The sequence below is a fragment of the Cynocephalus volans genome, chromosome 6 (genome assembly GCF_027409185.1).
Source record: "Cynocephalus volans isolate mCynVol1 chromosome 6, mCynVol1.pri, whole genome shotgun sequence".
NCBI lineage: Eukaryota > Metazoa > Chordata > Mammalia > Dermoptera > Cynocephalidae > Cynocephalus > Cynocephalus volans.
Window position 1 is genome coordinate 133,485,343 of NC_084465.1, and position 59,348 is coordinate 133,544,690.

General features: G+C 40.7%; 2 protein-coding genes and 1 pseudogene across 5 annotated transcripts; 1 reads left to right on the forward strand and 2 right to left on the reverse strand.

Moving 5' to 3' along the window:
• Positions 1-1,627: 1,627 nt before the first annotated feature.
• Positions 1,628-21,550, reverse strand: PHYH (phytanoyl-CoA 2-hydroxylase). Its single transcript, XM_063099769.1, has 9 exons — positions 21,355-21,550; positions 18,312-18,367; positions 17,117-17,227; positions 16,240-16,408; positions 10,035-10,116; positions 8,482-8,663; positions 6,367-6,516; positions 4,008-4,142; positions 1,628-1,943 (listed from the first exon to the last, which is right to left on the reverse strand). The coding sequence occupies exons 1-9, from the start codon at positions 21,427-21,429 to the stop codon at positions 1,890-1,892; spliced, it is 1,014 nt and encodes a 337-aa protein (XP_062955839.1). The 5' UTR covers positions 21,430-21,550; the 3' UTR covers positions 1,628-1,889.
• LOC134381255 (E3 ubiquitin-protein ligase RNF138-like) lies at positions 11,092-11,813 on the forward strand (annotated as a pseudogene).
• An 11,065-nt stretch (positions 21,551-32,615) lies between the features above and the next one.
• On the reverse strand, positions 32,616-55,395 carry SEPHS1 (selenophosphate synthetase 1). Of its 4 annotated transcripts, XM_063099103.1 has the most exons (10): positions 55,107-55,395; positions 52,183-52,452; positions 46,989-47,092; positions 44,770-44,877; positions 43,979-44,133; positions 40,163-40,253; positions 38,081-38,180; positions 36,170-36,382; positions 34,367-34,551; positions 32,616-32,899 (listed from the first exon to the last, which is right to left on the reverse strand). In XM_063099103.1, exons 2-10 carry the CDS (start codon positions 52,373-52,375, stop codon positions 32,879-32,881), a joined length of 1,170 nt encoding a protein of 389 aa, XP_062955173.1. In that variant the 5' UTR covers positions 52,376-52,452; positions 55,107-55,395; the 3' UTR covers positions 32,616-32,878. The 4 variants fall into 4 exon arrangements, with proteins under 4 accessions (XP_062955173.1, XP_062955174.1, XP_062955172.1 ...); XM_063099104.1 differs by having other exon boundaries at positions 32,616-34,551; positions 43,979-44,100; XM_063099102.1 differs by having other exon boundaries at positions 32,616-34,551; positions 36,170-36,376.
• Positions 55,396-59,348: the final 3,953 nt, after the last annotated feature.

Sequence of the window (59,348 nt, forward strand, 5' to 3'; positions counted from 1 at the left end):
CAAAGAGATCTGTGGATGGATGGTGGTGCTGGTTGCACAACAGTGTGAATGTGCTTAATGCCACAGAACAGCACGCTTAAAAATGATTATGCCAGTAAATTTCATGTTATATGTATTTTGCCATTATTTTTTTTTAAAGAACAAAGAAAAGGGCTGGGGGGTGGTGGGGGATAGCTCCAAACACTTAGAGGGAGCAAAGCCCTCTGGTTTTCTTAAGCTGTTAGTCCCAAAATTCACAGAGGGGGATCCTTTCTATTTGTTTGGTTTTGTGCTTTGTGTGAGCACCTCAGAAACTCCTTTTAGGTTAGTCTCTGGTGAAATGAACATAAGCCCGAGATAAAACCCCCTGTACCCACTAAGAAGCTGGGCTTCTCCTCATTCTGCCTGGATCCAGTGATAGTCTCATCCCAGCTCTTCTTTTTCCATCTGATGCTGGCTCCGGCCTTTCACAGGGCAGGTCCACATAGACAACTTGACCAGTCCTAGCTCATGCTGGTATCGTTTTCCTGCCGCGTCTAGTCCCATTTACACAGGACGGGTGCTTGGATATTTGTTACAGGAATTAATTAATGGACAAAAGGGACACAGATAAGATGGGAAATGAATACTGCCTGATTGACTAGTTGCCTTTCACTCACAAATGCACACAGGCTGGCTGGTTAGCTCAGTTGGTTAAGGCAGGATGCTACAGCACCAAGGTCAAGGGTTTGGACCTCTGTACTGGCCAGCCACCAAAAAAAAAAAAAAAAAAAAGTACGTAAGAAATAACAAGTTCTGCTATCTTTTCATACTTTAGTTTAGTTTTTCCAATTTATTTTAAGTTTCAAAATAGTTTGAAGAGTTTATTTGAGAACAGAACACTGCTCCCTACATGCCGTTCACGGGTATTCCTTATTTATATTTTATTTACAATCACTCCAAAATCCTATTTCCTTAGACCCTGTCAGTGATTCTCTTGCCTTCTCCAGTTTCCATCTGGAACTAAACTTAAATTTGGTGTCCTTACAGAGAAAAAGACAAACACAGCCTCACTTGATTGAAGAAAACTTGTGCTTAGCAGAATGACAAGCAAGGGGCTCTGTTATTTCTTTTTCACTCAAGCCCTAACTGGAATTTTTAAAAATAAGGACTGTCTCCTTGCTGCCCTCAGCTGGACTAGAAACATCGGAATATTGGAATAAATCCCCCCAGCCCTTGCTCACTCCAAATCCAGGCAAAAGTATCTAAAAATTTCCCTGTACCTTGAAACAAGTTAGGTTTCGTTCATAAATGCTGAAGGGTTTCAACTGCTTTACCCAATAGGAAACATCAGATCAAGTTACCATTGTCTTCATTCTTAAGGAACAGAGGAAAATATTGGAAATATCCATTTTTTTTAAGAAGGCTGGTTGGGTTGGAGAAGTCATGGAAGGAAGCCTTAGTCAGAACATAAGTGTCCACCCTTACTTTGTGAATGTTTTATGCATTGTTCTAGATTTGAAAAGCAATCTCTCATGACATGAATTTGGTAGGCGGTGGGTTTACCAGGAGAGAGATGCAAAAGCAACATATCCTGAGTTTCAAAGCATTCATTTCTGTTTGGGTAAAAAGCTTATTGGATGACAAAAGTTGATTTAACACACTTAAATCATACGCCAATCACCTTTATTAATTGTAACCCTAAATTAGTTTTCCTTAAAACAGTAATATTTCACTTTTGCTGTTTTTACTTTGCTTAGAGCAACGTCACTGCATTGCAAAATTAACTGCATGCAATTAAGTACCTGACACATTTTTTGATTTTGTTAACAAGTGTAGAAACGATTACATCATCCCATTAAGAAAACATTTTCTTTAGACACCTTGTTTCATTTTGGTTTCCTGTATAAGAGCTATAGTGAAGGGATATTTCAAAGGCTGATTCTTTCTCCTTTCACAAGTCGAGCTCGAAACATCCAAATATCCTGCAAATAATGCCAAACAGAATGAGTTTAGGAAACACATCAATTTGCCTGTTCAGCATAAGACAAAGTAGACTTCTGGCCTCTACAAATACATAAGCGGGGAAATCCCCACAATAGTTATATTGATTAGTAAATAAAACATATTCTGAGACTCCAATTAATCTACTTACCAACATCTAAAATAGTGTTAACTAGGGCTGGCCAGTTGGCTCAGTTGGTTAGAACCTGGTGCTGATAATACAAAGGTTACAGGTTCAGATGCCTGTAAGGCCACCCACCAAAAAATAAGTAAATAAATAAAATAAAATAGTGTTAACTAAGTCAGTGGGTTTCCAAGCTGTCAACCCTATTTTATTTGGTATACTTGTTGATTACAAGTAATGTAACTGGGCCAGTATCCTGTTTGGTCACATACAAACAGTTCACTGCCTGTTTTCCTGCTTACCTTTTACTTGCCTGAACCATTTGGAGTGTTCTACTCCCAGTTAGGACATAATGGAGACAATGGTGTCCTGGGTTACTCGTTTGTTTGTTTTTTTCTTTGTTCTTTTTTTTTGTTTTTGTTTTGTTTTGTTTTTTGGCGGCTGGCCGGCATCCTTTGTCCTTAAAAAGATAATCTAAACTTCCTTATTTCTTGTTTCCTATTATTTTTGAACAAACATCAATGTGTGGTGAAAAGAATCATTTTCGAATCAGACCTCTCACTTCTGCTACTTAAGCTGACCTCTGGGACTTTTGTTTTTATCATTAACAGCATGGAGCTATACTGACTGCTCCACTGGGTTTTGATAAGGAAAATAAGAAGAGAGGTATAAAGTGCTTTTGTACCTTGCAAAGAATTTTATAGCAGAAATTAGTACTGTTATTCTAAATACACCTGATAAGCTATAACTTACAGAGTTACTAAAATGAATTCAGAAGCTATTCATTTAGCACAACTTGGACAAACCTAAAAAGTAATGTATACATTTTTTTTCTGCCAAAAAATTCAGGGTGTTAGACCAAAGCCCCAGTTGACAAAATATGTTGGCCTTATAGCATTTTAAGTATTGGACAAAAGGAGATGAAGAATGAGAGTTTCTAGGATTTGCAATAAATGCAAAGTGGGACACATGTATAGGTTCAGAATGGAGAAGCAAGATTCTCTAGCTGGGAAGGTATTTCAGAAGATGGTTCCCAATGACAGGGCAGCATGCCACCAGTGTGCAATGGCCTATGTCCTACTGAACGCCCCCAAGTCATCACTATACTCAGCCTAGTTGAGGAGCATGCATGCACTCATGATTTGCTAATACCAATGAAAAAAATAGGATCAGCTTCTTGGTTCGGAGGCTAAAATGCGCATATTCTACAAAGTGAATAAATTTATTGGCCTTGATTGATAATTTGTCTATTGACGATCGGCAACATTGCATATCTACTAGTTAAAAACAGATAATTTCCAAGTTACGTGAATTAATTAGGAAAGCATATGAAATATTGTATCATGCCCTTCATACATAAACATTAGTGGATTTTTTTTTTTTTTTTTTTTTTTTTTGCATTAGTGATCTTCAATCTCTACCACATGCAAACCATGCCTTTCTTAAAACTCCAGATGCAAATTTAGCAAAACAAAAACTTGCTCGAGAATTGCTCTCTGGGAATCTTACTGGAATTCCTAATGCATAAGTATTCTATACAAATAAAGGAGGCCTGTGATTGAGATGCCAAACCTTCTACTTTACTTCTCTGCCTTCAGAAGGTAGCATTTGCCCTCGTCTAATTCTGTTTTCTTTTTCCCTTAACTGTCCTATGTGGAACAGCATGGCCTGCATATGGTAGCACAGCCCAAAGACAAAAAGAAGCAGCGTGAAATCCCCAAGTCTCCCACATGGGGAAGCAAGCGCACACTGAAATTCATTGTCATTCTTCATGAGGGCTTGGTGACATTTCTGCAATGAGCTCTAAACCCAAGTATTACATATATAGTACTTTCAGATTAAATTAGGTGTGAGAATTACTAAGCATCTGAAAGAGAAGAAAAACCTGACATCTTCACCTTATTATTTCATACAAACATACCTTCATGTCAATGCTACCATGAAATCCATGTAATTTCTTGGCTATTTGTTTGACCTCCTTCTCAATGTTTTCTTGACTGGTGCCCTTCACATCGATGTAGTGGCAATTGCCACTAGCGAAATGGCAGGAAATTGCCTATGAAGAGTGAACAAATTTATATTGGAGAAAAAACATCCCATTACTACCAGCAACCAAGCAAGGAGTCTTTCTTTTAGAAGGTCAATTATTTCACTCTATTTGATTTCTAAATTGAAATCCATGATATCCTAAATGAGTCTCTTTGCAGCTCAGCCTCTCCTCCCACCCCCCAACTACAGGCTAATTGAGTTGAGAAATTACAAAAGATTTTTAACTAAGTGTGATATTTATTTTCAAAAGATATATATGGGACAGAAAGCATAATCATGTAAGAGGTTTTTAATTTTTTTAGCATTTGATTTTCCTAATGAGTGGATGTCCGAAGTCCTGGGAAAGTACATGTTTCTTGGTAGTTCATCATCTTCTTAGTCATAAAAGTTAGTTACCCTGTTGAATTTAGGATGGGTTGTGATTTCAGTGGAAATAGGTTATGACAAGAACTGAAAACACCCTGAGAAGGAAAACAATACACACACCTCGTCTCAAATCAAAAACATTTAAAGGCTAACACCACTGACATATGAAGGTACTTAAAAAAATTTGTGGAAAAATAAAATTGAAAGGTAATATGAATCTTTTCATGAATTTTTTAAAATATTAAAACATAATTGATTATACATATTTGTGGGGTCTGTTACAGAGTTGACTATCAGTATTTGTATATATACAATATGTCATGATCAAATCAGAATAATTAGCATATTCATCATTGCAAAATGTAATCATTCTTTGTGTTCATTAACCAATCTTTCCCTAACCCCTTGTTCCTCATTCCCACCTCTAGTAACCACAGTTCCATCAACTTTTTGAAGTACCCTTGTATATCGCCCATCTTGTTTCCTTCTGAGGATAAAGTTGAAGGTACTTGGTTCTTCCCCATTCCAGAAAAAGTGATAAACAGATCTAAGCCTCAAGGCAGCTGCAAAGTTCAAACTCACCTTCATGTCACAAGTTAATTATCTGACAAGTGATCACACCTGCCAGAAGAACTTTCCACTTTGCTCAAGGCATCAAATTTCTGGATTGTGGAGTCACAAACTCCATTTCCTAGGGAAGCCCCAGGGCCAAGCAGAGCCATATCAGAGACCAATGCAAAAGGAAAAATATCCATCCCTATATCCATGTTTTATGTAATAATGGTTAATTTTTTCCAGAACATTAAAGTCATCAAAAAAATACTGAAAAGCTGCCAAGTCAGTATATTAAAACTCACAACATTATTTGTATCTTTGTGCCTGCATCTCGCTACTTTCAGGGCTCTGAAGGTCGTGCTAATGCAGGGTCTGATCCCGTCTTTTATTGAAAATATTGGCATTGGTCCCGGTATGGATTTTTTGCATTCATTTAAATTTTTAAAATGTTGCATTAAAATATTATTTAACTTGATTGCTAAGTTTTTTGGGCATCCCCTTAAATTCTGTCCCTGAGGAGAGTGCTTTAAGTTGCCTCAGCCTAACAGCAGCCCTGGTGAGCATGGTAGAAAGATGAATGAATGGAAGGTGAAATTTGGCACCTAACCCTTGGCCTTGGGAAGACAACAGGAATCGGTGGGATGAACTGGAAAGCCCCACTCAGCCCCAAAGGAGCCTCAATATTTAATACAGACAACCACGTTTCCATGGAGAAATAAGAGCTCACAGTGTCAGATCTGCTGAATGTAAGAGAAGTGAGAAACCAGCGAATTTATGATTTAGGATTTTTGTCAGTTATTAAATGTAAGCAATGATGTTATTAAATTGAAAACACTCTGAGGCTAAGGAGTCAAAAAATATGCTGCCTGCTAAATCTGATTTCTCAGTGGCCAATTTAGAACCTTCACTTTGGATCAGTACTACTTTTTCCACTAGTAAAGATATTATAAAATTTCCTCTTATTATGGTTACTGTGACCAACATAGATTCCAAATTTTATTATTTTAATATTTCAGCCATTGTTCTGGCCTCAGAAAGCACAGGCTGTGTGCTGCTAAGTAAGCTATTGTTCTGAAGCGATGCCATGAATGTTTATGATTTAGGGTCAACAGGACTAGGATCCTGATATCACGTGGCTTCTTACTAAGAAGAGCAAACAAAGCACAGGTACGCGGATGTATTTCCTGGTGAATACACTGGACTACAGTCTAGTTTAATTAAAGTCATGCACCTTTTTAATTTTAATGTGTCTTAAACTTTTTGTCTCTAACCCGTTCACCTTCAAGAAGGGTAGCAACGTGAGTGCATACCTTCCGGAATCCTTGAGTTTTGTTCCGACCAGATCCGTGGATGAGCAGGGGATGAAAGAAAACAGTGTCTCCCTTTTCCATCACCAGGTGCACACGGCTGTTGTTTTCCTCATAATCCTGGATCCCGTGGAACATCACGTTAACTCCCCCCTAAAACAGTAAGCAAAGCCACACGTCTGTATTTGAGAAAGCACCGTACCTGAAAACTTCGTCAGTCACTCGCCAGGGAATGCAAGGTTTCTCTAAGTTCTTCCATGAGAAAGAGATATCTAAGTTAGATTGTTAAATTTTTAAAAAATATATACAACAGTCTCTAAAATGTCTGGTTTTAAAAAGTCACATATTGATATTAAATGACTGATTTTTTTTTTTTCAGACCAAATGAAAAAAATTGGAATTTCCCCCTACTCCCCATTACTGAATTAGGAAAAAAGATCTAGATCAGCTTTGCCTTTTGTGGTTAATGCAGGTGACCACCTTTTTCTTAGGCATTTCCTACCTGAATCCGTAAACATTCTTTTGTGGCCACATGTTCTTCTCATCTAGAACTTTACACAAATCATTCTTCTATTACTCAAGAGCATCTCTGAGAAACTAACTATTCTCCCAAAACAGGGGGAGAAAATGCTCAATTTTCCTGAGCTCAAAAGCACTTAACGTCACTTGCAGAGTAAAGAAAGAAGATTGGTAAATTAAAACATTGCATTTGTTCATAACTATATCAAAGCTGGTTATGTCTTTATTAAAGAAACTCAAGTGAGAAATAATTAAAGTTTATAAGCCTCTGTGGGTCAGGGACATGGAAGCATCCCATTTCTTCTAAGAGTATTCCAAATCCTTTTGGGGAATGACTACCTTCCTACCAAGTAGTGTTGGGACTTTGACCCAGTGTCCTTCTCTCCCAGCCAAAGCGGGCATGGGACCCATGCTAAGCTAGCCAGATCCCACACTGCTACCACTTGAATCTAGGCTGAGTATCAGAGACTCAGCAATCTCCCGAAGCCCTCCAAACATTCCCTTTGGTTTAAGAGAGCCAGAGCCCATTTCTGTTGCTGGCACCAAACCTTACCTAAATCTGAACTTAATTGATGAATCTCACAATTTCAGGTTTTACATCAGAATTCAGACTCAACTATTTTCACATAACACTAGTCATCAGTGCAAGAATTCTAACTGAGACAACAGTCCTCAATGCCATATTCTTTCCTTCCTGTAGAACAACAGCTCATTCTTTCTGCTTTAACTGCAGTTGTTCTTTCCACTCTGACCATCATGATGGGATTTCAGGATCTTTTCACCTTAGACCTAAAATGCCAATAGTGTCCTCCCTGGTTTCTCTGCCTTGGGACTCCTACGCCTCCAATGCATCCTGTGCCAGACTGTACATTATTGTTCCTAAAGAACTGATTTGATCTCATCGCTCATGGGCTCAAAAAAAATAAATAAATAAAGTTCCCATTTTCCCCAAATAAACTGCAGACTCATTAGTATGCAAAGCCTTTCTAATCTGGTCCTAATGTATCTTTTCAGGCTCACCTCCTGTACTACTCCCCAAAATGCATCCCCAGCCCATCCAGACTGTGAGCTCCCTGGGTCCTTCTGCTCCTCAGCCAGGTTCCTAACTGCCCTTGACCCCTAGGCCTCACCACAGATTCTTTGATAAAGGACTTTCTACCCTGTCCTTCAAGGTTTGGCTCAAACACCAGCCTCACTGAGCCTCTGCTGGTCTCCACAGTTGCAAGGAGACAATCCCTCCTCTTCTTTACTCTGAGGGCCATCAACCAGTGAGTAGGACTTATTGTTGCTTATCACACACGTCCAGGGTTTAAGTGTTTATGTCTTACCTCTGCAATTAGGCTTTACAATCTTGGATCCTATACAGCCCCTACCCAAGTTCCCCACTTTGGCTGGCTTTCAAACGTGTTGAAAAATCAAATGTGATGACTAATTTATCTTACATCGTTGAACTTTCCCTGATCCTAACTGCAAATCTTAGGACAATGTTTTGCTGAGAAAGGAAATGTCATTTCATTTGTAAGCTCTTTATGTATATTAATTTGAAATAAAACCAGTGAAAGAGATTCTGATCAAGACTCAACCACTGGGCAGATCTACCTCCCACTGGGGGTAATCGTGTGGCTTCAGGGGTTCTTTGTGGGTGCCTGGGAGCACGACCAGACAACCGTTGTTGCGGTCAATGTGCTCCATCGCTGTCCAAGCACAGACGATGTGATTGCTGGGCCGGAAGGGGAAGTAGTGCAGATCCTGGTGCAAGGGGTGACGAGAGGTCTTCTTGCCTGAAACAGAACCTGCTGTTAAAAGATGCTTGAGTCGGGGCTGGCCGGTTAGCTCAGTTGGTTACACCAAAGTCCAGGGTTCAGATCTCTGAACCAGCCAGTCACCAAAAAAACGATGCTCAAGCCTCAGAGTTCTTATCCTTTGCCTGAAAAATCAGAACAATGACCTATCCCTGCCAAAACCAAACAAATGAAACAATGATATAGAAAATCAGGCTCGAGAGATAAGCACCAAATTGGAATACTGAATCAACATGGTGGCTCCAAATCCCATACTTTCTTCCAGGCTGTTGATAGCTGAGCACTTACATGCACTATTTTCTAGCAAGATGTATGTATGTCATCCTCTCTATTGTGCTTTATTCCTTTGTAACTCTGGATTTAGCACAGAGCCTAACATGCAGTAAGTATTCAAAAAAATTGGATTAATTAAGTTGAAGAGATGGTATAGATTTAAGTCTGATGTCCCCTTCTAAGTGGCTGATGTCAAAAAAAGTTCTCTAAGAGTTTTTTCCCCACAGAACTATAGGCATTCTATGGACAATCAGTGTCCAGCCACAGTCACCATGACCATGTTGACATTTTATCCTAGTTTTTGCTCTATGAACTTGGTTCCCTGACCACCTGACTTCTCCAGGCAAGACATCCAGGGAGGGAGAGACTTGGTGATGCTAAGCTAAGTCCTGTCTCATGAACCTCTTCCGGCCATCAGAAGGAAGAAAAAGAAGAGGATGAAGGACCCTCTCGTGGCTGATGCTGGAGAAGGGTTTCTCAGTGTGATCCAAGAGCCACCTGCACTACAATCTCTGGGGATGGTTATTAAAATGCAGAAACCTGGCTTCTATTTCTGAATCAGTCTCTCTATGAGTGAGGTCTTAGAATCTACATTTTAGCAAGCACAAAATTTTTTTTTTTTTTTTGGCACAGCTGGCCAGTAGGGGGAAACACAAGACATTTTAAATACAACCACAGTGTGCAATTTATATTAATAGTTTTAAATTCATTAGTAATAATAATGTCTTCAGATCAGAAATGCAGAATCCACACTATTACGCTCAAGAATGGTTCATAAAGCTACGAGATGCTTAATAGCAGGAGCCTATGATATATGAACAGTTATGTTTGTTAAACTGCATTTTGGGGGAGGCAGTCATCTGCAAATTCAGTAATAACCCTACAGTGAGCATCTGAAATCTCTATTATACTTCAATGTTGTTCTAATAGAAGCTATTTCAAGACTTCAATAAAACTATATATGCTCACTCACCCACAGTTTGAGTTATACACACCACTGTAGTTAGAAAATCAACCTTACATATTTTAATAAAAAATTTTTTTCTTGCCTTTCCCTAACAAACAAGAGTCCTTTACCAGAATCTGGAGGTTTGTTTATCAGCATTGTGTGCATGGCCATGATGTTGGGTCCAGTGAAGCATTCCACGTATTTCAGAATCTAAGAAAAATGAGGAGAAAAAAAAAAAAGCCTCAGGGAAATCAGAACTACAGACAAGTGGGCAGAGTACAACTATCCACACAGGAACCAAGATAGTCATAGTTTAAAAACCAATTGGGGGGCCGGCCCGTGGCTCACTCGGGAGAGTGCGGTGCTGATAACACCAAGGCCCCGGGTTCGGATCCCATATACGGATGGCCGGTTCGCTCACTGGCTGAGCGTGGTGCTGACAACACCAAGTCAAGGGTTAAGATCCCCTTATCGGTCATCTTTTTAAAAAAAAATAAAATAAAATAAAAAATAAAAACCAATTGGCATTTCACAGCGCTGCAAACAGAGGGAAAAATTCAGCAATTGTAGGTCATTCTAAATCTACAACACTCTGAATTGAACAGGATTTATTGGGCCAGCTGGGAATGCAGCCGTTTTTTCCTGCAAGAAAGATCGGAGTTTCTATGAGGTGTCAATTAGGGAGGATGGGGACAGCTCTCCTGTTCACCAAAGCCACCGACGGTTGCCCCATGATAGGCAATTTCCTCTTCTTCCTTGGAGAGTGTGCGTGAGAAGGCTTGGGGAAGGCCCCGCACTCTTTGCAGCTGTCGTGTGCAGTCCAGAAGAAAGCAGAGCAGCGGCTCAGGGGACACCTTACAACCAGTGTGGCCGTTCATTCCACAGCTCTTTACTGGGCTCTGTGAACCAGGTAGAGTGATGGGAAATGGGGACATAAGCGTGAACAAGAAAAGTGGGTCTCGGTCCCCATGGAGTTTCTAGTCTTGTAATGACAGCGGGGCTGAGAGACGTGCTGTGAAGGGACAGCTGCCAGGGGAATAAGTGACAGGCTGAATTAGTCATGGGGCCTGAGAGCGGGGTGCTGCCTTGTGCATAGAACCCAGCGAGGGTACAGGGAGTCGGGCCCTGGGCCGCTACCCTCACCTTGGCCACTGCCACCATCGCCTTGTTCCCCCACCCCCAGCCATGGCCGAGGAGCTCTCCGTGGCCACATCCTACACCGAAGATGATTTCTACTGCCCTGTCAGGAGGTGCTCAAAACGCCCATGCGGACCACGGCCTGTCAGAACGTTTTCTGTAGAAAATGTTTCCTGACTGCAATGAGAGAAGGAGGAATACATTTTCCTTTGTGTTGTGGAAATGTGACTAGAAGAGAGAGAGCATGTCCTGAACGGGCCTTAAACCTTGAAAATATCATGAGGAAGTTTTCTGGTAGCTGCAGATGCTGTGCAAAGCAGATTAAATTCTATTGCATGAGACATCATTACAAGTCTTGTAAGAAGTATCAGGATGAATATGTTGTTTCTTCTATCATTCCAAACTTTGAGATCTCTCAAGATTCAGTAGGGAACAGTAATAGGAGTGAAACATCCACATCTGATAACACAGAAACTTACCAAGAAAATACCAGTTCTTCTGGGCACCCCACCTTTAAGTGTCCCTTGTGTCAAGAATCAAATTTTACCAGACAGGGTTTACTGGATCACTGTAACAGTAATCACCTATTTCAGACATGTCCTATTTGTGTGTCTCTTCCTTGGGGAGATCCTAGCCAGATTACTAGAAATTTTGTTAGTCATCTAAATCAAAGACATCAATTTGATTATAGAGAATTTGTGCATCTTCAACTAGATGAGGAAACCCAATATCAAACTGCTGTTGAAGAATCTTTTCAAGTAAACATCTGAAGGCTGTAGACATCTCTGCATCTTTGTACCTGCAAGTGCCATCTTTAAGGGGAAAACTACATGAAGTCACCATTTCAATATCTTGATGTGTATATTAATAAAAGTAATTCAGTCTGTTTCAGTTTTTTAACTGAAAAATAAAAGTGGGCCATCTAAAAACTTCATCCTCTTGGTAAATGAAAAAATGAAAGTTATGACATCAGCTTTAAAAGCATAAAAAGGGTTATATTTCACTAATGTAATGATGAAAAGGGAATCTCTGTTGTACTTTATCTTTTTCTAGTATTACATATTCTTGAATTTGTTATGTTGCTTTTGAGATTTTGTGCATTACCTCCCATTTACTTTGTTGTGCACAGGTAACCCACTGCAGCAAATTCTGAAAGATGTGATTGATATAAACCTAACAAATCTGAGCCTTACCAGAAATGCAAAATGGAAACTTGAAGTGCTAAATGGTACAATCCAAAGGAAATTTAAAAAATACAGATTCTAGCTGAAGAATTCAACTATAAAAAATAGTATTTATATAACATTTAGTATTTTTGAATACTAGTGAAATTTCTTTAATAATTTTAACTCTTTAAAAAGTGAAAGCTCATTGTAAAGGTATTTTCTTTTTTCTATTAGAAGGAAATATCAAGAGACAAATTTATTTCTTTGGTGGGCATTTAGTAATTTCTATCTTGTTTGTTTGACTAATTTGTAAGCCTGAAATATACTAAGCTGGGTAACAGCTCTTTGGCCTCAGAATTTTCAATAGCCAGTATTTCTTTTTCTTTTTCTTTTTTTTTTGTCGTTTTCGTGACCGGCACTCAGCCAGTGAGTGCACCGGTCATTCCTATATAGGATCCGAACCCACGGCAGGAGCGTCGCCGCGCTCCCAGCGCCGCACTCTACCGAGTGCGCCACGGGCTCGGCCCCCAGTATTTCTAATTAGCTGAGATGAAATTGTTATTAGAAACTTTCAGTTGGTGATATAGTCCACAGAAGTGTTTAAATGAGATGTTTGGCTTCATCTCAGTTTAGAAATTCATTCAAAGCTGAAGACGTACATGTATGTATAAATACACTTTTGTGTGTGTATATGTATTCACGCATACATGTATACATGCTGTTTACCAGTTTATATACAGAATTTTTATTAAGGATTTTAAAAATGGACAAGGAATAGGGAATTGAGGTGTTTATCTGATTTAATTAAAATTTTGTATATTACCAAATTTTTAAAAGGTGACAGTCACGTACTAAGTCGTCTAGTTGGCTGCTATTACACCTTAAAAATTGAGTTTACACACACAATCACCTGTTTATATGGTGCTCATTTGTTCTTAAAGATAATGCATGACTATGATGTAATGAGACAGATTTACTAGCCACTCTGTTTCACTACTTTTTAGTTAAAACTGGGTTTGTTCTTAGTATTCACTAATGAGAATTTGTAGAAGGTCCAAATCACAGAATAAAGGATGAAGAGTGGATTAGCTGACATTAATATGCATTGTTTATGCTTTCTTTAAAATAACTAAAACAAGATAAAATCTCAGAAGTAGTTTTCTGCAAGTATATATATACATTGTATGCAAAGGTACATTTTGTTTTTGTTAAAACCCTTGTTGACTTTTCTACAGTGAACTTTTTCTTTAAACTTGTTTTAATAAAAATGTTAATTTTAGAAGTGGAGTTTTGTAAAAACCTTTTTCAGTCAAACAGTAATGACTTTATTTATGGACAGTAATAACAATCACAAAAAAAGCCATACATCTTAATGAACATATGCCTTTGTTCTGTTCATTCTGAAGAGTGATGTTTACTATGTGCTTGAATATTTTCTCTGCAATTACATGAGTATAATTTTACGAAAAGCTGCATAATGAACTCTTTTTTTAAAAAGAGACTTTCGACCATAGTTTTTTTCCAGTTTAAAGCAATAACTTCAGTAGTTTCTTTGAAAGTTTAATATGTCCAATGTATTAAGTTAAACTATTCTGGGATTTGAGAAGTTCTTTAAAGGAAAATTGTGGTAGAGATGATTTTGATCAAATTGTGTTTTCAAGTTTTGTGGATGAGTTAAAAATCATTAATAGTCTTGTGTGTCTTACATATAAGCTTTTTCATAAGAAAAAATATTGACTTTATTTGCTTTTATCTCGGAACAACTCAGTATGGAAAAGATTTTTAAAAGTATCCTCTCCTTTTGTCAGTGGATTGGGGATAGGGATAAGCTTTACAGATTTAATTTAATGGAAATTAAATTCATAGAAAAAAAATCCTTATTTTTAATATTGCTTATGGCTGAGTCAGGATAAAAGAGGGAAACTATATTGACACTCCAATGCCTAAATTTCACAGTACTACTTAGGAAAGCTATTTCTCTCAACAAATTACAGTTTATGTTGTTAAATACAAAATCTTGAGATGTATTGTTTTATTTTTCAATGAAAAATGGTTTTCTCCTAAAAAAAAAAAAAAAGAACCCAGAGAGGATGGGGAAATGCAGAAAAGATTCAACGCTGACCGCCTACGTGCCTGTGGTGACGCTTATGTGGGCTGAACACATCAGCCCGTCCAATCCTCATGATAATGCCTAAAGTTCATGCTCCTGTTAGTGAATAATCCCTTAAAATTAATGTCCCATGCAAATCGACTTGAGACAAATAAGTCGCCCAGGTTGGCAAAGACAGATAAGTGAAAAAGATGGTATTCAGACTCTGATTCTGACTCCAAAAAATGAGGCACATTCTACTGCTTCCTATTTGATCTCATGTATATGGTGTATACGGAATATAGGCAACTTGTGTATGAAACTCTTGAGATGTTACAAAAAGCCTACGAGTCCTTATGCTTGTTTTTTTTTTATTTTTTGGCAGCTGGCTGGTATGGAGATCCGAACCCTTGACTCTGGGGTCATAACGCCACCTCTAGCCAACTGAGCTAACCAGCCAGCCCACGTGCTTGTTTTTTATAAAGTCTGGTATTGTCTGGCATTCACCCAAGCCGGTCTTTTCTAAACCTCAGTTATTCAAGAGCCACCTGCACAATTTTTGCCATACTTTGTACTGTTATTTAGCCAATAGTTTTCCTCAATTAATTAGATAACTTCTTTTACTTAATCTTATCCTGATTAATAGCATTCTTGAAATCATGGATTTGCTGTGCTAGTGATTTTTTCCCAATACATGTTAAAATAAATACCTGACTATTAAAATAATGTGTACCTCCTAAAATTACTGCATGGACCCCCAGATACCTGGTTCATGCTTTAGAAATGTAGGAAATCTAAAAGTCATGCTGGTGTTTCATCCGCCACAATTTGCCTCTGATTGCAAGCTTTTCAGCCACGATCCAACTGCAAAACTTTCATGTCTATCACAGGACTTGAGGTTGGGAAGCATGGATGGTCCAGAGGAGCCACCTTCCTCTGGTCCTGTCTCCAACGGGCTGGATGTGACATCTCAGGTCACTTACCTGTACAGTCTTTGTTCATGAGTCAAATTTTCTAAAAGCACTTGGTTATACTCTCTGTTAAGCACTATATGGAAAGTCTCCTTCAAAATCATTCTAAACAAATGGTTAACAAACTGTGGTACATTTACCCAATGGAATGCTATGCAGTAGTTTAAAAGGTATGAAGTAGACCCATAGATACTAAAATGGAAAGATGTCTGGGATCCACTGTAAGTGAAAAAAATAAGGTGACGGCTAGTGTGCTTATGTGTCACAAAAAAGATGGGGGCATACAAATATGCTTGCATATGCATGAAATAACTCTAGGTGAATACACAAAAAGCTTAACAATGAGTGGGGCTAGGGGTAGAGAGACATTTGCTTTTCGCATTATGCCCCTCTGTGCTGCTTGGATGTTTTCATAAACATGAATCACTAAAAGAATAATAATTTTTAAATTAAAAAATTTTTTAAAATTTAAAACATACACACCTCTACTGACCAGATTCATAAAATAAAAAGAAAAATAAATGAATTTATAAATAATAGCCTCTGCAACTTCACCTGTTGATACCCCTGTGTCAAGCCTTAGAAGGGGCTCTCTCTCCTGAACACAGGAAAAACTATAATTAGCAAACTCTACAGCAGGGTTTCTCAATCTTTGCACTATTGACATTTGGGGTGGGATAATTCTTTGTTTGGGGGAGGAGGCTATTCTGTGCATTATAGGATCTCTGGGTCCCATTAGCAGCATCCCTGGGCCCTACCCCTTAGAAGATACCCTCCCCTCTGTCCTGACAACCAAAAATGTCTCCAGACATTGCTAAATATCCACTGGGGCGCAAAATCACCTCTGGCTGAGAACCACTGCTTTAGACACATAAGTAGAAAGAGGTTAGATTGGGTAAAAACAGCGGACTGCACAGGTGGGCGTGCAGACTGGCATTAAACAGACACATAAGGCAGGACGGTCTCTGACCTCAGGGAGAGTGCAGTATCTGAAGAGCTCCTTGTCTTCCTGGAAATCCTGCACTTTCACAACCATTTTCTCGCTTGGAGTATATTCTGATTTTGAAATGGTCACATCTCTCATGAGTGTTAATCCTAATGGTTTCACCTCCTTTCTGCAGATTCTTTCAAACTCATTCCTAGAAAATGAAATTTGTAAAACATGTCATTACTGCTGGCTCCAAGAACCTGCCTGGCACCCGCCCCTCACCTCCCCGCCGTAGAAAGATTCGTAGATTCAGGGGTGGTTTCTCTGCACTAAGTTGCTTTCCAGCTCTAGGTAGAATAATTCTGATGAGAGCAAAGAGAAAATGGCCAACTCAGAAGGTCTGGGCTGGAATCCACTGCCAGAATTAAAGTATTCCTTAGCTTAGCATACCAGCAGGGAATATTTTTCTGATGTGGTTACATTGTGATAATAATAGCAAATACTTCCATAGCACTTACCAAGTGCCAGACCCTGTTCGAAGTGCTCTTTATGTATTTTACCTTATTTAGTCCTAACAATAATGCTAGGACATAAGTACTGTTATTATCCCCATTTCACAGATGAAGAAATGGAGGCCTGGAAGGTTAAGTAAATTGTCCCAGGACACACAACATTAAGTGGTAGAGCTGAGATTAAAGCCATACAGATTTTTTAAAATTTGTAATAAACTTTGGAGCACTAAAAATAAAGAAATAGAAATAAAACCAGACCATCTAGCTCTGAGCCTATGCTTCTAAATGCTTCCTAACAAACCAAACCATTAAAAAATATCTGAATACACCGAAGTTAACCTAACTTGTACTCCCATTACGTGCATATAATACATATTTTGATAAAATAACCAATAGTGCTACTGTACCTAAAGCGTTGAATATCAGCATCAGACACCAGATTTCTAATGACAAGAAATCCATTTTCTTCATAAAATTTTCTCTGTTCTAGGCTTAGAACATTATTATCCAGGGTATACCTAAGGGGGGAAAAAAAATCTCCAAAGAAGTCCAGTTTTAAAATTACAACCTAATAATAGGTATTAAGAACCTGAGAAATATCCATTCTCTTCAAAATCCAACATTTCTATTTCTGACTTTAAAGAAATAATCTGAGAAATTAAAAAAATGGTAAGTCCAAAACATTAACTATGGTCACCAAAAAAATGTGCATTTAATGGAAGAAAAATTAACTAATAATATTATATCAATGCAAGGAAGTATGTAACTCAGATATTAAAAATCAAGGGCATATAATAATATGGACAATGCTTATTATAATAAAATATGATTACAATGATGTAAAACCAAGACACTATTTGTAAAAAAAAAAAAAAAAAAAAAAAAGACTGCAAAGAAACAGACCAAAATTTTTCTTAACAGTGATTGTCTTTCCATAATGGAATTATGGATGACTTTTAAAAATTCTTTCTATTTCTCTGATGTTTAAAATTTTTCTGTAATGAATATACATAGTTTTTCAGATGGAAAAAAATTAATGAATTATATATTTTTTAATTGTCTAGCTGATGCATTTTCAGTAGTAATCAAAGTAACAAAATCCAAACTAGTGTTTAGTATACCCACAAACTCAAATCACCCAATCCATTCCTTAAGAATAGAATTGCGGCTGTATGAGAGTATTTATGAAGGTCAAGGTCTTCCCCTTTAAAGGCAATTGAAGTTAAACCAAAGATGCTGGCTAACATGTCAATAGAACCAAACTACAAGCTAATTTTAATGTTATATATCATGCCTGAATTTTTTAGAGTCAGATTGTGTATTTTCTGGTATTCTTCCTTCTTTCTGAATTTCAAAACACATACAGAAAATTAAAATCAGTGTCTTCAAACTTTTCCACAATTGTACTAATTAGAACAAGTCCTGGAAATGGAGGATTTGGATAATGAATTCTAATTAAGAAACATATTATATCGTACATTATATCCTAGTTACCATTTGAAAAATGTTTATATCCATAATATTAAATATTAAAATTAAATATATCAAATATTACTAATAATTAATTTAATAGTATTAAATATTAAAATTAGATCTACTTACTGGAATTGTTGAGGGAAACTGGCAGTGGAAATAGTCCCTGAAGTGGGGTGAGCTACCTAGGATAAGAATTAAGGCAAATAATGTAAAATTTAGGAGCCAACCTTTTCTAGAAACAACAGTCTGTCCTGGATTGGTTTTCATAAGAAAGGAGATTTCCTAAACAGATACCAGACAGTCTGACACATGACCTCTGACAGTTACACAATGCGGCCTAAGGTCCTTTTACTTAAATCACTTCATTTCATTTTCAAAATAGCCTGAGGAGGTGGCTGGAAGATCGCCATTCCTGCTGTACAGAGCAGGGAACCTTGGCACGAAAGGCTCAGGTAGGCCAAGGTAGCCTAGTGGGAAATGGCTGAGCTAGAATTTGACCCACATTCTACCTTGTAGCTTCAATCTGTTTTATTCCACATGACTGTTCCTTCACTAAACTGTTGAACCAAATAAAAATTCAAAGGTTCAACTCTAGAAGTAAGGAGAAACATGTTATTCACAAGAGGTATTTAATTTACTGATAATTCAGTCCAAAATATTAGAAACACTTTGGCTGGTCATTAAAAAAACCCCAAAAAGTCTATAAAAATAAACAATAGCTCTAAGAACAGTATGATCCACACAGTCGAATATAATTTTAAATACCTTAAAGAACTAGAAATCCTTTTTGTAATATCACTTTTCTATCCACTAACCACAGATTAGTGACATAGCATTTCATTGTTTCTTTTTTTTCCTCATTCTTCCTTTAGCCCAAAGAGTTACTTTCAGAATGTTACTTCTTATAAACATTTTATCATTTCTTACGTGATGTCTTTATATAATTTGGTGACAATGCCACAGTCCAGGAGGCAGACAGGTTAACACCCTCGGTCAGTTATTCTCAGCAAAAAGTCTTTGCAAAGATATCCCGATTGCAGCCTTGTGCCAACGTTCTCTTCACTGTCTATGACTCCTGCATCATGGTTTCTTTTTTCTCTTTCTGGGATAATTTTTTAATGATGTGGAAGTGCTTACAATACAAAGTTGGGTGAAAAAATTGATGCAAAAAACTGTACATACAGTATGGTCCTAATTATGTAATATATGCACAGGAAAGAAAAACACCAAAAAGTTTACAAGTGATTTGTGATGGGTTATATTTATTTCCTTCTTTCTACTTATGTGCATTTAAAAAACACATGTTTTATACTTCAAAAATCATTCCTTACTACAAAATTCACATTTCTTTAGAAACACTTAAGACTGGGGAGAAACTGTCACAAATGTCTGGGAGTCGACTTAAGACTAACCACACAGTCACTGAAAATCTAGGCCACAGCTGTCCAATATCATAGCTGCTAGCCACACCTGGCTATTTAAATTGGAATTAATGAAAATAAAAAATTCAGTTTCCTGATGACACTAGTCATATTTCAAGTGCTCAATAGCCACATGTGGCTAGTTGCTACCGTACTGTATAGCACAAGCATAGAACATCTCCATCCTTGCAGAAGATTTTATTGGACAGTACTGCTCTAGGAAAGACATGAAAAAAATAAGCTCTAACCTTTATAATAACAAGTTAATCGTATAACAATTAATAGTATAACAATATAACAGTTAATAGTATAACAATAGTTGTTATACTATTATAACAACAACCAGCAGGATTAGAAAATAAAAATCTAAAAAGTAGTAAGAGACTGAACCAGGAAACCTCACTTCTATTCCCAAATATATCCTTGTCCCAGTTTATCAGTGGTTCTCAAAATTTAGCATGCATCTGAATTACCAAGTTCAAACAGATTGCTGAGTCCTACCCCAGATATTCTGACTCCATAGGTCTGAGTTGAGCTAATGGAAAAAGCATATCTAACAAGTTCCAGGGCTCTTGGTCCGGCCAACACCTTTTGACAGCCGCTGCTTTAGCTAAATGACCTTGGTCAAGATTTTTCATCTTAGCTTTGGTTTCTCAGTTTTCTGGGCTGTGAAATGAGTTTATATCATCACCTGGGTTCCTTTTATCATGCCATGGACAGAATTTTAAACTTGGCAATAGTTCTTGACACACTGCTGCTGGGAAACTCAGCCAGGAGAGCAATAAAGTAAAAGAAACAGCTATTACTGTCGAACTTAGGAGAGATGTCAGGGTGCTAACACAGCGCAACAGAGGCTAATCAGGTGGCTTAAGGAAAAAATCCCAGGCAGAGTTTTCTACGGAGCTTCCAAAAGCATGCCCTGAAGGAGAACACTTAATCCAAGCAGGCAAAAACAGTTTAAGAAAGCAATTTGATTTATATGTCATATAGTGACTTCTTTCTGGATCCAACCTCACTAACACCACCATTACCACACACATTCCTTCCGAGATTCACTTCTGGAGACCCAATGAGGAGACAGACGCAGGGTACTACGTCCTTTACCAAGAAACAGTGTTGAGCTCGCTTGGGGTCCTCAGGCACCCGAGCCACAGCTCACCAAGATCCCCGAGAAGGGAGGCAGCGGGAGGGCCGTGCAAGGCGGACTCCAGCTGGAGAGGGCGGCCCCTGGCAGCGCCCGTGTGTCCAGAGCTGGCGTCCCCTGCCTGCCCGCCTGCTTGGTCCCTTCCAGGCAGCTCTGAGCTCCTGTTTACAGTGTGACCGTGCCTGGACATTGCTAGGTCTCTGGGCAGCCGCAGAGGTCATGCACGGCCAAGTGCAGAAAATGGCAAGGCCACTTCGTGATGACCTCCCCACCCCTCACTCTTCACAAAGCAAAAACGGAGGTCGTAACGGTGCCCAGAACGGTAGAGCGACGTCCCGCCAGCCACCGAGGCCAGGACAGTAACGCGCCCGCTGGCCAGGCAAGTGACCTCTGGGGACTTGGGGGCCACCGGCGCCTGGGGATGCAGCCCCCTCTCCCCGCCCCCGGGGGCCCAGAAGAGATGTGGAGACAGGTGCGCGGAGGGGGCAGAGCCGGCGCGTGGCGGTGCCGTGCGCCCTGGAGGCCACCACCCTGGCCAAGGCCGCCAGCAAAGCGGAGGCGGCGGCGTCGGTCCAACCCGAGCCCCGCGCAACCCAAAGGATACGACGTCCCCGGCCGAGGGGCGGCGGAGGTGTCCCAGCACGACGCGCAGGCGGGCGGCAGCGCGGGGCTCGACCATGGCGGTGGCGAGGAGGCGAGTGGGCCGGCCCTCGGCTTCCCTTAACCCTGTGGGCGGCCCCGCCTCCCGGGGGCCGGGGCGGAGGGGGCGCGACCCGCCGAGGCCGCCAGGACTCCCGGGCAGCGCCGCCTACCGGGCCGGCCTGCGGGGCGTGCGCGGAGCCGTCCCGGGCCCTGTGCGGCGCTGACGTCCTCACACACACGCTGCTTCCAACCGAGCGCCAGCACCGTGCCTGCCGCACCCAGCTCGGGGCTCAGTGACCGGGCGGAGGTCACGCAGAGACAGATGGCTGAGCCGGGACCAACCCACACTCCAAACTTCGTAACTTCAACCTGTTTATCCCATATGACTGTTCCTTCCACGAACTGCTTCAACGTTCATGCCTAAAAGTCATATGTGCTGTTCAAAAGAGGAGTTTAGGAAGCGATGGTGACCCTGGATCCCTTTCCTATTTAACATCTGGATTCCCTGCCATAACATCTTTTGCCACTTATAGCTAGAATGCTAGAATAAAGATTTGTCTTGGAGCCTGTTGTGCATTTAAGAACAAACTTTCGTAGAAAAACAAAAACAAAAAACCCCCACAAAACAACGAAAACAAACAAAAAGAACGAGAGAGAGAGAGAAGAAAGAAAGAAGGAAAGAAAGAAAGGAAAGAAAGAAAGAAAGAAAGAAAAAGAAAGAAAGAAAGAAAGAAAGAAAGAAAGAAAGAAAGAAAGAAAGAAAGAAAGAAAGAAAGAAAGAAAAAGAAAGAAAGAAAGAAAGAAGGAAGGAAAGAAGGAAAGAAAGAAAGAAAGAAAGGTGTTTAAACTTAGTGGGAGTCTGTCCAAAATATTAGACACAGTTTGGCTGGTCATTAAAAAAAAAAAGTATGAAGTTAACTCCCAGAAAAAGTATGATCCACACAGTCTAGCATGGTTTTAAGTTTCTTGCAGAACTAGAAATTCTTTTTGTAAGATCTCGTTTCCATTCAATAACTACAGATGATTAACATCTCATCGCTTTTTTTCTTTTATTGAACGTCACTTTTCATAAACATGTTATTTCTTAAATTACGTCGTTATATAATTTGGTGACAATGCCACAGTCCAGGAGAGAGGTCAGCAGCCAGAATTACTAGCTATTGCCTGTTGTCCCCAGGGCAGAGAGAAAGTCAGCGATCAGGCAAGGCCTGCCCTTTGGCCTTCACCTTTGGGTTCATTATCTCATTTCCATGATTCCTCCTCACCCAGAGTCCCAGAGCCTTTTAGGTTAACAGAAGGACTGCAGAGCCTCTGCTTTCCTTACTAGCCCTTCACTTTCTCTGGCCAACCTGATCATCCAGTGGTGGGAACCTGACCCTGAAACAGTTGATGGGGATCGCTGGGGTTCTCAGGAGACACGCATGTTTATCACAGCCTCAGCTAAGTACCTGGTCTTTGGCGGATACAGGAAGAGTCTCCATCTTTCCGCTTCTCCACGTTTCCTTACTGCCCTCACCTGGTGAAAAGTGGAGACTGCTGGGAGGAGGAAAAAAAACTAACGATGTGAATTCAGTTCACCCTTCCCGAATTATTACTAAAAGATCGGGGCCCTTTCTCTCACAGGCCCTGAAAGCAACGGGCTTCCCTGACCAAGGGAGAAATCAAATGAGATGAAACTACCTACACCTGTATTTTTAATGTTCCTTTAAAATGCCCTCATTTCACAAGTACGTGAAAGTCCCTGCCCTCTCTTCCATAACATTTATACAAAGGATATGTTTAAGTTTATAATTGTTACCAAGAGAAGAAGGAAATTTTTGAGCCCTTTCAATTGTTATTTCCTTTTTTAAATTAGAGGGATGCTGGGTGCACATTTTTTAATTTAAGATCTCATGGGGAATTAAAACAAATTCCTCCTTAGGTAAAGAGGTAATTTGACGAATGTTGGTTGTTTTTTTAAATAGCGATTTGGATTATTTAGGAATTCCCTGTGTAGGCAACTTTAGTAATTGTGTTATTGGAGAAAGAGTATTCTGGATCTATTGAAACAGAACAAATGGAACATAAACATCACCACAAGAACGACCATTTCTTTCCCTTTCAGCATTTGATATTTATCCATTTCCTATTAAACTTGGGATTTTGAAGATAACTTCCAAATTAGCTTTTTCCTGCCCCTCTTCAATCAGTGTGCTTGGCTTTCCCAAATATTGAAAGTAACTTTGAAGACAAGTTTTGAAACACAACAATTTTCAAAATTATCTAAGAAATAGTTTCTCCAAATGCATAAGTTAAAGAAAATGATTCAGGGCTGGCGGGTTAGCTCAGTAGGTCAGAGTGTGGTGTTATAACACCAAGATCAAGACTTTGGATCCCCGTAGGCCAGCTGTCAAAAAAAAAAAAGAAAAAGAAAAATGATTCCTTAAATAGCATCAATATTTGAGCAGCTAAGAAAAAATAGTATGAACTAAAAAATCTTGCGTTAAATTTCTCAAGTGCTGTGCACACTTAAGAAAATGTCATTATCTGAATGAGAAATTGCCTGTAATCAACTCCAGATTCAAAAATTCTGAGAATAGATATGACTGCAGGCCAGATCAGTTGGTCGCAAATTTTAAAGTTCATTTAATTCATTCACGTACCAGCAGAAGCAAGCCCGCTTGCCGTCTACCTGCAACCTATCTTCTACAGTGGGAGGACTCTTCGATGCTCCTAGCAGAAGCCAGCACTCCCCGTGTGCATTCATTTCCATCCCTGTCTCGCTGCTCTAGATCTTTGTCCCAGCAATGCTCCTCTCCTTCATCTTCCCCATCCACATACAAGCCTGCTGTCTTTTTCTCCTATCTTACAAAAGTCCCCTCTTGATCCACTTCCCTTCCAGTTCTCACTCAGTTTTCTCCATCCTTTTGCAGCAAATCTTGAAAGAATTGTATGCATTCACTTCTCCAATTTCTCTCCCTTCATTTTCTTTTGAAACCGGCCAATCTTTTACCCTCTTCCCTTTGCTGAAACTGCTGTTGTCAAGTTACCAGTGGCCACCACAGGAGCATCCAATGGTCGATTCTCATTCACAACTTACGTGACCCCTGAGCAGCGGTGGACTGCGGAGCACTGTACAACCTCTCTCCTCAGCCTCCCTCTCTGATTCTTCCTCATTCCCCTGACCTCTGGATTCAGTCCTTTGACATCTCTTTAAACCCGTTTCTCAGTCATCTCCAGTCTTGTGACTTCTAGATCATTCGATAAACTGATGATTCCCAAATGTGTATCTGTGGCCTGGATCCTCCACTGAACTCCAGACCCAGCTCAGCTAGGATTTCCAACAGACACCTCAAAATAGAATTCTGATCTTCACACACAAAAGATGGTTACCCCCTCCAAAACATATGTCTACATCCTAACCCCCAGGAAAGGGTGAATGTGGCCTTATTTGGAAAAAGGGTCTTTGCGGATGCGATTAAGTTGAGGAACTCGAGATGAGCTCCTCGTGGATTATCTGGGTAGCCCCTAAACCCAAGGAAAAATCTCTCCAGATGACTGAGATATACCCTTCTCTGACTCCCATCCTGTTGAGAACCACTGATGTATGGTATTTTGTGGGGAAGGCGGGATAGAGAAGAAAATAAGGAAAACACACACACACTCACACACACACGCACGCGCACAGTCTCTCTTTCACTTTCCATTCATTTCCATTCCTTTAGCTCTGAATTACAGTTTCAGAATTTGTTCCATAAAAATCAGTCTTCTCACATAAGAATAATTTAAGAAAAACAGGATAAAGATATTTCTAAGGGCACAAATATAATTAAACTGTATATTGTGGCTATAAGACAAATTTCCTATAATCCCTTTGGGACAAAGAGATGCAGGCTTATTTTCTCCAGACCTGTTTCCAACATCAGCTCTAATGAAGACAAGTCTGAAGAATTGACATGGTGTGGGTGCATAGAGATTTTTAATCTTTCAGCATAAACTAGAAACTAATACATGTGTGTGTGTGTGTGTGTGTGTGTGTAAATCTAGGAGAAGATGAAAGAATAAAATTATCACTTATGGAATTATTTAGACTGAAAAATATCAAGAGGACCAGGGTAAATTTTCTAGCATGAAATGAAGATAATTGAGGACCTAATTTGTGCAGAGCTGTCTACAAAGTATAGGGAAAAATAGAAAGAGCATGAGCAATGATATGTGTTAGCAAAGGCTCACAACTAGTTAGAGAAAAAAACAAGGCACGACACAGGTCTAACGATATGGGGAGCGTGTGAGAGGAGAGGGTGGGAGGCTGGGATCAGACAATGCCTGGGGGTTTAGGGAGGGGCTGTAATCCTAAATTGCCCACAAATGCAGAAAGAAAGGGACTGTTAAGTCTCCCTGGAAAATTTTGTACTTCCATGGGCCTTTGTGTATGCTTTCATATTGGCATAAATCTTATTAATTTACATTATATATTACATATATATATATATTTAAAATAGCCCAATGTTTTGTGATAGAAAATATACATATGCATTGTAGAAGAATTGAAAAATTGCAGAAAGAATTTTATTTATTTTTTGGGTGGCTGGCTGGTAAAGGGACCTGAACCCTTGACCTTAATGTTATAAGGCCACACTCTAACTAACTGAGCTAATGTGAGATGAATACATACTCATATAGATGAATACTTATTTATGCCAGCCCATAGAAAAAAATTTAAAAACCTAAAATTCACTCATGTTCCTGTTCTTGCCAAGAAAACTACTGTTAAAATTCAACGTACTTTGTTCCACTCATATTTAGTTGGAATAGGTATATATGTATATATACCTTACAAAATTGGTATCCTGTCAAACACTCTATATTTCTTTTTTTCGCCTTACATTATAACATAAACATTTTACCATCAATAAATATTCTCTAAAAACACAATTTCCTGGAGTGTAGTTACAGATAATTTAAAAATTTTTCATTGCATTTTCAACCATCTGAGAGTAATCATGTGTTGTCCCTAACAATTTGTTTCCTAAAAACAAAACAAAACTAAAAGCATTCATAATTTCACTACCTGAGGATAACTGATAACATTTCTTCTAGTCCATTTTTTCTGTGTGTTATACATTTTTAAAATTATAAAATTGGGATCACACTGCATATAAAAATTCAATGTTTTTAACTCAATATTATATTGTGAGTATGTTATTAAATGCCATAAAGACCTTATTTTTTTATGGCTTCCTGGTGTTCTATCCTATAGATTTCCTGCAATGCATCCAACCAGTCTCTTATTATTTGTGTTTCCTTTTTTTTTCTTTTTAACAATTGTAAACAACAATTTGATGAGAATCCTATTTCACTGTTGGGTACTTCCATGACTATTTCCTTAGGATAAATTCTTTGCTGTAGAATTGCTAGTCAAAGGCTATTAAACATTTTAATTGCCAAACTACCCTCCACAATGCTCTTATCAATGAGCATTGATAAGATATCCCTAGGCTTTATCCACTTCTTAATTCTTGCCAATTAGGTAGGCAAAAAAGAAAAAAGACTTCCTATTGTTGTTTTGATTTGCCTGCCTAGTGAGATTGAACAAATTTTTTTTTTTTTTTGTGACCAGTAAGGGGATTGTAACCCTTGGCTTGGTGTCAACCGCGCTCAGCCAGTGAGCACACTCGCCATCCCCATATAGGATCCGAACCCGTGGCCTCGGGTGCTCCCAGCGCCGCACTCTCCCGAGTGAGCCATGGGGTCAGCCCTGAACAAGTTTTTATCTACACATTGATCATGTATATTAGTGAGTTGCCTGATTTCTGTATTAGTCAGGGTAGGTTAAGTTGTGCTGTAGTAACAAGTAAACCCTGAAATCTAATGGCTCAACAAAATAAAAGTCGACTTCTCAACAACTCTCCTTCAAGCCCTGATTCAGGGATGCATGAATCTGTTTTGTGATGCTGCCACTTTGAGCCTGGGCTTCTGAGGCCAACACTGAAAGAGAAGCTTATATATATATAATACAGGTGGCCCCTGACACAATTATACAGAATAGTATAAGTGCCCAACCTCTGAAAACTGGGAATCAAGTCAAAGGGTAAAAAAAATGAGACTCAGGAAGCTGTTGAGTCAGAGAAAAATACTATAAACTGGGGGACAGGAAGACCCTTTGGTGTATTTCGGATAGGATGTGTCTCTAAAATATTGGCCACAGACTGCTATATTATCCCTGCCTTACAGAAAGGTAGATTCTGCCACAATCTACTTGGTGGCCCAGGTTTGCTTTGCACAGAAGGCTGGGCAGTTAGTAGCAGATAGATCTTCCTCCCAGCTGCATCCCACTTGACCTGGCCACATAAAGCAATTCTTGTCGATAGATTTAAAAAGTACTGTGTTTGAGCCAACAGCTTTGCTTCATGGCTGCAAACAGCTTCTTGGAAGCTCCTCCATGGGTGATCCTCCTCAAAGATGTCCATGTCCTAACCCCTGGAATCTGTGGTTCTGTTACCTCACATGGCAAAAGGGATTTTGCAAATGTGATTAAGGTTAAAGATCTTAATATGGGGAGATTGTTTTGTATTATCTGGGTGGGCCCAATGTAATCATGAATCTTTAAAATTGGAAAACCTCTCCTGGTTGTGGCCAGAAAGACTATGCCTATGGAAGCAGGGTCAGAGATACCACATCGCTGGCTTTGAGGATGGAGGAAAGGGTCCACGAGGAAAGAAATTCAGGCAGATTCCAGAAGTATCTGGAAAAGCATAAGAACGGATTCTCCTCTAGAACCTGCAGAAGGAAACACAGCCTTGCACACACCTAGATTTTAGTCCAGGGAGACCCAGGTCGGACTTCTGGACTACAGAACTGTAACATAATAAACGTGTGGTTTTAAGCCACTAAATTTGTGGTAATTTGCTACAGCAGCCATAGAAAACAAACATTGGCCTCAACTCTAGCCCACCCATGTAATCCCCCTTACTTTCTGAGCAGTAGTGGCTTCTAGGGATTTGCAAATGTTTGTTTTACATTTGAATCACTTTCCTGTTCTTGAATAACAGGCAGAATGGGAATTTGGAAGAACTTCATTACTACAGAAGGTGAGAAGAATTTAGTGATAGTTCAATAGCTTTGTTACCCAAGTTTTCTGCCTTTGTTTTTTGTAACTCACATTTTCTTTTTTTCTTTTTTCCAAAAAGATGACTGGTAAGGGGATCTTAACTCTTGGCTTGGTGTTGTTAGCACCACATTCAGTCAGTGAGCTAACTGGCCATCCCTATATAGGATCCGAACCTGTGGCCTTGGTGTTATCAGCACCACACTCTCCCGAGTGAGCCACGGGCCGGCCTTGTAACTCATATTTTCATCCCAACACCCAGCAGAGGGACTGGCAAGTAGCAATGTTCAATGAACACTTGTTGCCTTTATCTGAAATCAGTTCTGGCATACTGCCATGGAGGGCTATGTAAATAGCTACTTTAAAGAATATTCTCAAAAAAAAACATTTTTGGGGGGGTGGCTGGCCAGCAAGGGGATCCAAATCCTTAACCTTGGTGTTATAACACTGAGCTCAACCAACTGAGCTAACTGGCCAGCCAAATCCTCAAATTTTATTAGATAGGGTATGGAAGTACAACAACATTCAGGTTTTCAACATTTCAATGATTAGCATTCAACAACTGTAGAGAGACTACAGTTAACAACGTATTGTATAGTTTCAAATGCCTAGTAAGAGGATGTTGAAAGTTCCCAACACAAAGATATGACAAATGATTGAGGTGATATGCTAATTACCCAGCTATACTCACTGCACACTGTATAAATGTACCCAATATCACACTGTACTCCATAAATATATATAATTATCATGGGTCAATTAAAAAATAAGTTTAAAATATTCAGAGACAGAAGTAGATTAGAGATTAGCAGAAACTGGAGGGAAGGAATCATGGGAAGTTAATGCTTAATGGGTACAGTTTATGTTTAGGATGATGAAAAAGTTTTGGAAATAGAGGTGATGGCTGCACAGCATTGTGAATGTAATTAATTCCATGGAATTTTATGTTTTAAAATGATTAAAATGGTAAGTCTTATGTTACCACAATAAAAAAAACTTCAAGAAAAGTGGAGACAGAAACATCTTTGATATCTATATTTCAATGCCTGAATATCCTGCAGTCATACAGTGAAATGTATCATGTTAGCATTAAAATGAATTGAGGACTTTCCTATCATTAAATATGATAGGAAAATATACCCAGGATATAGTAAGTGAAAAGGAACAAGCTGCACAACAGTAATATATAGTACATGCCAATTTTTAAAAAGCCCAGCCCTCATTTGGTACTTAAGTTTTGCTAATCACTCAATTACTTTATACAATGTAAATTATCTTTTATTCTTCCCTTTAAACTATTAAAAACTGCCAGGAAACCATATGGCTAGGTGCCAGGCAACCTGATTACCTGAGGAAGGCACATGTTACTATAGTGTGGTTATCCCCCACCCCACTTGATAGCGTCACGAATGCTGCAATTTACTTATGCAAGTGGCTCTGCCGAGACTGTGTATGTATATGTATGTGTGTACGCATGCATGTTACATATGAACAGAGAAAGCAAATGTGCTGAAATAGCAACAAACTAACATTTCTAGGAGTACCTGTTCTGCCATTTGTTCAACTTTTCTGTATGTTTAAACTTTTTCAAAATAAAAAGCTAGGGAAAATAAAGGCCACCTGGACCTTAAGCACAAAACTTAGTGCAAGCAGATTTAACAGACTGATTTGACTGGCATAAAGTGGATGATGGATGCTTGATTTTATAACTTTTAAAACTGTCCACATTAACTGTATTCTTCTAATATTTGAGAAATTTATAGGTATATGATTTTCTGATTTCTCTTTATATTATTTCTTAATGTGCAAGATATGAAATCTAGCTTTTTCTTTAAAAAATAAAAACACGAGGGTTCAACTATAATTTTCTTAATCTTTCAAAATGTTCCAAAACAGGGCTATGTTCTAGACACCAATTTTATACAACTCTACTTAAGAACTAGGCAAAACATAGAACTAGATAATGGATAATATCAACATAATATTTTATAGGTCCCCACAAATTTCTACACACATATGCTTGTTCTTGAAATGCAATAATAGAAAATATACTGGCTTTTCTGCAATCAGATCACTACTACACTGAATTTTCTATTTCTTTCATGAAGCTTTGATGGGCTTCATTATGATACAGCTCTCCTAAGCATAAAACTCCCTCTAAAGACTCCCCAAAACCACTGAAGGGCCGGCCGGTTACCTCACTTGGTTAATGCTGATGTCAGCGAAGTCAAGTGGTGGACTAGCCGGTACAAAACAGGCTGTCTATCTCATGTAAATCACTTTGCGTATATGCATGTACTGAAACGACACTGCACCCCACAAATATGTACAAGTGAACGTTAAAATTAAAAAATAAAAAAATCACTGAAAACATCAACGTTGTGTCCAGAGTTGGATATCATACTTAAGAACTATGAAACATCGGACACCCTACAGAGAGCAGCTCCAAGACCGAATCTATCCTGCATTCGCTGACTAAAGGACATGGCACCCACAGCAAGCCTGGGCTTCCGCAATTCTCCAACACGTCTAGATGCCTAGGAGCACCCAGTCTTACCAACTGCTTTACTTGATGAAGCCTTTGTCTAATCCACCCACTCCTGGCCTCATTTAAGACAGAGATTTAAGCATAGGCAAAACAACATTCCCAGGTTCCACTTTTAACAGGGCTTTGTTGATTTTCACTGTGATCCCCGTAGCATATTTAATGATTACCTGGTTCATATGTGGATTCTTAATGAGAAAAGGTACAAATTACTGTTGAAAATAAGTTATATTGTCTATGTGACCACTACGTAACCCAGAAAAAAAGGGTAATGAGCAGCTTGAGGAGATACATATGTGAGTAGTAGTTACACACATACATACAAGGGGTCTTCAAAAAGTTCATGGAAAGATTCATATTATCTTTTAATTCCATTTTCCCACAAACTTTTTGAAGTACTCTCATATCTATGACAGGTATCCAAAGCATCAATGTCCATGCTTGCTTTATTACTTCTAAAAATAAAGGACACTATAGCTGAATAAAACTAATAAAACTAAGATTTACACAGATAAAACCCTTTTAAAGGCAATGCTAAATTCAGACTGAGAATGGCTGGCTCATACATCTATAATCAAAACAATTTAAAACATTTGCATTTATTCATACTAAGGCATGCAGAACTTGGAAGACTATAATATACCATGTAATGTTAAAATACTGACCCAATCAGAAGTACGTATTGCTATACACTATTTCAATTTTTCTTGGACTGAAATAATAAATGCTTCAACACAGCTTGTGCAAATAACCTGCTAGGCTTTGCTATTGCTTCATGAATAACTCCTGATGCCTGAAAGGAATAACTGATCCCACCAGCTAACAAAAAGTCAGTATACCAAAATGAACACGCTTCAATGTGAAGTTTTAAAATTCTACCAGGAAGTCAAATAATTGTCTATTTATTAATTGTTCACTGAATTTTATAATGTTCTAGTAGATCTTGCCAAAAACTCAAATACTCACTGACAATCACCTGATTTTTCAAGGAACTTTCAAGATACCTGTTCCCCCAACCCCCTTGCTGGACCATAGCTCAGACATGGAAAATGGTCGGAAGGGTCGAGATTTCAAAGAAAAATTCCTGCAAAATATATTACAAAAATAAGTCCACTTTCTTTCCCTCTCTTCCCTCTGCAACATTCCTTCTGAGATCAGCAGTTTTCAAAGGTTACTGGCATAGCCCCACAGGGTCCTCATTTGAAAGACTAGGGTCCCTAGTCCCATGCCCCAGAAATTCTGATTCTGTAGGCCTGGGGAAGGAATGATATCCTCAGGTGACTCTAATGCAGGTAAAGCTGGACCACTCTCTGAGAAATACCACTTTAAAGACACATTTTTCCTCCTGGGATATGAATTACACGGACTTTTAAGTACCAAACATTTTCTCTTTATAAATACGAATCTTCACGAAGACGATTTCCTCAAGTGCATAATCTGTTTAACTCAATTCCTCTCAATAGGCCTGCCACCGAGGAAAACACCAGCATTCAGGACACACTACACGAAAAGTAGTTAAGATTTAGTCATCAGTATTTAAAAAAAAAAAAAAAAAAAGCTCAACAGTATGCTTATCTTAATCAGAGGTTTCCAACACATTTTATTTTGCAGACCACTGGATTGTAGCTTTTGAGGACCATCATGTATATAAGTTGCTATACAACGTCCAGTTAATTTCAGTCCTGTCGCAGTCTCTTCTGTACTGCATACCATTCTCATTGCTGGAGGAGTTCCAGTTACACGTGCATCAAGGTTGCTTGTTGGGTCCTGAGGGAGGGTGCATCCAAGTTCAAGCCTCTTCCAGGCAGCTTCATCTTCCCAGTGATGGTTTCCCTTGGCAAGAAGTCGATCGGTTCACCCGTGCGGCTTTGGTGCCTGTAAGCAGGAAGCATTCAGAAACTTGCAGAGATGTGGTGCTTTTTCTCTAATGCAGACAGACACTTGAGGATTCAGTGCCCTTGTGCTTAATGACAGGAATCCCTCCTAATTGTTTAATAGATTAAAATATAAGGAAGCCTCTGGTTCTAAGTAACACAGGTAACACCTTTTTAGACTGCCTATTTGTTCTAGAACTACAAAATTTAATCCAAGAAAATATAGGTCCCATGAAAGACTTAAAAGTTTTATAAAACTAAAATCTAGTCTTCCCCATTAAATTGTACTTTAGGCAAAACCCTCCCAATGCTTCTAAAATAATACTAAAAGGGGCATCTGATTATACAAGAGCAATTAAAAAAATTAAATATTTATTTGAATAACAAGTTTTAAATTTGAGCTGCAAGTTGGCAATGCAGATTTTTTAACACAGATCACAAAAAGCGTGCACAAAAAAGTACTGGCGCGAAGGACAAAATAATGCTAAGAATTAGGCTAAATAGCTGCTGATTTCAAGAAAACAAAAGCCCTGAAATCACTATACAAAATATAAAATGTATTAAACACTACCATCCACAGAACAGTCTTTATTATTGATTATACTTAAAAATTATTTGTGTAGTTAATTATATACTGAATTGTAAATGAGTATTATACATGAACCCTCTTTCGGAAGGCAATTCCTTGTTGCACTATAGAACATCTAATTACATTGCAAAAAGTATCTTTTTTTTTGCTATCAATAAGGAAAACCGTTAATGATATTACTGTAAATATCAGGAAGGCAACAAAAAAAGAAATAAAATTTCTTTTTTGTCTTCAAAAGTGCTTTCCATGCAGAGTGAAGCACTTGCCTTGTTGGACTGAATGCACTATTGGAGAATGTCCTGGGTCAAAGAGATTCTCTTGAATGATAAGACTACGCTTTACAAATCAAAGACTCAAAGGAATCATGCAACCCTCTTACTTCTGGGATACCATCATGTCACTTACCAATTCTGTCTTTCCAGAATACCATTCAAGAAACTTAAAAAAAGATCAGACTTATGTGATAAATATACATAAAATGAAAAGACACAAACTGCTATTTGACACTACTATTGGTAATGTCTGTGCCATGTGAAAGCACCTTTAAAAAGAGCCTATGCGGCAAGAGATAAGTGTCTAAAGATTCAAAATGAATCAACAGTATTGGATAACAATATAATTTTCAACTCAGAAGCTGCCTCAAGATTAGGTGCATCTTCAGTTAATGTAACAGGAAAAAAAGGCAATGGATTTTATTTTATTAATTGTATCCACTCACAAATTGACCTAAGGTCACCAGATGTGTAGACACAATGAGATTTTTGTTGTTGTTTATAGTCTTTAATTGAAGTGATGATAAAGGAAATAGATCTATTTAAAAACAAAACCAAACAGCTATTTCTGTCTAGATTAAGAGGTGGCACCAGGTGTGGGATTCACATTTTGAGTGGCCACTTGCGGTGCGACTTCGATGATCCGGGGTTTGTCTATGATCCTGGCGGTACGGTTGCCCTTCTCTACAATCCCAATAATCCATGCTTGGTGCCCTTCACCATATTTGGGGGACTTTATCTCTGCACAGAACCGAGCTGCTTGTTCACGTGGTAAACAGATTAGAAGGCCTCCTGGCAAAGGAAAAAAAAAATCACCATTAGTTGTGACACTACAAGAGCCTCTATCCTTCTAAGAGACTCCAGCACAGATCTAAGTTCAATCAACAAGTTGTCTATATGCGAGTTGCTCTTCCTGTCCAACTAAGAAGCCTGCTATATTCAATAGAGTAATTAAGCAATTTCTGGGTAAACTTCTACTGTACTAACAAACATGCACACAACAAACTTCAAATGTTGAAAATGACCTATTTGAGAACCATTTAATGCTGTGTAGGAGTAAGCTGCTCGGGGCCTCAATAACGTATGGAGTAGCTATTTTTTCCATGCTACACTGAAAGAAATATTTGCAAAAAGATAGCTTTTCTTTTCCAATTTGGTTCTCTTTATGGATTCCTCATCTTACCAAGAATGCTTTTCTGTATTTTTATTTTTACATTAAGATCTGTGAAAATGAGTGTTGCCTTAAAGTATCTAGGTTCCAGTCCAGCTCTATTATTATCCCAAAATAGAATATGCACAAAACACATTAAAATAAACCTTTGTTGTTATTTCTAGTAGTTAAGCCAGAACATTATTTTTATATTTCTAAGTAGAAATAACACAATCTAGAAAGAATTTATACTCTACTTTTTAAAAAGTAAAAACTTCCCATTTCTGAATAAAGAAAACGTTTTATTTATTTGTTTGTTTATTTTTTTAGGAAACAAATTTAAGGGATTGGTAATCTTCATTAATTCTTTCAACATTTATTCAGTGCCCACTAGACAACAGGGAAAAAATCTCTACCCTCTTCGTGCTTACTTTTAGAAAACAGAATTTTTTTAAAACAGAGAAGTTGAAGGGTTCTCTACAAAGATTGTGAGAATTCAGTGTTCTGAAATCCCAAACCACTACCCAGGAGCTAAAATGGGCAGGGCTTCATAGTCCGAGCAGTGTGGTCCCTGCCCTGGCCCTCTACCAGAACTGTCCAGGGAGCTTTCAGAGTTACTGGCCCACCCCAGATAGATTACATCAGGTTTTCTGGAGGTCAGGTCTAGACATGTGTATTTTTTAAATCCCTGGGTGACTCCACTCTTTCACCAGGATAGAAAACTAGAATTAAGAGGAAAGGAAACAGAAATAAGAGAGAAAGTGAGAAAAAGGAAAAAAATAGGAAACCTTAAAAGATGAAACGGAAGAGTCAAGGTAAAGGGAAAAGAGAAAAATGGGGCAAAAAGAAAAATGGCACTTTGAAGCCATACTACTTCTTTCTTAAAACAATAATTTTAGACATTTTTTCAGGGAAAAAATATAGCTGCTCAGTGTAAATCTATGGGTGTTAGTTTATTTCAAATACTAAGTTTCCAATGAAAACTGAGTAATGCCTTACTCTTCCCACATTCTCCCTCTCCCACCATCAACCATATTCCTACACCAAAAAGGAGAACACAGGAACGCTCAACTAAAAATAATGCTGCTTGGTCAGAGGATGGTGACGGGGTCTAGAAGCCACAACAGGGAGGAGGCCCAGGCTACCAGGACCGACCTCACCCCAGCTGTGGTCATACTCATGTATGGGCTTTGTCCTTTGCAGGAACCTTCCATCAGCCTTACAAGTCTACTCCTCAGAGTGGGCCCAGCGTCCCTGTACCTGATGTCTCTGGGCAGGTCCCGTGCATGAGGCCAAACATGTTCCCACAGGCCTTGCTCACGGCAGCCATCTTGGCCAGCACGGGAAGGTTGTGGATCACAAATGACACTTCGTTTCTCTGTTGCTTGGCCAGGTTCTGCGCGTGGCCCAGGATCCCAAAGCCTGTGATATCGGTGGCCGCGTGGGCGTTGAATGTGTGCATGAGCCCTGCAGCTGAGAGAGGGCAGAGCGGTGACACGGAGAGAAAACCACATGTCCTCAACTCAGACTCTCACCTCCACCAGTGACCTGCAAACTCCTCATTTGTCAGGGACATGGCACAGAGGAACAATGAAAATGTAAGGTAAAGCCAACAAAAACCAGAGTGGATTCTGAAAGGTGATTTCTTATTTCAATCTGAACCACTTGGAACTTCTCAACAGCTTCAATCAATAGTAATTTTCCAGAAAACAAAAAAACTCTACAGAGGAATTACCATCTCAGTGGAAGGTAAACTTGTCAAAACCATCCTAAAATCAAAGAACAGGACTTTTTAAGAATGCCTGACTTAAAATCCAACGTATTCTCACTAAAGATGAAAGTTTAATTTCTTTTTTATTTAACTAGAAAAATTCAGACTTTATTTAATGGAGCGGTTTTGGGTTTAGAGAAATTGAGTAGAGTGCAGGGAGTTCCCACATATCCCCTGCCAGGTTTTGCCTATTTGACATTCTGCATTAGAGCATGCACTGGATACTGGATAAGTCAATTGGATAAAACTGGATAAGACTAACACGTTACTATTAACTGAAGTTCAGTTTACATCAGGGTTCATTTACTCTGTGTTGTCAATTCTGTGAGTTTTCACAAATGAGTAATGACATGCATTTAACATCACAGCATCATGCAGAGCAATTCCACTGCCCTAAAATAAAAGTCCTCTGTGCTCTGCCTGTTTACCCTCCTCTTCCCAACCCCTGGCAACCGCTGATCTTTTTATTGTCTCTAGTTTTGCCTTTTCCAAAGTGTCATATAGTTGGATTCATACTGTATTCTAGCCGTTTTCAGAACGGCTTCCTTACAGGCATTTTAGGTTCCTCATGTCTTTTCACAGCTTGATGGCTCATTTCTTCTTACTGCTCCATGATATTCTACAGGATAAATGTGCCACAGTTTGTTTATACGTTCACCTACTGAAGGACACCTTGGTTGCTTCTAAGTTTTGGCCATTATGAATAAATATGCTTATAAACATTTATGTGCAGGTTTTTGTGAGGACCTGTTTTCACCTCCTTTGGGTAAATGTCAAGGAGCACAACTGCTGGATCATATGGTCATAATACATTGCATAGTTTTGTAAAAAACTGCCAAACTGTCTTCCAAAGTGGCTATACCATTTTGCATTTCCACTAGCAATCAGAGAGTTCCTGTCACTCCATGTCCTTGGCAGCATGTCTGGCATGCCAGATGTCAGGACTTCCAACAGACCCAGGAGAATGCTTTCTTCTCAATTACAAAGCATAACTGGTGCTCCCTATACACGTATGAAAGCCAATAAAAACTATGAGTGTATGATGCTTAAACTGCAACAAGTGATTCCCTTGGCAAGCTTTTTTCTAATCCAAGTCACATTTAACACTCATTTCTGCCCAGAACGTGCAATGTATTTGGATTCCCATTAGTGATCTACAGAACCTAAACCAGGTACCAAGAGAAGACCTCTGTAGTCACTGGCCAAATCTAGCCCATGGCCTGTTTCCCCAGCTAAGAATGGTTTTTTCATGCTTAAAGAGTTGTGAGGGGTGGGGATGGGGGGGGATCAATATGCAACTGAAACCGTATGTGGTCCATAAAGCCTAAAGCATTCCTCCTCTAGGCCCTTTTCAGAAAGTTTGCCGACCCCTATGACAGAGGAGCCCCCAGCCCCCATACCTGTCCTGTTGAGCCTGGCCATATTCATCATCGCCTCTTGGTACGCCAACTCAACATCTTCTTGGGTGACCACTAATTTAATTTTATTCCATTTTTCAGGCTAATAATAGAAACATAGGTAAGGGAGAAAAGAGGGGAAAATGTGATTAATCTTCACTTCTAGCCACTGACAAAAAGAGAACCTTTCTACTTAGTCATCTTCTGGGGAATTTTATTTATCTAATTTCGTACAGAAAATGAAGTTTTCTAACTCTTTTACTTCTCTGTGATGATTATTTTAAGTGTCCGTTACACCAATAATCATGGTATCTTTTCTGTTCTCAGCCCACATTTCTGTAATCAATACTGCGGTCCACTGGATGTGCAGAACCTGGCAGCACATACGGCTGCACTGTTTTAAACACTCAGCTACAGTCAGTGCCTCTTCAGCAGGGTGTAAATCACATTGTTAGTAGCTCTGAATGTCCTCTGATTTCCCTCCGCTTCCCCTACTGAACTGATGGTTTTCATTTTTCATATTCTAATTACACTTTTTCTGATTTTAACTGAATTCTGGAGTCAAGCTATCTCGATAGACGATGAATGTGAAAACACCTTCAATTGCATGTGTACTGAGGACAGCCTTGGGTGACCAGAAAGGGATGTCATAACAACAAAAGGCCTTTCTCTGCTTTCCTCAGTCGGACTTGTCAAAGAATCTAGCATCATGATGGGTTCACAGCACCCTGTCTTCATGGCCCATTAATTGTCCCCATTCATGCATTCTCTTATTTTCTATTATAAAGAATTAATAATATAAAGATAATATAAAGAATGCCCAACAGCTACCACCCAATGCAATAACCAGACATTAGCATAACTTTAGTCTACGCTTACCCCCTTGCCCCCGTCTCCTCCCCAGAATAACAACTGTTTTGAATTTTGTATTTACCATTACCCTGCCTTTCAAAAAGTAGTATTCTCCTAATATAGGTGCCTAAACAATATACTCTTTGGTTGTTTCTAACTTTTATAAAAAGCATATTGTGCTGTTACATAGCCTTTGGAACTTGCTTTATTCGATTCTGAGCATTTTTTAAAAATTGGTTAAAAAAAGGGCAAAGATGGTGCCAAGCTGGAGTGGGGAGAACAGAAGGATCCCACACCCCTCCTCTTTGACACCTCCACCTGGCCTGCTCCAGTCTCTCGCTAGATTGTTTAGGCCTGGGCAGTTGTATTGGAACATGCCTCTATGATTATCTTCTGTTCTTCCAATCTGTTTCCATCACTGGGTGAGGAAGGAAAAATAACTAAAGAACGTGGCAGCCTAAGAGAATTTGTCTACTCTGCTATTACAAGCTAAGATATACCTGGTTTATGGATGACATGAAATTATTTATTATTCTTTTAAAGCTATTTCTCAGGACTGGTAGTTTCAGATGACAGTTGCAGAAATTAAATGTGCTCTGATATGTGAGAATGTATCACAATCTTATTAATTTGGGAGTTGTTATGGCAATTTAAAAAACCCCACAATCTCAAGTAAAGTATGATTATAGCTCGGTGGAAATATCCTCCTATTCTAGATTCACTCTTCAAGAGAGAAGTATTTATCAAAATGTTCCGACCCACTGATCAGTTTAAAGAGACAAAACTACCAAACAAAAACAACCAAGAACCCCATGACTAAAATAATTTAAATTGCCAATAACCCTTACTTTATTAATACCCCAAACACTACACTTTCTACAAATTCTCCTCCATATTATTTTTTAGAGATATTTTAAGATGTGAAAGATGAAGCTATTTTAGAATGAAAGAGACGAAGCTAACCCCCTGCCTCCCAAATTCTTTGCAGAAAATCGCTGAAGCCTCAAGCTGGGGTTTACCTACATTATTACCGACACACATTCCATATACATGAATCTCATTTAACAAAAAGATACAGACAATCCCCAGGATTTCTTTAAGGACTTGACTAATACGAAACTCCACGGTAGTAATACTACAGGACTTCACTTTCCAAACCCTCCAATGAAAATGCCCACAACCCTGAAAGATTGTTGTCCAGCCCCTGCCCCTCACAAGCAGTGTTTCACTCACGATATCCAGCCACTGGTGCACAGCGACGGCGACTTGTGTCCCCAGGGGCTTAGTCAACACCAGCACGTCCCCTGGCACTGCATTATCCGGCCTGAAGAAAAGAAAAAGCGCATGTTCTAGTCAAACTCACCAAGGACATGAACTCATTTTTATTAAAACAGGAAGAAGGAAAATTCGGTTAAAAACATTTGTTTTTGCACTTATATTTAAGCCAACTACCACCATGTATTAGACAGAGCCTTGTGACTTGCTACCGAGGCTACTGCTGGAACAAAACATTAAAAAGAAAATGGAAGATTCCAGAGATCTAAGGGTATATGGACCAATTACCTAGTAGATTTCAAGGGGGTAAAAAAAGTGTACAATTCTTCAAAGGATTCATCAGGCCCAGATTTCCCTTCAGCCATGTTTGTGTGTAATTTTCAACACAGACCCATTTCAGGCAACAAGACCTCTGAAACAAAGACTGCCTGTTTACAATCACTTAGATGGTGGAGACCTGGGCGGGATGTGGCTGGAATCTGTGGGTCTGAGATGTTGGTGATTTTCTGCATCCAGGTTCTCAACCTCAGACTGACCAATGAGTTTCCCACTTGGCACCCAGACTCCCTGGATCGTCCGTCTTGAAGATAGAAGGTAAATACTAAAAAGCCAGCCCCAAAAAGAGAAAGACTGATCCCCCAAAGAAAGCGTCTGTTCTATCTGTGTCCTTGCCACCAGGACACGGGGGTCCTGCTAGCAGCCTTCTTGTCTTGGCTCCAAGAGGTCTGCAAAACCGTTCCCTCCCCAGCGCTAGGCTTCTCAAATACAGAAGCCAATGAAAACAAAAAAGCCAGGGACACAGACTTCAAGACCAACACCTTGCTCCCCAACTGAACCTATAATATTTGTGTCCACTCTCAGCTTTGAAAAATATAATTCTGTGATGACATACAAGAAACTCATTTTCCAAAAACTAGACCTTAAGACATAAATGTCTTTCAGTTCTGACTAATCCATACCTTAAAGCTGATATGTTCTCATGATTCACTGGTTATGTGCAACCTATGAATTTATATCGACAAGGTAAGTGTGATAAAATTATTGGGCTATTTTTAAGTTTATGGGCAACATCTGACAGAAGGTAAATATGTGAACAGGCTCATTTGTCTTTTACAAAGTAAACATACATGCTGTTGGCAAGAAATTCACTGAAGCTTGTTTTATCTTTTTTTCCCCTCTCCAGTGTTTTGCTACCACTAAGTATTTTTTCACCTGGAAAGCTGGAATGGGTGAGACAGACTTTAGGATGTAAGTGGAAAGTTTGAGAACTACTGACATAAAACATATGTTGGGAAAATAAAACCTCAATGTAAGGAGAATGCAAGATCCTTTACAGGAAAGCTGTCAGATACTGGCCCTAAAAGGAGCTTCCATCAATTAAAAAAGGGGGAAAAGATATGAGAGTGAAAAATATGCTCAACCTTAATCCTAAGAGTAAGATTAAAACCACCCAGCAGATCAGCAAAGACCCAGCAGTCTGTTAACACACTGTGTTGGTTAAGACATGGGGAACTGGCATGCTCATTCAATGGCTGGTGGAACTTAAACTGGCAGAGCCTCTACGAAGTGCAGTCTGGAGACAGCCATCAGAATTATAAGCACACATACCATGTGACCTAGAGACTCTATTTTGAGAAATTTCTTAGCAATAGATTCACACAGGGCTGGCTGGTTGGCTGGGATGGTTAGGTGCGTGGTGTTATAACATCAAGGTCAAGGGTTTGGATCCCCATACCGGCCAACTGCCCCCCCGCCCCGAAAAAATAAGAGTCACACGTGTAAAATGTTCTATGTTACTCTAAGGTTACTCACTGTAATATTACTTGTAACGTCAAAATAATTGAAAATAATCTAAATGTCAACAGTAGACTGGTTAAAAATATACAAAACTGGTAAAGAGGGTGCCTCTGGGGTGGGAAACTGTTGGCTCAGGCACAAGTGAAGTCTTTGCACTGCAGATCCTTTTGAATTCTGACCCATGTGAACACAATACCTATCAGCACCTATTCAAAAAATAAAGAAGTGGAGTTTCTACTTCCCCCAGAAAATAGGGCAGGGCAGTTTTTCTTAATAAGATACCAAACATGGAAAGTGATAACTTGTGTTAATAGAGACACATCTCCAAAGAAGATATAGAAATGGCTGAAAAACACTGAAACGATGCTCAACATCATTAGTCATCAGGGAAATGCAAATCAAAGACACAATGAGATTCTACTTCATACCCGGAGGACGGCTGTAATCAAGGAGACACTATAAACAAGTACTGGAGGATTGTGGAGAAACTGGAACTCGCAGCTGCTTTAGAAAACAGTTTGACGATTCCTCAAGTTACACACAGTTACCACGTGACCCAGCAATTCTTCGGCACAAACCCATGAGAATTGTAACTTAAGTCCACATATAAAACTTGTGCATGAATGTTCACAGCATAATTCATAGTAGGCAGGAACAACACAAAGATTCATCAACTGATGAATGCATAAACAAATCATCGTATATCCATACAATAGATTAAAAAAGCCATAAAACAGAATACAGCACTGACTTTCGCAACAACATGGATGAACCCTGAAAACATTTTGCTAAGTGAATGAAGCCAGACTCAAAATGTCACATATTGCATGACTCCATTTATAGAAAATGTCCAGAACAGGCAAATCCCTAAAAACCAAAAGTAGATTAGTGGTTGCCAGAGGATGGGGGTAGGAGGGACTTGCACATGATTGCTAGTGGATACAGCGTTTCTTTCTGGGGTGATGGAAGTGTTGTTGAACTGTATAGCGGTGATGGCTGTGCAACCTTGTGAATGGTAAAAACCGATAAATTGTATGCTTTAAAATGCTGAATATGTGCAATTTTATGTGAACTATACTTCAATAAAAAAACTAATATTTTTTAAGAATAGGATTGAGGTACTGATATATACTACAAAATGGATGAACCTTAAAAATATTATGCTAATACAAAGATACCTCAAAAAGTCCATGGAAAAATAGAATTAAAAGATATTGGTTAGAGTGTGGTGCTGCTAACACCAAGGTCAAGGGTCCAGACCTCCATACTCACCAGCTGTGAACAAACAAATAAAATGATAATATGAATCTTTCCATAAACTTTTTTTTTTTTTTTTTTTTTTAAAAAGATGACTGGTAAGGGGATCTCAACCCTTGACTTGGTGTTGTCAGCACCACGCTCACCCAGTGAGCAACCGGCCATCCCTATATGGGATCTGAACTCATGGCCTTGGTGTTATCAGCACCACACTCCCCCGAGTGAGGCATGGGCCGGCCCCCCATGAACTTTTTTTTTTTTTTTTTTTTTTGTCTTTTTGTGACCAGCCGTACCGCGCTCAGCCAGTGAGTGCACCAGCCATCCTTATATAGGATCCGAACCCACGGCGGGAGCACTGCTGCGCTCCCAGCACCGCACTCTCCCGAGTGTGCCACGGGGTCGGCCCCCCCATGAACTTTTTTGCAGTACCTTCCTGTTATGCTAAGTGAAAGAAGACAGGGTGGGGGTAGGAGGAGTGCAGAGTGACAGCTAAGGAGACAGGGTTTCTTGCTGGGGTGATAACAATATTCTAAAATCAACTTTGCTGATGGTTGTACAACTCTGTGAATATGCCAAAAACCATGGAATTATACATTTTAAATGGAGGAATTGTATGATATGCAAATTATACCTCAATACATCTATTTTTTAAAAGAGAGGGAGAGAGAGAGAGAATGAGAGAGAAACCGGCCAGGGAACATGAAACAAAAATCCACTTACATGATAAATTCATTGGGCTGGCAGACAGTTGTAGCGACTCCTCCCAAAACAATCCAGGGGTTTAAGACCGTTTGGCCACCTGTTACAGACGTTCCTGCTTCCTCCGCTGCATCTTTAAAACCCTGTATAATTAGGGGCATCACTTTATCCCTTTCCTAGGGTTTAAAAGGACATAAATGAAAAGTCAAATAATTCTATTCAAAACCCAGAAAAGAGGGCTTTACACTTGTAGTTATAAAAAGGATTATAAAATCCTGAGGAAGTCCTGAAAGCTTACAACATGGCAGTATGTAACAAAAGTTAAGGAATATTTTACATTGTGACCATTTTATCAAATGCTGGAAGATACTCCAGGTTACAGTGTGAATGAAGATCAGACAATGGAGGAGAAGAAATTGTACGGGACTCGGTCCACAGGACTGGCCCTAAGTCTGATGCCCATGAGAAGGCAGCTCTCTCACGGTCCTCACAGACCTCAAGACTAGCTACACACACAGCCTGCCCTGGAGCAGGCTTCCATCTCCCCACGGAGTGTGAAAACTGGCCAAGTGCTGTGAGGGTCACGGATACTCCAATGCCCTCGCTAAGAGCAGCAGTGGCAGAAGTGCAAAGATGAACAGGCCAGACCAGTTTTAATTTACAATAACTGCCGAAAAGTGGAGAGCCAGAACGAATATTGGAAGCCAGGTGGCCTGGGCTCCTCACTTTCCAGACAGGAAATGAAGTCTAACCAAGTCAAGTGACATGACCAAGACAACACAGCAGTGAGGAGCTGAGGACCTCCTACTTACCCTGTCGGTCATTTTATTGCTGACTCCAAGGAGCATCAGCATGTTGTCACATTCCGTGACCCCCATTGCATAGAGGTCACTGAGGACATTGGCACATGCGATCCTGCCCTGGGAAGAAAGGGGAGATGTGAGGAAGGACAACCAGGGACTTTCCATCGTAACAAAGAGCAAGCCTAGGGTGCAGCCTCCAAGGAGAACTCAGGGACTTTCCAGGAAAGGCAGCTAGTGGGATGGGTGTACTTTCTACAATCTGCAGACTAGTTACCTAGCCTGAATCACACATGCACAGGCTGTTCACTCTTTCTCAGACGTTCCTGTTACCACCTCTTTGTTCTTGTGCAGAATAAAGACTTACACGTTCTCCATTCTGAGTACCAGGAGAAGTCCGCAGTTTATTTAGCTAGGGGAGGGGATGTGGGGGGAATGTCAGGCAGAGAAGCAAGGTTAGAACCGATGGTCCGGGGGGAACAGCCACGGAGTGAAAAAGTCTGAAAACAACTGTCCTAGAGCAACCTTGGGAACAGCCACTCATCCTAAACAGATCCTAAAAAGTGGTGACTTTACTGGTTATAGAGAATGAGATGGTTTTAAATGCACTTGGATTGAGAAATTTTTGTAACTTCTTTTCAAGGCAGTAGGAAATAAACAGGAAAACCATCTTGTTTAGGACACACAAATAACAGAAGAAATAAAAAATATCCAGGGCCAAAGTCAGATTATTTCCTAAAGAGAAGCATCCCAGTAAACTACGTAGTTTTATTAGAAACTTCAAAATTGTATTTAAAAGAAATGTAGTAATAAAGACTTTTTATTGCCACTGGAGATTTAAAAAATTTAAGTTGCCAGTGTATTATTTTCTAAAGACAGTAAAGAGAAGATAAATTTTTCTTCTGATATAAGGACAGTCAAACTCCAAAATACTACCATTTTCAATGGCTGTTTAATTTGTTTTATGTTTTCTTATGAATTCCTGGTAGCTCGACAATGCAGCTTAATAATCATCTGTAGACCCATTTTCAACATTACCAACCCTAACCAACAGGCCAACAGGTGGTCTGCAACTTGGAAATGCCAATTACCAGACAGGGTGGCAGCGATTTACTGCCCCTTCTATTCTGGGTGCACTCAGATGCTTTCAAGAGATGCTGGGAAAAGGATGCATTCTGGAGGCTGCCCAGTTAGCTCAGCTGGTTAGACCACAGCCTTATAACCTCAAGGTCATGGGTGTGGATACCCGAATCAGCCAGCTGGATGTGGGGAGGGATGCTTTCTGGGTGGGACACCTGGGGTATGGCTTACCTACCCAGATTCTCAAGAGTATTACTCTAGAGGAGAGAACAGATGGATGTGCAGAGGGAATACAGGTTTCTAATAACCTGTTTACTTTATCACTGGCACCTGAGAGGTGAACACCCCCCATTTAGCTACCTCATGGCCCAAGTCCCTATGTGTGTAGTTTGATCCCAGTGCCCTTGCCACACAGGAAGGACAACTGGCATTTTATAACAAATGGGATATTCCCAATCTTCACTGGCTCCTCTTGGCTGGTACAGAAGTGGGGTTAAAGGCTGGGCAGCGCAAAGGGTCACTGGCTGCAACCACGCCATGAACAGTTGGGAAATATATCTAAGCACTGCATGATCGACAACTAGGAACTTTAATTCAGTGGTCAGATACACATGACACACAGTGCATATGACACAGTGGTATGCAGGTGGCTGGAAGTGTCCAGGTATCAGAATAAATGCTCAGGAAGTCTAATTGTGATGAGATGCCAGGCTCCTTTATTTCTGGAAGGAAACAATGAGGATCAGTCCTATTACAGAAAATAACAACACCTGTAGCTTGAAACATAGGAGTGGTGGAGTTTACAAATGTCAAAAAAAGAAAGGTACAAGGAAAGAAAGAACAAAATGACAAAAAGGTTGAGTCCACAGACATGCTACTAAAACAAAGGTGTTTTCATGCACAGACATATGCCCAGGTACAAAAGACAGACTTCTCTGCTTCTGCCTTAATTGCATTATGCATGGTGCCAAGTGTAAGAGAGGGCGAGCCTGACTGCAGCAACTGTGGGAGTCAGGCCAGGGCTGGGCTAGTGTAATTTGGACATAACAGAAACAAAAATCAAAGAACCCACAGACACATATATGAAACCACTACCAAAAACCAAGTGAATAAGCAGTTACAGTTATAAAAAAACATTAGATCAAACTTACCATCATGTAAGGGTCATCTACGATAGGATAAATGTAATCTGTCGTTTGAACCAAGGAAAGACCACCATGCCTCAAAGGAATGACACAGGTATCCATTCCAATGCCTGTGAAGATGGAAGTCATCAGCATCCAAAAACAAAATGGGAAAGCCATGTCATGTAATACAACCATCGTTCTGAACAGGAAGCGCTCTGTATGAGACACCTATGGAACTGCACGCTGCCAATGAAGCCACGTGCTTCCTATCAAGAAGCGTAACTGAAATAAATGTGAAACATAACTAGCTTAAGACAGAAAATATGAATAGAAACTTAGCCATCAAGACTCAAATTCAATCCGGTGCAATTTTTAAACCTGAATGATGTCTTCAGTAAAAATTTTCTTTTTTACTGTTTTATTTTTTATTGTATTATTTTACTGTATTACTTTATCATGTGACTGGCACCATATAGAATTTCTTTAAAGATGAGAATAGAATAATTGGAACTTGGGTTGTTTTATGGATAGTTACTTTGAGTACATCGTTAAACATTATTCTATTTCCCCAACAGAAAATTTGTAAAATATTTTACATACAGGAAATGCTTTTATGGGCTGAGTATTCCTTATCCAAAATGCTTAGGATGGGAAGTGTTTTGGATTTCAGATTCTTTTGGATTTTAGAATATTTGCAGAAAACATACCAGTTGGTCATCCCTAATATGAAAATCAGAAATCCAAAATGCTCCAATGAGCATTTCCTTTGAGTGTCATATTGGTGCTCAAAAAGCTTTGGATTTTGGAGCATTTCAGATTTCAGATTAGTGATTCTTAACCTGTACTGCTTTTACATTTTAGCCAAAAATGAAAATGACAAAAATAAAGAAAAAGAAAAGGACAAAGCCAGAAAGAACAGCAATGCATCATTTGCAATCAGGCAGGTATATTAACACTCTGGCCCCTATGTAATCCATTTGTTTTATAGGTTCCCAAGAGCATTATATAAGAGAAAACCTTAAAATTCCATGTTATTCCCCTAGTGAAAAACTTAGAAATATCACCTTTACTACCTTATAATATGAACAGGGACTGGCCTTAAGTTTGCTTTCTCGCCCACTAAAAAAAAATTGCTTAACAAGCCTGTTCAAAATATTTCAGTTTACTAAAAATTGTTTATGAATATTTAGGAAGATAGTATAGACGGCTTATGGGTTAATTATAAAGAATTCCTTTTTTCCTGAAATCAGTTTTGAAGTAGTCAAGACTAGATGATGCAGGCTACATTTCTTTAAATAACCTGCAATGCAGACATTTTACATATTCAGATTGGCGTTCCCATCAAGTAAGCCGAACACAGAGGGTTTTCTACAGCCCTCTTAGGATGGCCTTGTCCCTCTTATGAAGCATTTCCACTCTGCAGCCCAACAGCCACAACAGCAGGGAATAACTCGGGACGAAGGACAAAAGTAAGGAAGTGGGCTCTAGCCTGTAAATTCAGGATTCCAAATGAAACAAGAATAAATCATATCTGAATCACATTAAAACAGTCTTTCATATTTTGCATAAGCAAAACTGCTGGGAACAACCATCTCATACAACCACAGTGACAAATCCAGCAAAGGCTGGTCATGGGCACACCTTATTTTTCTTAGTCTTGGTCCATTATTACTAATGCAAAAATAAAATCACACTTAATAAAAAGGCACAGACTGTGAAGACAAGCTGATTTTGACTAGACTAGATGGCAAAGCAGAAACTCTTGGTGGAAGGTCCAGCTAGGGAATGGAGAATTTAATTTCAGAATGGCAAGTCTCACAAATTTGAGACAATAGGACACACTTTACTAGTGATCAGTTTTCATATTTGTCAAACAAGAATATGTGTGATAACGCATCTGAAATTCATGCAACAGAGCTCTTTAGTGACTAAGTGGAAACAGGGCAAGAACCGCACTTCAACTCACATAGCTACTTCCTAATTGATAATTCCAACAACTGGTTATTCTGATTATATTACTACTCACTTTGGAAAACAGTGACATATAGTTTTCATTTGGATTTCTATTTAAACTATAGGACTGTTGAAAGACACTAAAAACAGTTGCTGAGTATTAGCTTTAAATGTTTCTAATTTGGGTAGTCTTAAATTTGAATTATATATGTCTGATTTGTAAAACACTTTATTTCTATATCTAGCAAGTTCTTTCATCAGGGTAACTGATGACTCGAGCATGTTCCTAGGGCTGAACAGAAGCTCACATTATCCACATTTTCTTTCACAACCGTGACCATCATAATCTACTAGAATGAGGGTCCAGTGTTTCCAAAGAGGGAAGCCACTAGCCACATGTTGTTATTAAATACCTGAAATGTGGCTCCTCCAAACTGAGATGCATTGTAAGTATAAAACAGATGGCAGATTTTAAACACTTAGTACCAAAAAACCCCCAACATCTCAACATCTCATTAACAATGCTTTATATGTGTTGAAAAGATATTTTTAACATACTGGGTTAAATAAAATATATCAGAATTAATTTTTCCTGATTCTTCATTGTTTTTTTTTTTTTTTTAAACTACCAGAAAATTTAAAATTACACATCTGGCTTGCACCATTATTTCTTTTGAACAGCAATGGTCTAAAGAGATTGGTTTAGAAATCACCTACTGGATTGGCCAGTGAGCTCAGCTGGTTAGAGCATGGTGATGGTAACATCAAGGTCATGGGTTCACATCTCCATAGCGCCCAGACACCAAAAAACAAAACAAATAAACCCAAACAACTAGAAATCACCTACCAAATCTCAAGAAAGGAAGAGAGAGGGAATGAGCCTGAGATGGGCCAAGGGCCTTGAAAAAGTAGGGTTTCAAATGGAAAGAGAGAGGGACAGTCCAGGTAGAGCACAAGCAGGAACTAAAGGAAATGCCATAGAGTGGGAAAGCTTTAAATCCCAGACTGAGCAGTTTGCTTAATTATCAGCAGACAATGGAGAATGCTAGGTTTCCAGCAAGACTGAAACCCTGCATCACGAAAAATAACCCAAATCACCATACTACCACCACCACCACCATAACCAATCAATACTTAATAGTTCTTAAGTACCAGACAACGGAAGTTCCAGATTCTTAGACACTTATTTTAACATTTCTTTACTTTGTATAGATCTAGAAAGCATGTGTACATTTAAAAGTTGTTTTGTCTCATCTCTCAATTAATACCATCTTAGAATCCAGGAAATAGGACATGCAATTAGAAAAATAATTAAAGACAGATAAACATACTGTATATACATGTGTATATACACATACTTACATACTTACACGCTCACACACATATATTTGTTTTGTATTTAAGACAGACAGACACAGTATACGTACACAGAAAATTTCTGGTACTCATGACAATCTCAAACAGTATTATTATCCCATTTTATAGATTAGGAAACTAAGGCTCAAGAGGATTAAGTAATGTGCACAAAGTATTGTTAGTGACTAGTAAGTGACTGTGCCAGGATATGAATCCAGATCTGATTTCAAGGCAAAGTTTTGGCCATTAAAATCCACCACTTCTGCACGAGGCTTTATTACTATGCTTCCTTCACCATCCATTCGCTTCTCATGTGCTCTGTCAACCCCCAGGGAATGCCATGAATGCAAAATCTGGGGCATGTGGGGTTTTCTGGGAAAGGATCATAGTTTCACTTCTCAAAAGCCATATGTGACCTACTGCTAGTCTGTTGTGTTCTTCTATCTGCTTTTCACTGCCTCCTCCCTTGCTGTAGGACATCCCTTTCTTTGCCACCGCTAAGAGTTAGGCTGAAGCACCTCCTGTCCCCGCTTCTATCGCTTGTCCTCTTAGAAACCAGAAGACAAGCAGGATAGCGGGTGGAGAAATTGGAAGGTGTGGACTCCAGGGAGTGACCCTGTGTCCCACAGAATGGGCCACCTTCCTGAGCTTCATGGGCTGCTGGAAGGAGCAACGATCCCACCCACGTTGAAGCACTACAGCAGGCCCTTGTGCTCAAGAGATCAATAGGGGGAGGTTATAAATAGGAATTATTACTTTATCCATATGGGTTTTATTTCATTTGGTTTTGACCATTAAGTAGCTTATTTTTTTCTTGATACAGTTATCTAAGAACTCCCTCAGTATATCTCAGTCCTTGGCAAGTAAGCCAACATAGAATCTAACTCATTCACCTAGTATTTCTTCACAGCTTAGACATCAGCCAGATGAGAGGGACTGTTTTCAAACTGAGCTCCTGGGAGTCCTGCAGGTTGCTAGAGCATGGAATGTAAGTTTTCCTCCCTCCCAACCAAAGCAACTCTGCTTTACCTGCTTTCTATATTGGGAAAGAAAAAGAGTACCCTGGGCTCAAAACCAAAGTAGTAAGACAAGACTTTACAATAAAATAACGGGAAAAATAAAGGAAATAAAAACCTTGCATAAGAAAACTGGTAAGTCACACTGTAACTACAGAAGACCCAAACCCCTAAAATATGCAACAAACACCCACAAGGAAAAGTGATCACAGTCTTGCATCATGTATTTAATAAACCATATTTGTACAACGAACACTAACAAACAATATCCCAACAGCCTAGAATTTCCTTCTATGTTTAGGAAAAGAGAAATCACAAATGACACAAGGGATTTAGTAAAGAAAAAAACAGTGCCCTCAATTCCAGATGACATCCTGGGGTCAACTACAGATTCGTCCAGTCTTCTCCCCTTCTATGTCTGGAGCAGTCCTATTCCCCCTGAAAGAGCTTTTCAAATGATGCACACTGCAGAGGACCCCTCACCCCACCCCAGTCACTGCTCTCAAAGTACTAAACATGGTGCTTAAAGCACCATCTTTTCTTGGGCAATGAAGAAAATACATGCACTTTAGGAAAAAGGCATAAATGATTTTCTGCTCAATCCTCAGCTAACTAGAAAATTCAATTAAATTAGAAAAATTCTTTTACTATAATATAATTACCTCAATTGTAAACCCCATAGCTTAAAAACTGTGAGTACATGTCTTGATGCTTTTCAAGTACTTCCTCTAGCAAGTTGCAATAACCTAACAGTTACCACCGGATTGTGCTTTAAATCCTTCTTAGAGAAAAATTTTTTTAAATGTTGAAAACAACAACGTAGGAGGAGAGAAGTCTGGTTTTTGACTCACCAACTGGATTGCAGACTATCAAAGAAATGATGGTGTACATACCAAGTCTTGGCATAACGGCTCCCAGAAACTGCTCATCTTCTTGGAAATGGTTCTCTTGTAATGATTCCAGCAATTTCTGCAGGACATCTTGGGGCACTTTGCAGCCCGTGCCCTTCAGTTCAGTGAATCTGGTTAGCCGGAAGCTCTTGTCCAATTCATAACTCTCCGGGTTAAAGGACTCCCGCGTAGACATGGTTCTTGGGCCCACACTCCTCACTGCTCAGCCCCTCCCCTCCCTCTCCTGGTTGGCTGGGTTCTTTAGGGATCCACCTAGTTATCACCAAAACACAAAGACACCATTAACAGAATTCGGAAGGTACTTGCCAACAATTAAGTGAACACATGATAGGGAAAAGTAAATGTGAGCAGAGTTTAAATCACCAAGACCACAAGAAAACAGCAATTTGGGGTCACAATACCTTGTTCATCTGTGATACATAAGCCAGAATAAATCACTATAAAAAGGAACTAGACCACCACAGACATGGATGGAAGATGATCTGACAACTGGAGTATGGTTATAAATGTGACTACAAGGGCCAGCAGGCTCACATGACACAGTGCCACCATGAATGGTAAGTCCCAAAGATTCTTCTGGGCACAGCATTGGAACAGCACAGCTAGTCACTTACCTGTCAACCTGGAAGCACTAGGTCCTGGCTAAAGTGACTTTTCTGGAAAAGGTTTAGATATCTTTTGCTATATCACACAGAAAAATAAAATGCCTAATAGAAACTTTGCAGAAAAAGACATTAATGCAAATGTATTTGATGATATTCCTCAGGATGCTAGATCCTAATTTTAGAAAAACATGTTTTCCCTCCAAGCCAGAAGTATACAACAGTTCAAAACTAACAGGAGGCCTCACTAAAGGAAACAACTTAAAACTGGAATGGCAGTTTAACACAGTAAGGTTCGTGTTCTTCAAGAGAGCACTTGGAAAGTTCTCTGATGTTTTAATGCAGCGTTATTTCCTAGAAAGCAAACATCCCGCCCAACAAACTAGTACACACATCACTAACAAAATATGCTACTGCTCATTACCATTTCATTGCAGAACTAAAACAATAAATTAAACCACACTAAATCACTAACATTTATGGAACTAGGTACCACCACAAGTTTCTGGAACAAGCCCTTCTGTGTTTGAAGCCTTTGGGGTTAACGCAAAAACCAACATGTGCTCCTAGGGTTTACAAACCTCCAGATTGATACTTTATTGTGCACAGAATTACTGACATCCCAAGTTTTAGGGTCAGTTTCCCCTATAAAATTCATGATTAAGGACATAATTCCCATTTATAGAGTTTTCCACCCCCTAGGAAGCACATTGCTCATTTAAAAGAAATCTTACAAAGCCCAAATTTGGGCAGCAATCCAAACCTTCGTTACAAAAACATGTTTGGGGATGAGCAATAGTTTCAGTGGGAAACGTACAACTGTACAGGAATAAACCTTTAAACACGGCTCCAAGAAACCAATCTGCCCAAAAAGAGCAGGCGAGGGAGGCACGTTATAAGACACAGGAATTTTGAGTCATTTTAGAGTTAAGAAAAAGTTCGAATAGCACCTTAACTTGGAAGGGGTAGGAACAAAAACAACCAAGTTCTTTCCTCGCGAAATGCCTTGCACTGAACACCAGGAAAAAAAAAAAAAAAATCCAACTCACGAAAAAAAATCCAACTCACGAGGCACGCAGTTATTTTCCTACCTCCAATCCCTATCCCCGCCCCCTCCAAAAGGCAGGGAGGGGAATTTAGGGGACTAACTTCCTTTTAAATTTGTTTTCCCAGATCTTTAAAGGGGGGGCGGGGAGGAAGGTCAGTTTAAAACACCTTCGATCAAGAAGGCACTCAGGAGTTTTACAATTCCAAATGCAGGAGGGTCACAAATCAGAGACTGAAGTCCCCACCTCACAAAAAAATAAATTCTGACATTTTTGGAGGGGATGGAAAGGGGGAGGGGTCCTTGGGGAAATCTGGAGTCATTAATGAAGAGAGGGAGATGTACATAATCTAAGACAGTCAACTCTGACCCAGCAGCCGCATGTTTACACCTTTAAAACAATGATATGAATATTTAAAAACAGCGTTTAACCCTTTCCTTCCCGAGCACGTTTCCATTTTTTTGAAACGAGGGCGCCGCGCGGCCGAGTCAGGGGGTGGGAAGGGCGCGCAGCCCCGGCCGGTACCTACCTAGCCCCACGCCCCCAAGCCCCGGAACGCACAATGGGGCGGGCCCCGCGCGTGGGCGCAGGGGCCCGGCGCTCTCCATGAAGCCCCGTGTCGCAGGCGGCCGAGCGCGGAGGACGGCACTCGGGGACACCTTAAGTCTCAGGCTGCCGCCTTTAAAGGCACAGCAGGCCTGGGCCGCGCTCTTTGTGCCGCGCCGCGCCGCCGGCTGGGCCATGCCGGACCCCGACCGTCGGGCGGCGGCGGCCGACGAAAGGCGCGCGGCCCACAGGCCCGAACCGGGCGTCCGGGCGCGGGACCCGCGGGGGAGGGGGGGCAGGGAGGGCCCGGAGGCACCGTGCGCCGCGCCCAGGCCACCGGGCTGGGCTCTCCCGCCGCGCGCGCGGGCCGCCGCCGCCACCACCGCGCAAAAATGTCGGCGGGCGAAAAAATTAACCCCTGCCTGGCCGCCGCCGCCCTCCCCTCCGCTCCTCCCCGCCCTCCCTCCCTCCCCGGCCCGCGCGGCGGCGGCGGCAGCGGCGGCGGCGCGGGCGGTGCTTCTTTTTTAAAGCGGCCCCACCAAGCCTGGCTCTGCCCCTCTCCAGGCAGGGCTGAGGAGGGCCGGCCGTGCACGGGTCCCTGGCGGTCCCGGGCGGCCCGGAGGGGGACTTGCAACGGCCGCCGCGGGCCTGCGGACCCGGATTCCCCTTTAAGCCTGGTGTCTCGCCCCCCCTCGCCAGGCCCGCCGCTTACCGGCTCGCTTTGCGCCCTCCGCCTCCTCCCGAAAACGGGCCGCGGCCGTTCCCACAATGCACCGGGCGCGGCCGGGCTCCCTTAAGCGTCGCCTGAATAAAAATGCCGCTCCCGGCGGCGGCGGCGGAGGCCGGGCCGCGCCTGGGCGCCGCGGGGGCTCGGCCTGGCTCGGCGCGGCCCTGCGGGAACCGGGCCGCCGCGCTCCCGCCGGCTGGGCGCGCGAGGGGCCTTGAAGGCCGGCTCCCTCCCTTTAAGAGGCGGCGGGCCGCGGCCGGAGTGGCTCGGTGGCTGCGTGCGGCCCGGGAAGGGGGCGGGGGCGCTGTGCAGGCCCGAGCGCGGCAATGATTGGTCTCGGGGGAGGGGTGGGGGGTTGCAAACCGAGGCGCGGTGGCATCCGTTGCATGATGCAAAAAGGATTGATTTCAAAAGTTGCGAGTTGCATTGGCAGCAGCCTTTGGCGCCCGGGCCACCTCCTTTTCCTCGAGCCGCTGGAAGGGCCGGGAGTGTTTGCCACATCCCGGGCGGCTGGGCCGCGCTGCACCCGTGCGCCGCGGTACCTGCTCCCCGAGGAGCGCTGCCGGCGGCTCGTGCTGGAAGACAGTGGCTAAGAACGCAATTTGCAAAGGGGTGCGGGAGCCGAGGAAAGGCCGCCTCCGCTCCAGGGAAAGATTTGAACACACAAACGGGCGTCGGATTCACCCCGACTCCCAACTTCTCTCCCTCCTATTGTTTAGCTTGGGCCCGGACTTCATAGGAACCTCCGTGGAAGACGCAAATGTCCTGCAAAGTTTCTCGAACATTTAATATGCTTGGCAGGAAGTCTTGAAACACCGCTTCAGGTTTCCCAGTTGCATTGTTGGTTCTTCACATGTCCGAGTAAACATGGCAGCCTAACCCTCGTATGTGTTTCAGTTGACATCGATGGGAGAGCTTCAGCTCGTGAAATAACCTTTTTCCCGATTTTCGACTTTCTGATGCATTGCTGACGAAAATAAAGCAAAATGCTTTAATGCGACAGCTTTGACGGCTTCCCTTAAAACTGAGCAGTGTAAAGGAGTGCCGACCAACCCTAGCCAGTGGGACAGCATTTTCCAGACGTATTTTGGGGAAGAAATGTGGGAAACCGAACTGTGCTTTATGTGGCGCGTGAGGTTTGCAAGCTACGCAGCTGCCCTTTTCGATGTTAAAATTTCTGCTTGCCAGTTCCTTGGGGTTTAATATAGGTGTGTATGTAGGAGTGAAGCCACCTCCTGTCTTTGTGTCCTTTCCCCGTACTCTACAATAAGTTTGGAAAGAACATAGTAGCTTGGGTTCTTTAATGCGATACGTTAGACTTTTGTAAGAACGGCATGACCCTGTGGTTGACAAACCTGAATTTCCTTCCAGATCACTTGGAAAGACACTCATCTCCAGGCAATACTCCATGACTCCAGAATCAGGGAAGGAGGGTAGATATCTTTATTCCCCTCTCGCTTTCTCTTTTAAAACTGATTTTGTATTTAGGACCCTGTGAGGTTTTTTTTTTTTTAGCAAAAAATTTCACAACTAGAAAAAATGATTTTGGGGGTTGGGAGAGGTGATGCACAGAGGTGAGTGGGTCCCTATGTGAAGATTTGTGTGTCACTCTGAGGAGTTTGGCATTTATGCCCTGGTCAGCAGAGTTTATCAGATTTGTTTCTTACAAGTTTACCTCTGGTGACAATGGTGGAGGATACTCTCTCCCAGAAGGGAAGAGGGGGCCACGTTTCTAGTGAAGAGGCTATTGTGCTGGTCAAGCCTGGAGATGCCCTTGAACTGAAAGCAGGAGAATACAGCCGGGGCAAAGGATTTGATGTGATTTTGTGTGTGCAAAATAGAGGGAGAAGCATAAGATGACCCCCAGATTTCTAGTTTTGGGGGGCTGGGTGCGTAGTGATGCTACTGACTGATATAGGAACTACCGGAAGGCAAACAAGTTTGGGGGTGAGTTCAGCTTTGGAAATGTTAAACCTCCGGCCTGCCGGATATGCGGGACAGAGAGTAATTGGGAAACAGTTCTGGAGCTTGGGGTGGGGGAAGGGCTCTGAGTTTGAGATGCAAATCTGGACACCATCAGCATGTAAATAGTGTTTGAAGCCTCGGAAAGAGATGAGATTAACCTGGAGGGAGGGTTCAGGAAAAAAGTGAAAGACCTTGGACAGAGCTCTGCAAAGCTTGAAATCAGAGTGGCTGATCCCTGCTGAGTCTGTAGGAGGCAAGCATCCTCGGAACCAGCTCTTCCCCGCCCAGCCACGCGTGCTGGAGCTCTTCAGCTGTTCCAACGCTGTTCTCTTGAGCGCATTTTTAGACCCTTGATGAAGCTACAGATGCCTTGATTTATCTGGAGCCAGAGTCCAACTTTGGGCCCATGCTGTCCAGCAAGCCTTTCGTCCTGCCTTCCTTTGCCCTAGACGCAAGCCTTTGCCACCTGTATTGCTTTGCTCTCATGCTCCCCCCACTCAGAGTTCTGAGTCCTCCCCCAAGGCTCCCCAGAACCCCTTCCAGGAAGCCACCACCCATGAGTTCTCAGGTTATACTGGCTCCAACTGAGAGATGGTTCCCCTGGATGGCATAACCTGGCTGAGGGTTATTAGAAATACCAATTTACCAGCCCCACTCAAAAGATGACATCTAGCAGGTGGCATGGGTTAAACTGTGCCACCCCAAAAGATAGTTTGAAATTCTAACCCCTGATACCTGTGAATGTGGCTTCATTTGGAAATAAGGTCTTTGCAGATGTAACGAAGGTAAGATGAAGTCATACTGGATCAGGGCGGGGCCTAAATCCAATGGCTGGTGTCCTTATAGGAAAAGGGAGATTTGCAGGCAGTGACAAGAGGAGACACATGGGGAAGACAGCCACTTGAAGACCAGAGCAGAGGTTGGAGGATGCAGGGACCAGCCAAGGCACAGCGAGGAACACCACAAACACCTGAGGCTGAAAGAGGCAGGAAGGACTCTTCTCTAGAGTCTTCAGAGGGAGAATGGCCTGCTGACGACTTGATTTCCAACTTCCAGCCTCCAGAACTGTGAGGAAATACATTTCTGTTGTTTTAAGCTACCTCTTACCAGACAACGGGGATCTGTCCCTCAGAGAGCACAACCAAGACCAGCGTAGGAGGAAAAGGCTTTGTATTAGTCCGTTGCTGTTGCTTATAACAGAAATACCTGAACTGGGTGATTTATGAGAAAACAAAATTTATTGCTTACAGTTTTGGAGGCAGGGAAGTCCAAAGTCCAGGGAGCACAGCTAGTGAGGGTTCTGGTGGTGGTGACAGTGACCTGGGGGTTTCACATGGCAGAAAATGGTGAAGCAGAGAGAGACTAACCTCTCATGTGCTCTTCTTTTAAAGCCCTCAGAACTATGTCCTTGACCACCATTTTTAATCCATTCACTACAGCATGGTCTTCAGAATCTAATCACCTCTTCAAGGCCCCACTTTTCAATTGCCATAATAGGATTTCCTACCCTCTTTACACTGTCACAGTGGGGACTAAGTTTTGGGGGGACATTCGACCCAAAGCAGGTTTTATTACTTGCAAGAAAGGAGAACACTAGGGATGGCTCCCAAAGCAGAGTCTCCCTGAACAAGGGAAAGAAAATGAAGTACAAAAGCTTTTTCAATTTGGATTGGTTGAAGATGAGACTTAGTTCTTTGGTCAGTTCTGGACCTGGGAAGGAATATGGCCTTTGGGCAACAGTGGAGCTTCAGGAAGTTGTCCCACAGGCTAAATCCTGAACCCCTGAGAAGTACAGGTTACAGTCCATAGATGGCAAATTGAGACTTCCTGTCATGGCTGACCTATGACATAAAACAGGGGCAGGTAGCTGTGGAAATACCAACTCCTCTTTGGGTGGAGATTCACGAAAGTTCATCTCTGGGGCCTGTGTTTCAGTTTCAGCCCATAAATTTTGAGGGCAGTCTAGTATTTCATGGTTCATGACTTCTTGCTGACTCCTGCAAGAACAGAAACTCAGAACAAGGGGTTATGACTGGTTCACTTCCTGCTTCTGACTTCTTAGCGGGATGAGTGCCTGGGTGTTTAGGAGACCCTGAACCCCAAGTTACACACCCAGTTTGTGATACTTTGGGGAAGCTAACCCAGTGGGTGTGAGGTATATGTGGTGGGCAAAGGGTGCTAAGAATCCATGTTTTGACAGTTCCCCAGGTGATCTTGATGCTTTTGAGGACCACTGCCCTAAGAATTCTGCTTCCTCTGAAA

Coding starts and splice junctions, on each gene's coding strand:
- SEPHS1 (XM_063099101.1), bottom strand. CDS start 52,375: ATGTCTACGCGGGAGTCCTTTAACCCGGAGAGTTATGAATTGGACAAG. Junction 44,134..44,769: donor GCAATAAAATGACCGACAGG/GTAAGTAGGAGG, acceptor TTTAAACCCTAG/GAAAGGGATAAAGTGATGCC. Junction 40,254..43,978: donor CAGCCCAATGAATTTATCAT/GTAAGTGGATTT, acceptor TCTTTTCTTCAG/GCCGGATAATGCAGTGCCAG.
- PHYH (XM_063099769.1), bottom strand. CDS start 21,429: ATGGTCGAGCCCCGCGCTGCCGCCCGCCTGCGCGTCGTGCTGGGACAC. Junction 10,117..16,239: donor GATACTGCACTCTCCCTGAG/GTCAGAGACCGT, acceptor CATTTTTCTTAG/ATTCTGAAATACGTGGAATG. Junction 4,143..6,366: donor AAACTCAAGGATTCCGGAAG/GTATGCACTCAC, acceptor CACTCTTCATAG/GCAATTTCCTGCCATTTCGC.